Source organism: Hyalella azteca, unplaced genomic scaffold, assembly GCF_000764305.2.
Source record: "Hyalella azteca isolate HAZT.00-mixed unplaced genomic scaffold, Hazt_2.0.2 contig4241, whole genome shotgun sequence".
Lineage (NCBI taxonomy): Eukaryota > Metazoa > Arthropoda > Malacostraca > Amphipoda > Hyalellidae > Hyalella > Hyalella azteca.
This window is the reverse complement of record NW_025934462.1, coordinates 17,340-89,428: the sequence shown is the minus strand read 5'-3', so window position 1 is coordinate 89,428 and position 72,089 is coordinate 17,340. Positions and strand designations below refer to the sequence as shown.

The 72,089-nt window shown below is 39.1% G+C and overlaps 5 protein-coding genes across 6 annotated transcripts; 4 read left to right on the top strand and 1 right to left on the bottom strand.

The window, feature by feature from the left end:
- Nucleotides 1-1,564: 1,564 nt before the first annotated feature.
- LOC108664532 (histone-lysine N-trimethyltransferase SMYD5) lies at nucleotides 1,565-10,438 on the top strand. 2 transcript variants are annotated; one of them, XM_018151134.2, is made up of 10 exons: nucleotides 1,565-2,399; nucleotides 3,103-3,195; nucleotides 3,271-3,305; nucleotides 3,980-4,100; nucleotides 4,522-4,637; nucleotides 5,680-5,917; nucleotides 6,632-6,809; nucleotides 7,985-8,103; nucleotides 8,496-8,599; nucleotides 10,259-10,438. In XM_018151134.2, exons 1-10 carry the CDS (start codon nucleotides 2,304-2,306, stop codon nucleotides 10,356-10,358), a joined length of 1,200 nt encoding a protein of 399 aa, XP_018006623.1. In that variant the 5' UTR covers nucleotides 1,565-2,303; the 3' UTR covers nucleotides 10,359-10,438. The 2 variants fall into 2 exon arrangements, with proteins under 2 accessions (XP_018006623.1, XP_018006622.1); XM_018151133.2 differs by lacking the exon at nucleotides 3,271-3,305 and having other exon boundaries at nucleotides 3,103-3,230.
- A 1,033-nt stretch (nucleotides 10,439-11,471) lies between these two features.
- Nucleotides 11,472-24,059, top strand: LOC108664535. Its single transcript, XM_018151137.2, has 17 exons — nucleotides 11,472-11,694; nucleotides 12,391-12,805; nucleotides 13,035-13,194; nucleotides 13,449-13,689; nucleotides 14,059-14,188; nucleotides 14,520-15,351; nucleotides 16,167-16,417; nucleotides 16,677-16,851; nucleotides 17,478-17,749; nucleotides 18,189-18,300; nucleotides 18,567-18,653; nucleotides 19,573-19,707; nucleotides 20,220-20,352; nucleotides 20,869-21,010; nucleotides 21,423-21,547; nucleotides 22,449-22,625; nucleotides 22,910-24,059. Exons 1-17 carry the CDS (start codon nucleotides 11,640-11,642, stop codon nucleotides 23,026-23,028), a joined length of 3,561 nt encoding a protein of 1,186 aa, XP_018006626.1. The 5' UTR covers nucleotides 11,472-11,639; the 3' UTR covers nucleotides 23,029-24,059.
- A 2,898-nt stretch (nucleotides 24,060-26,957) lies between these two features.
- On the top strand, nucleotides 26,958-44,065 carry LOC108664536. Its single transcript, XM_018151138.2, has 5 exons — nucleotides 26,958-27,210; nucleotides 38,126-39,605; nucleotides 39,713-39,904; nucleotides 40,438-42,501; nucleotides 42,697-44,065. Exons 1-5 carry the CDS (start codon nucleotides 27,205-27,207, stop codon nucleotides 43,107-43,109), a joined length of 4,155 nt encoding a protein of 1,384 aa, XP_018006627.1. The 5' UTR covers nucleotides 26,958-27,204; the 3' UTR covers nucleotides 43,110-44,065.
- Nucleotides 44,066-49,922: 5,857 nt separating this feature from the next.
- LOC108664530 (ceramide synthase 2) lies at nucleotides 49,923-51,335 on the top strand. Its single transcript, XM_018151130.2, has one exon. It carries the CDS (start codon nucleotides 50,072-50,074, stop codon nucleotides 51,191-51,193), a length of 1,122 nt encoding a protein of 373 aa, XP_018006619.1. The 5' UTR covers nucleotides 49,923-50,071; the 3' UTR covers nucleotides 51,194-51,335.
- Nucleotides 51,336-55,739: 4,404 nt separating this feature from the next.
- LOC108664533 (zinc finger protein 665-like) lies at nucleotides 55,740-59,883 on the bottom strand. Its single transcript, XM_018151135.2, has 6 exons — nucleotides 59,774-59,883; nucleotides 59,152-59,228; nucleotides 58,792-58,904; nucleotides 58,360-58,423; nucleotides 58,009-58,088; nucleotides 55,740-57,823 (listed from the first exon to the last, which is right to left on the bottom strand). Exons 2-6 carry the CDS (start codon nucleotides 59,219-59,221, stop codon nucleotides 57,281-57,283), a joined length of 870 nt encoding a protein of 289 aa, XP_018006624.1. The 5' UTR covers nucleotides 59,222-59,228; nucleotides 59,774-59,883; the 3' UTR covers nucleotides 55,740-57,280.
- Nucleotides 59,884-72,089: the final 12,206 nt, after the last annotated feature.

The following is a 72,089-nucleotide window of genomic DNA, read 5'->3' as shown; positions in this document are numbered from 1 at the left end:
TTTAATCCAAGTGCATCTGCTGTAACGAGGGTATTTTACGATCTATTATATGTATATCAGTCAAACTTTCAAGTGCGAGTTTACATCTAGCTTTGGTTTTGACATAAAGTGTTCTTCAGTTCATCGACATACTAAGTTAAAATACTATGTTCATTTAAGCCTGAGCTACGTGTTCATCTTAAACCCTAGCTTAGCCAAATCTATATCGCAGATGGTCGAGGGAGCGATGTTGTTGTTGTTGTAATTGCCCATCCTGGTAGTGACAACTAGGTAAGGGAGGGGGTGATAGGTCAGTTTTTCCGGGCACTTGGTGCCACTGGTAGTTCCACGACCATCACTGGCTCGCTGACCCGCCAGAACCATTTTATTGCATTACACAACACCCTGGACAAGCCAGGTACTCATTTATCAACCAGAGTTGGATGAATGGCTGAGTTGACCATGAGCTGAGCTTCCCGGAAGAACTTGTCCTCAGTGGGACTCGAACCCGGGAGCTGGGTGCGAGAGACTATATAAGTCTCTCACCGAGGGAGCGATCTCGAAGATCACGATTTTGTCCAACTTTGACGACCATTTAAGCAATCGAGTTATTCTAATTATTGTTTGGAAAGATGGAGAGACTTCATGAACTTGATTTGTTTGTGCTGCTGGTTTTCGGGGCTTCCATTTCACTACTTGGAAAAGCAATGTTTATAATTAATAAAATCGAAGAGTTGTTATTAATTTCAAATCAGAAGCAAGAATCTAAAAGTGACGTTCTCTGTGTAGACTGAACTAAAAAATTGAATGAGCCATATCTCTAAATTTTTCGTTAATGTTTTAATCAAGTTGAGTTACTTTAGCGCCAGCCTTTGTTGTATATGATGATGACGTAACATCATTTGCATCATTTTGCTCACCTACCCAATGTTGTCTGTTCGACGTATCACACTTTATTTCTACATTGACTTTGAGACAAGTGTCACATTTGTGGTTTTGGTTTTGGCAAACGAGTATTGGCGATTGGCAATTATGGCTGTTTTAATTTGTTTATTGTGCCCTGAACTTGGAAAGTGTTAATTTTTTCGCCAATAAGGGGCTTGGTTCTGGTAGCCTTATACCCTTTGAACAAAATTGTCGCCACAATTTGCAATAAAGTCTAAGTTTATCATCAGGGTTTTTATTTCCTTTCATTTGTAAATGTTTAATTTGTTTGCTTTAAAGCATTAACGTTATGGAGACTCTCATTTGACCCCCGATGCAACGTGAATGTTATTGAGGTTGTCTTTCTTAATTGACGCTTACTACGAAGGTTAATGTATTTGTTGAGAAAAAAGTGGTATGTAAACCACGAAGCAAGTTCTTGTTTTACACATTGTATATTTTTGGTATTATAAAGTTGAATTCGTACTTAAAAAGTTGATTAAATTTGCGCGTGGGCTTAAACCCCCGAACTGTTCTTGGAGTTAGGGACTGAAGCGCTATTGTTCAACATTACTCACTAATTATCTTGGGAGGATTTGTAATATATTTCACATCACGAGTACCGCAGGGGACAAGAGGACCGCACCCTCTTGTTAGGGGAAGATCAGGGCTTCCTCCGGTTCCCGTGACCCTGTCCTGAGAAGGCATCATTTCTATGCCACGAAAGCAACTACGTTGTTGATCGCTGCCTCTAGAGACCCTCGTCTTCCTTACCTCACAGGAGAAACGATAGTCTTTCATCGCTGCCTCTAGAGACCATCGTCTTTCTTACCTCTCAGGAGAAACAATACAGTCTTTCATCGCTGCCTCTAGAGACCATCGTCTTCCTTACCTCTCAGGAGAAACAATACAGTCTTTCATCGCTGCCTCTAGAGACCATCGTCTTTCTTACCTCACAGGAGAAACAATACAGTCTTTCATCGCTGTCTGTTGACCCACTAACCATTGCCTCATCTCCTATTTGGAAGGGCCACCTCACTCATTCATCCTGGTTGCAAAGATCCTACCAGAAATTCCCAGATGGGACAATTAATTTGTCTCATTCCATCTCATTTTCACGCCGCGACGGATCCTTTGTCAGTTTTTTGTACGTTTGATCATATCGATTACTTGATCAACTTCTAATCCTTCGTTATATTTCCTGCAACTGTTCTCCTTGCTAAATGTGACCGTTGTGCTAATACTTGTCACGTGGGGGAAATTGAACGGTATACTCTACATTACTTTTTAACTCTTTGGTAATAAAGATGAAAGCGATTATTTCTTGTTTGCTTGTCAATTATTCTTGTAGAAAGTAAAGGGATAGTAAAGAGATACGTAGGTTTTTATAAGATAAAGTCATGGCGACTGCCCTGGTGAGTGATATGTACACGGCGGCAGAGCAGCGCGCGGCCAGCGTCACGGCCGTCGAGGAGAGGTTCATCAGCCAGGCAATGGCGAGTCCGCTCTAGCCTGTATGAGTAGTTATACGTGGTAAATGATTTATGATTAATACTTATTAGTCTTCATACATCCTCAGAATGTGTAATATAGATATATGGTTATGCAAAGATTCTATTTACTTTTAACGGAAATCTGCTAGAAAATACTTTGTAAGTGAATTCATTAATAATTCATTCATATATTGTCGTAGGCAAATAAATTCATTAAATTACTATGCTAGACTAGGCATTGATCAACAGAAGCATCTGATAATTTTTGTTCCCGCCTGCCTCGAAATAATTATTTTTACTGCTTATAAAACTCTCAATTCCCCGATATCTCATGTTCAGGTTGTGCTGGGATAATGTCGCGGCCTCATTGCTGGGTCGGAGAATGAAATACAGATTTCTTAGTCTTACTGTACTTCTTGTATTCGGTCCATCTTCACATGACTGAATATAAGAAGTACAGTAAGACTAAGAAATCTGTATTTCATTCACCGACCCGTCTGCAGCCTCTGGCATTGAGGCCGCGACACAGGTGCACGATCACATTCCACACCTCATATTTTACGTTACTCATTATCGTGTGAATTTGCAGAAAATTATATATAAGTCAAATACATTAATTGTTTCATCTTTGTTTTCATTCATGGTAAATCTCGAATGGCCTACTTAATCACAGTTACGGTAATGAGTGTTGTTTTGTATCTGCTAGGGTCGCGGCCTGTTCGCCACGCGGCAGTTCAGGGAAGATGATCTCATCTTCGAAGAGACGCCGGTCGTGTCGTGCCAGTTCGTGTACAACAAGGAGTACGGCTACCGTGCGTGCGACCAGTGCCTGAGGTGAGCAGTGATCGTGTCGTGCCAGTTCGTGTACAACAAGGAGTACGGCTACCGTGCGTGCGACCAGTGCCTGAGGTGAGCAGTGATCGTGTCGTGCCAGTTCGTGTACAACAAGGAGTACGGCTACCGTGCGTGCCTACAGCTACGTACCGTGCATTAGGTGAAGGTCAAACAACGCGATCCAGAAGTATGTTAAATAAACGCATGTGATACGCTGCCAAATTGTGCCTGTCACGCGCTTATGTTGTACGCATATGATGCTCAAATGCGTAGTTTAATACGCAGCTTAAATGTGTGTGTCTGAAACTTGTATATGATATGCTACAAAGATGTGCTGGACACACGATCTTGAATGTATTTGCTATTTGAATACACTAGAAATTGAGTAAAACTTCATTTTGTACATTCAGTGACAGTATGCGTATTAAAATAAGTCTGTTATAGACGGATAAAGGAAAGTTAAATCGGTATTTCACATGAATATCCTGTGCGATATCGCTGCATGCTTTCCACTTTTGAAAGTGAAGCCGCTACCAGCAACCATATTCTCATGGTTCCGTTTTTTTTAACACTTGAAATTTCCTTCTCTGGTTCTCGCAGTTTTTGTACAGAGGCTAGTTTGCCAACATCACAGCTCAACAGTCGAAACAAAAGAGCTATATATTTTCATTGATTTTAATATTATTTTCTCAGTTAGCGGCTTAGCGTATTATGAACATAGTAAACCTTGCTGCTATTGCCGTGACCAGGTCTCTGGAGACCGCTGAGTGCAACGTGCGAAGGCTCTGCCAGGAGCCGCTGTTAGTGCTGCCACACCCAGAGTGTGCTGACACAGCTCTGCCAGCAGTGCTGCTCTGTCCTGGCTGTCAGGTATGGCGCTGACACAGCTCTGCCAGCAGTGCTGCTCTGTCCTGGCTGTCAGGTTTGCTACACTAACTTCGAACACAATTTTTCCCACCATCGACATTATGAATTAAATAAGTACTAACCTCTAAACCTCTTCTACCATCATTCCTACTATTTCATTCTTCCTACCTCCTTCACCAGAACTTCTTCTAATATTGCTCCACCATCCTCACACCACACTTTGCTCCACCATCGCACCATCACTCCACCGTAACCAGCACCCGGCCTGAATGTAATTCAAGGAATAACTGTTCATATATTCAACATCGGTCCAGCCTGGTTACTTGATCACTTCCTAAATATTGACTACATATAAGAGGGAAAAATCTAATGTAAAAATTTTGATTTGTGCATTTGTTGTTGAATGGCATGCTGCCTCCTGTAGGCGGAGTACTGCAGCGAGGAGTGCCGCAGGGAGGCGTGGCAGCAGCACCACCAGCTGCTGTGCTACGCGCCCTCACACAGCGACCACCCCCTGACACGCTTACTAGTAGAGTGGAAGTGAGTCATCAGCAATGCCTGCACTCTAACTAATTATTGGGTTGTATTGTTCAAATGTTGGCGCAGTGTTGACAAATGTTGATTGTTGATTGTTGAAATGTTAACAATGAAACTCTTTCGCCGGGACATGCTGGTCAGGGTGACCCACACAAGCGCAAAAATTGCATCGCTATTTGCATTTAGTTTTCTCGTTTCTTTGACTGTGTCTTATTGGACCTAATATATAATTGATAATTTATTTTAAATTAATAAAATGTTGATGATGAAGCTGCCTATGTGTTTATTGGTGGCAGTTCATAACCTTCAGCGTTGCCCACCTTTGATAGTTGTCTTGCCGACCCTTTGTTTATGGATTCATTAACGGCCTCCAATGCTAAGCCTTTGATATTTGTTTCATCGACTAATCTTTCAACTGTTTTATGTTGCGTGGATTTTTCGTGGCTGTGCTCTATTAATCGAATTTTTACCTCGATTAATCGGCCAGATATATCTTTTTAAGAATCAATATCTCGGGTGGCTAGGTTCCTGATGGCCGAGATCAGCTATTGTCTGGGGCCCAGACTTCAGCATTGCTGCCGTCTTATTCAATCCATCAAGGGTTTCTGCTATATTGAACTCACGTCTGCGGTAGAATTTATTGAGATCTCCACTTATGCATTCAAGTCCAACCTTACTCATTCAAGTTGTCACTTACGCATTCAAGTCCAACCTTACTCATTCAAGTTGTCACTTACGCATTCAAGTTGTCACTTACTCATTCAAGTTGTCACTTACTCATTCAAGTCCAACCTTACTCATTCAAGTTGTCACTTGCGCATTCAAGTTGTCACTTACGCATTCAAGTTGTCACTTACGCATTCAACTCCAACCTTACTCATTCAAGTTGTCACTTACGCATTCAAGTGCCACATTACTCATTCAAGTTGTCACTTACGTATTCAAGTTGTCACTTACGCATTCAAGTTGTCACTTACGCATTCAAGTTGTCACTTACGCATTCAAGTTGTCACTTACGCATTCAAATGTATCCAACGTCCCGCAGACAACATCACTACCCACCTGAGACGCTAAGCATCCTGCTGCTGGCACGTCTGCTGGCAGGAGTTCTTCTCAGTCCCGATGCTGTCACCGCGAGCGCGTCTCTGGCACGGTTCTGCCACGCGTCTGTCAGCGCCAGGGACGCCGCGTCGCACAAGCTCCTCGGCCCTGAGTTCGTCCAACACATTCATGCCCTCAGGACCCTCATGGCTGAGGTCTTCCCGGACCCTCGTCTTGCCGAGGTACAAAACTTTTGGCGTTTTTAACTTTATTTAAACTTGATTCATTTGGTTGATAACTTTTTTTACGAAACTTTTTCTTATGACGTTTTAAACTTTATTTAAACTTGATTCGTTTGATTGTTAACTTGTTTGTACATTTTTTTTTCCTTTTGGCGTTTTTAACTTTATTTAAACTTGATTCGTTTGGTTGATAACTTTTTTAAGTCGTAGATAATTTTTTTAAGATACTTGCACAGCGCAGTGCAAGTGATAAATGTAATTTGGTAATTATATATAAATGTGAATGGTAATTGAATAAAGTAAGGATTAATTGTGAGTCCGACTGTCTATTTTATGAGAAATCAAGATGATTTCTTGCGGAGAACGATGCGACAAGAAAATAATAATGATTGATGTGATATTTATAAGTAATTTTATAACATTGATTAATTTGATGATAACGACTAATATGATAATAATGATTAATTTGATGATAATGACCAATTTGATAATTATTAATTTGATGATAAATATTACTTTGATGATAACGATTAGTATTATAATAATGACTAATTTGATGATAATGATTTCATTATCTAGTCATTATCACCTGACTAATCAGGTGATAATGACTAGTATGATGATAATAATTAATTTGATGATAATGATTAATTAGGTGATTATGACTAATTTGAAGATAAAGACTAATTTTACGCTACTGCTATAATAACGCAGTGGATGTCAGAGGAAGGCTTCAAGTCGCTGCTGGCGCTGGTGGGGAGCAACGGGCAGGGCGTGGCGAGCTCCCCCCTGGCGCGGTGGGTGACGCGGTGCGACGACCTCCCTCTCAAGGGGCAGGACCGTGACCAGCTCGACGCCTTCATTGACAACCTCTACGAGAAACTCGACTCCAGTTAGTTCTTTGCGCATTTTCTTATTTATGAGAAAACGCGCTGTTGTGCTCGTCATGTCCGTCCGTCCGTCTGTCTGTCTGTCTGTCTGTCTGTCTGTCCGTCTGTCCTCCTGTCTGTCTGTCTGTCTGTCCTCCTGTCTGTCTGTCCTCCTGTCTGTCTGTCCTCCTGTCTGTCTGTCCTCCTGTCTGTCTGTCCTCCTGTCTGTATGTCAGTCTGTTCGTCTGACTGTCCGTCTATCCGTCCGTGACTTTTCGTCGTTTTTGTCTTGTCAACGTTTTCGTCGACGAGAAAATGCGCTCGCTGTCACTCACTGCATTGAGTTATATTTGCGCTCTCTGTCACTGAATTATATTCTTTTTATTAATTGGTTGAAGATGTCAGAAGTATACTTGCCGAGCTCCGTCCATGAAAACTTAAGTGAGTGTTGGGTTACTGTGATATGGATGCAGCGTATTTGGCTGTGCAATCATAATAAATAACCTATAAGTATCAATTGCATGTTTAAAGCCCACTTGGAAAGCTGAGTTAATTTATTTTAGTAAGATTTTATTTATTTTATTAAGAGTTAGTTTCTCAGATGAAATTTTTTAGTTAATAACTGGAACAGAATTAATTTTTGAAAATTCCGACTTCAGCTCGATATCAGAAGTCCCTTGTGTATCTCAGATGTTCCCGATCGCCTCTACAAGTAATGCAGTGTCCCTACTTTTTTCTGTACACTGAGTGATATTCGTACTTCATTCGATGGTATTTTTAATGGACTTATTGTGTATTGCAGTACATCGTACAGTGGAGGATGACTTATCATCACTCTCAGTTCTAGAGTATTTCAATGAAATGGTAGTGGCACAAAATGTTGCCACCAATTTTCCAAATTTACGTCTATTGTGAGTTTTTTAGTACGTGGACTATATATTGCGTTCGCGCTACAAAACACTATTCGTAGATCGAAATAAAACTGGTTTAAAGCTGCCGGTTCTTTTTGAAGGAGTCATTGCAATAATGCAGTGTGAAAGTTATTGAGAACTTGCTAGTTCTCAAATGCTGTTTCAATGTTTGTTCCATGGGCTGGGCTTCCATTGTACATGCAATTTCTCTGACTTGGTACTTTATAAAGGCTTTAACGTATAGTTTGTAATTGCAATAACATTGAAGTATAATTTGTAATTGTCAGCCGTTGGGACGTTCCTGAACACGGAGGGCTCAGGTTTATACAGACTGCAGAGCCTCCTCAACCACAGCTGCCGTCCCAACGCCATCGTCACCTTCCCCCACAACTCCCACACCCTGCAGGTCAGTGCAGAACCTTCTCCCACAACTCCCACACCCTGCAGGTCAGTGCAGCACCTTCCCCCACAACTCCCACACCCTGCAGGTCAGTGCAGCACCTTCCCCCACAACTCCCACACCCTGCAGGTCAGTGCAGCACATTCCCCCACAACTCCCACACCCTGCAGGTCAGTGCAGCACCTTCCCCCACAACTCCCACACCCTGCAGGTCAGTGCAGCACCTTCCCCCACAACTCCCACACCTTGCAGGTCAGTGCGGAACCTACCCCACAACTCCTACACCTTGCAGGCCAATACAGCACCTTCTTCGCCCAGTTAAATGCTAGTAACTTGGTGGCTGTTTGCCCAGTTGAACAGGTCGTATTCATGAGTGTAATGTTGGTATCAACGCGCAGGTGCGTGCGGTGCGGGACATCGCCCCCGGGCAGCCGGTGTTCATCAGTTACCTCGACGACTGCACCCTCGCCAGGAGCCGACACTCGCGCCGCAAGACCCTCAGGTCACTCACGCTTATTTTACTCAATTAGGATCACTTGCTTGGAATTAGACTTGATCCACACCATAGCACCAGGCACGGTCAAGTATAGTATACTTCAGTGCATTTCTATGGAAGCCTTGGCACCGTGCAAGGCACCTGCCTTGGCCGTCACATCGTCACGCCTTGCACGGTGCCTTGGCACCGTGCAAGGCGCTAGGCGCGGTTGAGCCACCATCAAGACAACTGATATCTTGACAGGAACGTGACTGGCACGGCCTTTATTAACACGTTGACTACGATTGCTTCATCTTGTACTATTATTTCATTTTTGTACTTTTTTTAAGCAGGGTTGCCAGAAGGTCATTTTTTCCGGACAAATTCCGTGAATTAGTTTTTCTCAATTGCGTTGGCCGGCTAAAATTTATGATAGGGGTACTTCCTAATTAAATTTTAAATACTGCAAAAAGAAAATAAATGGAATTTTTATAGCGGAACCTACAAATAAACTATTATACATTGAATTATCGGCCTTTTTTGGCCTTTTTTGTTCTCGGATTTGGCCAATTTTAGGAAAATATATATTGAATTATCGGCCTTTTTTGGCCTTTTTTGTTCTCGGATTTGGCCTATTTTAGGCAACCTGAATTATGTACCACTACCTCCTGGAGAAATACATTTCGTGGTACGCATATGTACCAATACGTAGTCAACGTGTTAAAGCGAACTGAACGGAAGGAACTGAAGGGAGGATGTCCCGTGATCGAAGTGAACATGTAGAGGCACCTGGCAGGGAAGGGGGGCCGTGCCCGGCAGTGTAGTGTAAAAGGTTTCTTAGTCGCGTTCAGTTAATTTTGGTTATTACTCATGTTGAGTGGGTATCACTCGCGACTCGTGATTTGTCGGTACTACGCATTAATATTTTTATAAACTTTACTCGTTAATCATGTTCAAGGAATATAACTGATTCCTTAGTATCCTTAGTATTTGTTTGGGACATAGCAGTCCCAGGCCACGATGGATCGCCGCCTCTGATTATCGTTCATCCGCCCTCATTTGGGCCACCTGATGCACGATGCTGTTGCTTGCTTCTCGCCGCTGGTAGTGTTGCAGGGGAGGTCGATCTGGGATTGTGCTCAGAAACACGTCTAGCTGTCTCTTGAAGGTCTCCATAACGCTTTCGCGAAGTCCAAATACACCACGTCCACCCCGGCCCCCTCCTCCAGCATGGCCAGGATTTGGTGGTGATGCTCCAGTAAATGAGATAAACAGGAACGATTTCGTCTAAAACCGTGTTGCCTTCTGTTGAAAAGGTCAGCGTCTTCCATGTACTGCACCAACCTTCTGGCAACAACCTTCTCAAATACTTTGATTACGTGTGATGTTAATGTAACCGGCCTGTAATTTTGGGGTTTTTCTCTTGCGCCTCCTTTGTAGATAGGGGTAATTAGCCCTAATTTAGGTCACTTGGGACATTTCCTTCTCTCAATTACTCATGTTTAGGGGATGTTCAGTAGACCAAGTGATTAGATTGCTCAAGACTTTATTGCTATATGATTTATTATATTACATTAATCGTAACACATTTGCCTTTTAGCTCACGTTCTAATTAGCCTTCATCTTGCAGGTGTGGTGAGCTGCAAACCTCAAAATAAAATAAGATGTTTGTTTCCTTCTTCCTAGGGAGAACTACGTGTTTGCCTGCGCCTGTGAGAGGTGCGACGACGAGACCATCCAGCCTGACGTCACCAGTGACGAAGACATGGATGATGATGAGCAGTGACGAAGACATGGATGATGATGAGCAGTGACGAAGACATGGATGACGAGGATGCTGCTCTCCAATAAACTCTGATTGGCTTTCGTCTGGTTTTATTCCCGTTCCTCGTCTTTATAGACCAAATATAACGAAATGGTCACGAGTTCAGTTCTACATAACGTGCTGATTCAGATCATATTTTTGTTCAAAACTCTGTTGAAAAAAATAATAAGAGAAAAAATGTCTGTGAGTGTCCATTCTTGTAAAGTTACCATTGTAGCGTATTGAAACGCTGCGTTGTAATGCTTCGAATTATTTACCGTTGAATGAAGTAATAATAAGTTTGGTTACGTGTCTGAATGCTGCTTCGTGGTTAATGACGCGCTCCGAGTATGAACGCGTTGAAGAACAGACTAGATAAAGCCATGGTTGAATTAATACAAATAATATATATTCATTCAACCATGAGATAAAGCTATTGAAAAATATATGTTCAGATTTGAAATGCCTAGCACCATATCGAACCCTGGTGGAAGTCTAGTAGCTATTTCAAACTATCGTCAGTCTTGAAATATCCGGTCAAATGACAAGATTTTAGATCTTCTGTGAATAAGGCACGAAAAGTTCAAGATTCGGCGACAGGCCACATCAGGCCTACTCTTTAGCGCCGACATACCTATGTTATGTTATGTTACATGCTTTTTAAAAATAATACGCGATGCGAGCAGACAGCGAGCTCATTGGTTGTATTTAAAAGTCGTAAAAATTCGTAAAACTTTTACAAAATCAGAAAAGACGTACACTTTTTACGACAAATCAACAGTACTGAATACGCAAAAAAAATGAAAAATTCAATGACGTTTGATTGTTTCGATCTAGGTGAAAGTTACGACAAAAATGTAACGCTTGGGAAATAACTCTACGTAATGTGAGTTCGGCAAATCCCGTAATATAAGCAATATAATTCTGATTTACAAATCAAATATATATTGTAGATTTTTATATGGGATTGAAATGTTGAAATGTGATACATTTGTCGCAGCAGCGCTATGCATGCGCCACTTGCTTGTAGAAAGCGGACTTCTCAGTCACTCAGAGCGTAAGAAAACGAATTAAACGATCAGTGCCTGTCTTGACGCGGAAGGAGGAGGTGTATCAATGACGATGCTCGCTGTGAGCCTTGAGCAATATTTGCCTCGTCAAAGAAAGAATGTGATTATGTGAACGCTCTGGAATGAGTTTGGATGGTCACAATTCAAAGCAAAATATTTAAATTTACTTCTGAAAAATATCAGAAAATCTGAGATGATGTCATTATTCGTAAAAGTAATGCTCACTTTGAATTTACTAGTCGTGCTTGGTGAGTGTGGACTGTGGAGTAGCATTGTTTTCTCAGACTAACCTTGTGATCTTGTTTAAAGTTAATTTATGTCGAACGTGATCCCTGAGATCTATTGTCTCTTTCTTGTAGTGTTGTGCTCCAGAGATGGTATTGTCACAAATTGTCTCAAGATGCTGCTCGATATTTCATAGACGGGACTCGGTAACCTTGATGTTTGGTAGGAATTTACAGGCGCATAGGTCAGCTGTATTGCGGCTTGTAGCCTAGTTGTACGTTTTAAAATTATTGTGCTGCTTGCGCGTTGTACGACTTTATAGCTGTCATGTTGTACCCTGAAATTAACAGGCTCACTTAAAATACACCATATACTTTTTTATTAAAATGAGGTAAAACCTGGATTTCATGCTCCGATCCAATTCAAGTTTGGAAACCATTACTAGCCATTATTATTATAATGGTTGCTTCACAATTCGTTTTTTTAATTATATTGCTAACTTTTGACATTTTTTCAAACTTTTTTCACTAACTCAAATATTTATGAAATTAATTTGTTAGTAATCATCAATATTACTCTGAGGTAATAACCTTAACTTTCACTTTATAACTTTACGATTTGGTAGATTAAACTTTTATATTAAATCCTCTTGATAGTTACTTTTTGTTTGAAAATAAATTCATTCTATCGAATTGTTATCGATTTGCCTATATTTTCAGGCGCATTTGGGACGGTTGGGTTGACGCGTGCAACGGACCACACGAGGGACCCATCTCACTCTGACCTGCCAGGCGTGGGTGCGGCAGCGACCGCACCTGTTCTTGACGAAGCCAATGCTGAAGAAATTACTGACACACATGGCCAATCAGCAGCCAATGCTGAAGCACTGCCGTTGCCGGCACCCCTAGTGATGCTTTACAGCACTTTCAGCTGGGGCGGAGTGAGTGGCAACGTCACATTCTCGCACAAGCAGCGCCCTGACGGCACAAACGCAACGTTGTTGGAGGTGTTGGTCGAGCTGCCTGACGTAGCGCGAACCTTCCTCGAGCCTCTGGAGCTCAAGTGGGCTGTGCATGAGTGGCCAGTTAGGTACGACAACAGCGACCGCTGCGGTGGAGAACAGATTGGCAAAATGTGAGTTCTTGTAACTTTAGTGTAAAAATACAATTCATTAACGATAAAGAGTTGACTGTTTTAAGTAATCAATTATCTATCATATGAACCTGTATTATGCCGTCCGATAATGGGAAATTTCGAGTCCATGCATCCAATTTATAATCTCGATCTGGTGAAATTAACTTTTGTTTTCTACGTGATTATTACGCTGGGGTTTTCTTATTACCTGCTATTATTTTTATTTCAGGTTAATAGACCTGACCTCGAGCCTGGGCTCCATCACACTGCCGATGGACGGGCCTGCGGTCTTCGAGACCGAAGACGTGGCCATCTTCGGGCCGGACTCCGTGTGGAGTCGCTCTATCGTCTTCAAGGGACCTGGCGTAACGTCGTGCTCCAACATCCACGTGAGGCACAACTTATCGTGCTCCATTCTCATCTCTTAGGGGTTAACCGGCGAACAATGTTAAGATATTCTCATTTATTAGCCATTATACCAGAGCACTTCATCAGCCATTATACCAGCGAACTTCATCAGCCATTATACCAGCGCACTTCATCAACCATTATACCAGAGCACTTCATCAGCCATTATACCAGCGCACTTCATCAGCCATTATACCAGCGCACTTCCATTACTCATGGCCCGCGCACTACACAGGGAGTTGGAGGTGAAGAGACGTACGAAGCAAGGTTTTACATCCCTCTGGGGGGCTCCATATGGATTAGGACCTGGCAGTGGAAGCTGGAGAGCCCTCCTTCAGGAGATTCAGGCCTCCTGGTGGAGACCTCGGGCTACCAGGTGGTCATCTTCTCGGACGTGTTCAACACCATCGACGACGAGGCCGAGACCTCCGACCACGACTGGGTCATCTACATTACTGACATTCTCGACTCTCGAGGTGCCGTGTTACTCTAAACATATTAACTCGTTAAATGCAATGTAAACACGGGAAGAAATTACTCAAATTAATTAAATTATTACATTCCTGCATCAAGAATTCACTAAAGGTGAGCATTGCGCGTTTTCGGACGAGCCTCTTAATTTTGTTGAGATCGAAGAATAGTTGAATAATCGTGAGGAGATAAATCTTCCTCAGTTTAGTTAATTTTAAAATATTCATTTAATTACTACCTTCATCATCTTTAAACAAGTAACCTGTTGTCCAGTCAAATATAAGTCTCCATTACTTTCATTATTGATGTATGGAAAGTATTCATTTCAATTTAATATTGAGAGTATTAACATATAATTTTATTTCTTATGACAGACTACGGGGTGACGTGCAACCACCTGACGAGGGTGTACGACCCTGCGGGCAAGGAGACGTGTGACGACGAGGGCTGCCCTCAGGGCATGCTGGGCAAGCGCCACGGTACCCTCAGGGTGTCACCTCGCAGGTCCATACATGAGCATTTCTTCATGTTGATCAATTCGATGTTTTAGAAGAATTTTTCGAATTGCATTTTTCCCTCAGATTTTATGATTTTCAGGAATCAATGAATTTTTTTATGATGTTAGAGTGAAATGTTTATCGATGTACAGTATGCAATACCGGTAGTCAAGTAACTTATCGAACGACGCTGTCTAACCATACATTTAATATAATACCATTTTTATTGGAGATTTTTTGTAACTTTTGTTTTTTATCTCTATTTAAGAACTTGCTCAGCAACTCCTCTCAACAACAACTTTCTTCTTCCCTTAACTAAAGTCATTTTCGTTGACCAGGTCGCGATTTTCGAAGAAGTTGTACGTGAGCACAGACCTGCAGATAACGGACCTGTCGGGCCCGCGCGAGGTGTTCATTGGCGTGATGGACGTCACTCACCCCGACCACATCTGGGGCTGCGCTAAGATGCGCAGGCTGCGAGTCAAGGCGGTCAGCGCCCTCTTCAACAGTGATGGCGTCCAGGGCAAAATAACCATCCAACAAGCGTCTCCTTTTGCCCCAAGCGATCTGACGCTCAGTCTTGCGGGATTAAACGGCCGCGCTGAGGAATTTCATGTCCATCAAATGCCCTTCACGGCACCCCAACACAAAGGGCACAATGTTTGCCTTCAAACTCTGGCTCAATATAACCCCTATAAAGTGCAGCCAGGGTCTGAACCGAAGCCCGGTCTTGGGACCCATGACCAATACGGGGTGGGCGACCTGAGTGGTAAACATGGCCTCTTAACTCAGGTTGAGAACTTAGAGGCCACAGTAACTGATTATAATTTGCCGATATTCGGGCCCAGGTCGGTGGTGGGTCGGTCTATCGTCATCAAGAAATCCGACAACTCGACATGGGTTTGTGGCAATTTACGCAGCAGGCGCCCCGTGATTCGTGCTGCGGTGGTCTTCAGATATCCCATCGTGGGCGAGATCATGATGGAACAGGACGCCGAGGATCCCTTCGAGGACACGACTCTGTTCGTGGGGCCTCTCGTGTACTCAGACGGCAACCACAACACGACGGGGGAACACGAGTTCCGCATCCACAAGGACCCGCCGGGTCGGGACTTCTACAACTGGACGGGTCGATGTGTGTCTGCTGGTCCTCGCTTCAACCCTTACCACGTCAGTACCCTTCTCAACCGCAGCCAACTTTTGAAAATTATACTATGTCAACATTCCTGGTGCAAAAAGTACACCCGGCCTGTCAAATGTAAACTTAATCGATTATCTGAGTGGGATCATAGTCCGAATTATGAAGACGGTAGGATCTTTTAAGTCGTTCAGTATCACCGTTTTTGAACTACCGTCATAGAGTTGAGCTGCGATGCGGGCTCTTCGCTGTTGTACTGCATTAAATGCACATTGCGAATAAAACGAAATTATTTTCGTTTTATACATCTTGAAATGAGCTGCTCAGACACGACTGTTATGTAGGCCTAATGTTTGTCTCCTACTATGAAAACCAGGAAGACAAGACTTGATATCATTTTTGGCGTTTAATTCGAGATTCATTGTAAATACTGGAGTGCAAAATTGATTGTATATAATTAGCGTCTTTATCCGTCAATGATTCTGTTCATATTCATGGATGAATACCAAAATAATCGATTTATGTAATAATCAATGGCATCAACTCTCTACTCTAATTTAGTCTCTGGTAAAGTGGACCCATATAACTTCTGTTCACTGTATGTTAATTGTTATCGGTTACCGGCAAACGAGCTATTTTCGCAACAAATAGAACCGATTATATGTTCACGAAACGAAGAAAAATAACTAGATTTGTAGGGATTAGCTTTGAGAAACTAATACTATTATTTGTACATTGATAATATAATTTGTGTATGTTAGCATCATTTAGATGATGTCAGCTTGTTAGCATTAATCGAATTGTATCGTTCATCATATTCAGCGCCATTATTCCCCCCTGCCCGCAGGTGTCGGTGGCGGCGAAGGCGTACGAAGACTGCGGGCCCGACATGGCGGAGAAGTGCGAGTTGGGTGACCTGGTGGGGCGCAACGGCCCCCTACAGCTGGCGGGGACCATCCAGCGGGCGGACGTGTCGAGACTCGTCTTGACGGACACCAACCTGCCGCTGCAAGGCCGCTTCTCCATCATCGGCCACTCCATCGTCATCAGTGATAAACACGCGCCCGAACATCGGGGGCAGCGCATGGCCTGCACCAAGTAAGTCCCTCATATTCGAGTGATAAATCGAGCCCGTATTTGTGTAGTTTTTCGATTAGACATCGTGATGTGTAATCTTGTAATGGTCTCACCATCCAATTCTTCCACTAGTGTGTAATTTAACAGGTATATCCACAGTTTGCGCATAGATAAGAATCACGTTTCCTGACAGTGCACATTTTTTAAGGTTTGATCATTACCAGAGAGAATCTTCCACTGATAGGATAATAATTAATGCGTTGCTGACGAATGCCACCAGAGTGTTCCGACGGTACCGACACAAGGGCGTGGTGAACGCGTGGTCGTCGACGCCCGGCGTGGGCAACCTGCAGGGTAAGATAGAGTTCATCCAGGAGACGCCGTACGACATCACCAACACCGAGGTCAACCTCAGCGGCCTCCAGGGACTCGCCAAGAAATACCACGTGCACATGGTGAGTTGGAGCGTTGTGGGTGAGTTGGAGCGTTGTGGGTGAGTTAGAGTGTTGTGGGTGAGTTAGAGCGTTGTGGGTGAGTTAGGGCGTGGTGGGTGAGTTAGAGCGTTGTGGGTGAGTTAGGGCGTTGTGGGTGAGTTAGAGCGTTGTGGGTGAGTTAGAGCGTTGTGGGTGAGTTAGAGCGTTGTGGGTGAGTTAGAGCGTTGTGGTGAGTTAGAGCGTGGTGGGTGAGTTAGAGCGTTGTGGGTGAGTTAGGGCGTTGTGGGTGAGTTAGGGCGTTGTGGGTGAGTTATAGCGTTGTGGGTGACTGCATGATGAGTGCATGCTTGGTTAGTGCGTTTAGAGGAAGCTTGACCATTTGAACAACATTTTCCTTATTTTTCATAGCATCTCGTCTTCATAAATTTTGATATTCCTATGGATTTTTTACCAATTCACTATTCCCTTTACATCATAAACCGTGATCAATAATTCTATCTTTATAATGACATTTGTAAATTTCTACGGCCATTAAAACTTCTCATCGTTATTTATTGATATGAAGGTCGATGAAGATTTATATTCCTGACACAATTCAGTTATTATTTTACTTTCAAATGAGTGGCTAAGTGAGCAGCACTCTGCAGGTGCGGGTGGAGCAAGAGTTGGAGTTCCCGTGCGCGGGGTCTGCGGTGTACGGTCACTTCAACCCGCTGGGGGTGGTGGCCAAGGACTCCCCTCCCCCAGGCACCGGCACCCACGACCTTTACGAGCTGGGGGACCTGAGTGGCAAGTACGGCACCCTGGACGGCGCCTTCAGCACCAAAGGCTTCTACAACGACACCAACTTGCCGCTCTTCGGCCACACGTCCATCATGGGGCGGTCGGTGGTCATACACAAGGCCGAGGACGACTTCAGGTACTATATCGTTAAAGGCCTCGTATATCTTGTTAAAGGCATCGTGCAAATTCTTAATTATAACATGGAACCGTAATTGTTGATGTTCGTATTTAAGTTCCAAGCAAATAATTTGTTCATATCCCATTGTGGAATAAATGGTGGGCTCGGCCCTTTCAGTGAACTTTTAAATTGCCCAGTAAATTATACATTACCGATGCAGTCATTCCTGCAAATACGTACGAATTGAGATATTTAAACACAATCTAATATTATTCCGGAGCTTTACTAACCGTACTGGCGACATCAGAACTTGCCTAATAAATATCACACAGGAGCCATTCTGTGACTAAAACGTGTATAACAACATAACACACTGAGGTAACAAAATAACGCACACGTAGTAATATAACGCACATGTAGTGATATAACGCACAGGTAGTAACAGAATATGACACAGGTGGTTCTGCGGCAACATCGTGTGGGGCTACGCACCTTCAGAAGCCACGCAAGTGTCGGCCATCGCCTCCTTCCACCACCCTCAGGGCTACGCCTGGGGCTACATCAGGATGGTGGGATACGTGGAGGCTTAATATGGTCATGGTCTCATCCGGGTCTCTTGCTGATTGACTTCTGACTCGTTATCGATTTTTGTTTTGCATTGATTGATGCTAGTCTTGGAAATGATAAACTATTAAATTCATATCCGTGATTTCGAGAATATTTTGCAAATAGTTTTAATTAATATAACATGAACATTAACTCACAGAAGTCAACGCATCAATACAACCACCATAAACCTTATTAATCTGTATATAAATAGAATATATTTGTACAGAGGCAGCTCATCTACCACGACGGTTCCTTTGGGGAGACGTTCATCGAGGTGTCGCTCCGGCACCCTGGCGTCAACAACAGAAACTTGGTACGTGCGAACGAGGATCTTGGTACGCATCTTGGACGTAGCAGCCCCAGGCCTCGTCCGCCTTACTAAGGCGGACGTGGACTGCCTTAGTAAGGCCGACTGCCTTTGTGAAATACTAAAGCAGCCGCAGGCCACGATGCATCGCTGCCTTATTATTTCTCCCTCAGTAGGCAGGCTGTCCACGGCCACGGTCCCGAGGAGGGGGCAGTAGAACATAACTGCGGGGCATCTGTGTTACACTTCCGAGGAGTGGAACATAAAGCTCTTAGTTAGGCAGCTGACGTCCTCAGTTGGGTCAGCTGATGCCATTCGTTGTGTCATCCGATGCCCACAGTTGTACCAGCTACTGTATGATGATGTTGCTTTTTCTTGTTGTTTGTAGTGGTGGAGCAGAATCGGACGATCCGGAATATATATGTACACATTTCTCTATGAAACTTTAAGCTTTATAGAGAAATGTTCGAAGTGTTTTTATTAAGTAGATATTTTATTGTACGCTCCATACCTCATTCACTTTATTCGTTTGTTCAGCATAGTCATTTATTTATTGAGCATGAGAAAGTTTAATTAAAACTTGCTTTTCTGTACTTCTGAGTTTATGAACCCCTTTAAATTCCAAATTTTTCTGCTTCAAGCGCCCTGATGTGCTGGCTCGTTTTGCTTGGCCGATGTAACGCGCAGTACGTGTATCGCTCGATTTGTCTTGTTTTCTGCTGAATATTTTTTCTCCATGTTTTTAAGGATGATGATGTAATTCTACATATTATGATATAATTTCATGTAATTTAAGATATTATGATGTAATTTCATGTAACTCTACATGTTACTATGATGTAATTTCATAAAATACTAGATATTATATTATGATGTATTTTCATTGAATTCTACATAATATTACTGGAAGTTTGTTATCCTGCAGACGCGGGGCCACAACTGGTCGGTGTACGTGAACCCTGTGAGCGTCGACGCGTCGGTGAAGTTCTTCCAGAGCCGCTGCGTGGCGGGCGGCTACCGCTGGAACCCTTACCTCATCCACCTTGCCCAGCCCAACGCGGTCAGCCTCTACATATTTTCGTCCTATTTTTAATTTATTTATTTTATAAACTATCATAAAAAAACAACAAACCATTACCTCATTCACAGCGCCCAGCCAAACGGTGTCAGCTTCTCCAGATTTTGCTCTTTTTATTATTATTTTATTTCTAAATTATCATCAATTTTGCATGGTTTAATAGAACAATGATTAATCCATCATCTGAGGTTTGATATCGCTTTCAAGTTGCTGAGGGCACAGAAGTAAAAATATTCTAACGTCATGTTTTTGTGATATTTTGAACCCTCTCTGCCACTAGAGTTATGCTTAGTAATACTTAATATACTTTTATTTTATGCAATAGTTGCACGGCGTCATCTCCTGTTCCTGCTCATTGTCCACAGTGTTCCTTGTGCTGTGTTCAGGTGGAGTTCTACGACTGTTCCCTGTGCTATGTTCAGGTGGAGTTCTACGACTGTTCCTTGTGCTATGTTCAGGTGGAGTTCTACGACTGTTTCTTGTGCTGTGTTCAGGTGGAGTTCTACGACAAGGAATGTACCCCCGAGTTCCCCCTGAGGTGCGAGGTGGGGGACTTGTCAGGGCGCCTGGGGACCATAGATCTGGGGGACAAGAAGCAGGTCTTCGTAGACAGCAACCTCCCCCTCGGTGGGTGCCCCTCACGCGTGTCAATCTAAATTACATGAAATAGACTATATAACTAAAATATAATAATATTCTCTTGAATTTATTTAACCATATGAATATAATCCTAACAATTCAGAGTCACAAATACGACACGAGTTGAGCATTCGATATGTGTTAATGGGTAGTTCATATATCATTCATAGCCTTATTTAATGATTACCGTTATTTCATACATTATAAATAGCCTTATTTAATCACTGCGTCATACATCACAGTCTGAATTAATTGCTCTCAATTATTTTATTCCTTTTAAATTTCTTCCCTCTTTTCGATTTTGAATCAATAGTATTTAGATAAGTAAACTTTCACTAAATATCGAATATATTTTACATTGTATCTCAAAAAACTCTATTTTAATATCTAATACCTTAATTTAACGACAAAAAAATAATTTTCTCCAATACATGAAGTTGTTCATTGGTTTATTTGCAAAATTAAGTTAATGATTATAGTAAGTAAGACTTGTCATGCGCGCAGCGGGCGAGCAGAGCGCCATGCGCAGGTCTATCGTGATCCACAACGAGCGCGGGCGCGTCGAGCGCTACGCCTGCGCCAACATCGAACCTGACGACGACATCGTCAAGTGGGCCAACGTCAGGAAGACGCCGCGCTTCTCCCCGTCAGTGTCACGTGCTTTGCTGACGAGCGTTGTACATAACGTTATACGCCACGTACATAACGTTATACGCCATGTACATAATGTTATACGCCATGTACATAACGTTATACGCCACGTACATAACGTTATACGCCACGTACATAACGTTATACGCCATGTACATAATGTTATACGCCATGTACATAACGTTATACGCCACGTACACAACGTTATAACGCTCAGAGTATATGAAGTCATAACGCTAAGTGATTCATATAATATTAAGTCATAACGCTGAGTGCTTCGTAGCACGTGAATTAAGTCATAACGCTGAAATATTCGTTGAGAATAATACTACTGTCACTATATCATGCTACTACTCAACACTACTGTCACTATATCATGCTACTACTCAACACTGCTGTTCCCCCAGAATAAGCTTCATGAACACCATGCGTGAGGTGCTGGCGTGCCCCGAGTGGTACCTGCAGATGGACCTCAGCACCGTCACCCAGTCCGAGGACGGCGAGTGTGTGAGCTTCCTGGTGCACTTCATGGGTGAGTTGTTCACCCAGCGTGTGAGCTTCTTGGTGCACTTCATGGGTGAGTTGTTCACCCAGCGTGTGAGCTTCGTGAACTTCATGGGTGAGTTGTTCACCCAGCGTCACCCAGTGTGTGAGCCTGTCTCTTATACACATCTAGATGTGTATAAGAGACAGCTTCATGGGTGAGTTTTTCACTCAGCGTCACCCAGTGTGTGTGCTTCCTGGTGCACTTCATGGGTGAGTTCTTCACCCAGCGTCACCCCTGTCTCTTATACACATCTAGATGTGTATAAGAGACAGGCGTCACCCAGTGTGTGAGCTTCCTGGTGCACTTCATGGGTGAGTTGTTCACCCAGCGTCACCCAGTGTGTGAGCTTCCTGGTGCACTTCATGGGTGAGTTTTTCACCCAGCGTCACCCAGTGTGTGAGATTCCTGGCAAATTGACCCCCAGTGAACAAAGAGACGCTGTGGAGGCCGTCTTATTTGTTCAGCGTACGTCGATGTTGTATTGTTAGTGCAGCCCTCACTCTCAGATGACCCACGTTTCCGTGATTTTAAAAGTGATTCCATGGACGCACAAGCACCTAAATTTTCACAAACATTGTTTTTTAACACTGATTCTTATCTTAATTTAACTCATCGCAAAACTTTTGGCTAACTGACATGCGTTCTTGTCTGGCCAGCACGCTCGAAAATATGCACCAGCGGCAAATTTGTACTAAGCTTGACTACCCCTGAATTGATCACCGATGACACTCCTCATGCATAACGATCAATAATGATTTTTGAGCATCAGTTTTCAGGTCAAGGATGTGATATTTGCTCCATTATCGTACAACTTGCCATGTATGAAATAATTTTAAATGTGTAGGCCCAAAAACTTGCAATACATAAAACAATTCTGGATGTGTAGGCCCGAAGGCGCGTGACTTGGAGCAGGACTTCACACGTCTGCTGTCGGGGGCCGTGCTCAGCGAACCAACCATCCGCATGCTGGGGGTTCCTCTGGACGAGAAACGCAAGAAGAAAGTCTCGTACAAATCCTGCGGTGGCTTCGACGAGGAGGATCAACTTACCAAGGAGAACGAAAGTGAGTCATGCCTAGACAAGTTTGTTGGATTCAAATTCATTATTTCTGTCATAAAATGGTATTCATTGACAGCCAAGTTCAATAATCGATACCAGTATTCAAGTATTCTTTCGTCAATATTAACTGTTACTCAAGTGCAGGTTCAGAAGAAAAGATCAATGGTTGAAGACACTTAGATTCATCACATTCATCATCTTGCATATGTTGACGATATTTGCAGACATTATGTCGCTCGCGTCTTATTTACTTTAGTAGTTTATCATATTCTCCGACTTGGCCCACAGGTCCGTGGTGGACGGTCTTCGGTGCCTCCTCCAGCCATGGTGCTGTGGCCCTGCCCGCCCCTCTCCTGCCCCTTGTCCTCACGTTTATTAATCTTCTGCTGTGGATTAGGTTAATTTAATAAATGCAATTATACTTATTACGAGTCTCTTTTAAACTAGGGAATGTTTGACCATATCGATGGTCATCTTAACTATCGGCTTCGTTCCGTGTCAACAAGATGGAATAACATTAAAAAAAAAATCAGTTATTCTAACTGTTAAAATCAGTTACGTTAACGTGATGCTTCAGTTTACAGAGTCTTGTGATGTACATTGTAAACGTATACTGCAGTGTATAGAAATGTATATGCCTACTGCGCAATCATTGTACAGATTATTCTACATCTTATAGAAGACATAGTCATAACTTATCATCTTGTTTTAGCCCTGAGATGATTTAAAAAGCTCTCTCTGATGAGAAAGGATTTCTCATTTTTCCTTAAAATTGGGGGTAAAAAACTGTTAAATATGAACTAAGTTTTTGAGCGAAACAAAATAAACGATACACATGAGAGATTACTTTTAAAGTTAATCGAGACTCAAATGAGTTCTAAACCATTACGCTTGTAAATTACGTCGCCCCTATATTTGATCTCCGTACCTGCTATACAAGACATCAACCCTTGCAGCATCTCCTCTGTTTTGAGCAGTCAGCTTTTTAAATGTAATATTCATGACATTCATAATAACTTTTAACTGTTCCATTTTCTGAGCTGTTTATACTGTCATTCTTACAGTTGCAACAAAATGATATGATATTGCTTCGTCGTAGTCCTACCAATTTTGATCCTGTATGCAGATTATAGGAATATAATCTTGATTATCTGTACCCATGCATCCGCTAGGATTGTCAGCTCAACGGTTAGGCTTGCCATGTAACCTCCCGTTAGTGAGGCAGCGTAGGGTATCGTTCACAGAATCATAATTACTCGCTGTTGAATGGTATATGCAAGATAGAAATTAATCATGTAATGCCATTTGTTTTATCTCGATCCCACCTGCTATTGAATTCATGCCCCAATCATAGTCACAATTTCTATTGAACCTCGTAATCTTGATCATGATTTTCTACATTTTTATATCCCAAATACTGCTCTTTAAATTTAAACTAGCAACGTATTTTCAACTAAATATATTCAATTGGATTATAGTGTTCTTTAATTTTTCAATACCCGCGATTTATCATGACATGACAATCACAATATTACAATGCAGTTTCAGTACTAAGATGCAAACGCAATAATCAACAACTCCATCGTTTTTGGGGGAAATGACTTCTTATAGTAGAGCGACAATTGAGAAAATTAATTAAGTCTCAGACACGTGCACGTTCTGATCTTTGCAACTCGTCAGCGACTGTTGACTCGTCAGCGACTGTTGACTCGTCAGCGACTGTTGACTCGTCAGCGACTGTTGACGAGGAAAGCTAAGGAGAGACGCGCGCGTGGTCCGACACAAGTTTTTGCGGGCAGGAGTACGGCGGCGCACGAAAGAAACGCCGCTCACGGCCAGCCGCTTTAAAGACATCCGCGTACAAAACCTAACCGCTATCGGATTCTCAACAGCTGGTGCGATTACCTTAAGTTAGTGTGTGATCGTAATTTGAGGTTTGGAGCTGCTGTTAGGAAAATAAAATCGCAAATTATACTATCTCAATGTGTAGCATACTCGTACCAGAACACATATAATAATATTTCCGCCTATACAAGAGGAGGGAACATTTATTTCACTAATCACATGATATTGCGACTAATCAAATAATAAAAATAATTACAACCCAATGGCCACTCACTCTCAAAGTTGCACTCGTTCTCATTCACTGCTCCACTTAGCGCACTAAGTTCATTCAATAAAAGTGCCAAATTCAGCATCGTTAAAATAACGTCCATGCCTATTAAGCTGCGACAGTGATTTTGTCGCCGGATGTCAATAGAAGGGGGCAATTAAATAAACAACTTAGGAAAAGTTGCTAGCGATATCGAAGCATCTTCGTAGCAATTTGGTATTCAAGCATTACAAATCGTAGTTCCGACCAGAACTAGACGTTTTTTATCAACAAGCGGCGAGTTAAGTGCAATCTCTGCTACATTAAGTGCTATATATGCTGAGTGGCGACTTGTGTGTTCTTTGGTGGCAGGTTATAGCACTGCCAATCGATATGACCTCAGGGTTCGTACCATCTCAAATTTTTCAGCTTCCTTGAAAGAGTTCCGTTTGCCGACAACGTGTAGACAAGTCTTCCCGTTTCTCTACCTTTTTTACGCTTCCAGGTGACAAACTTTAATAAAAATGGCCGTCATTGTTGATGACAGTAGCTGGGCGTTGAAAACTCTTATTCTTCCTATTGAGAGAGAGTGAGAAAGGAGAGAGATCGTTTCAAAATCTCTCTCGCTCATTCATCCATATGCTTTTTCAAAAAATTATTGCATCTTCTATCCGACGTCAATTTGAATGAGCATGAATTATTTTATAGTGTAGTAGTTTTTAAGCTAAAAACCTAGACATTAATGATAATTTTAACATCGTTTGTCCTCACGCAACTGTGAGTAATTATAGGTTTGGCTCACACAATCGGACAAATAAATATATAATAAATTCAGCTGATATTTATACAAATTGATATGAAATGTTCAATTGGTATTGATTGGGCCGGTTGTAGAAGGAAGCTGAATTCAAATTCTTGTATACTGTAGTATATAGATCCAGGATGAATTAGGAGTTTACAATTTTGGCAGATTGATGGAATCTATGAAGTGGTTGCGGTATTTAAAATTTTCATGTGGCCCCGACGAGTCCCCGATACTGGAAGGAAAATATTTCTACTCAATAAAAATGAATCAATCGAATAATAAGTATCTGACAACCTACTCTAAATTATGAATCAAATAATGACATAAATAAATACAGACCTAAGATTTTGGTGCATCTCAGTGTTTAATGCAGTTAGGAGGCATAATATGAAAAATAGAGGAAATCAGATGAAGGAATGTACTCCAGTTGGAAAATAGAAAAGGACAGTTGGAGGCTTGACGTTGGAAATTTGAGATAAAGATATTGAAACGCAGGTCACAGCTAAAGAAACAAGTTCCTCGGCCTATATATAGCAGAGACCTCTTTCACTTGGTTCGAAATTTGATGTATTAATAATTGATCGTTGAATTGCCCAGAGCACCGTAGAAAAACTTGAATACAGAGCGTAAATAAGTAATATGAAAAAAAAAACATTCACGCCAACAAAAAGATAGGGAAAAAGCAGCCAGGAAGACGTTTAGAACTTCTGAATCTCCCGATGCTTCTCCAGCTGAAGTCGCTGTATACTTGAGAGTTGAAATGAATAACTGAGAATTTATGCAGATTTGAGATAAAGAACGGTACGAGATCGGATGACTTTATAATATGGGAGCTGATAAAGGAATGCTGATCCTAGCCGATACTTGCTACCTACTTAAACTGCAAAAAAAAACTGAATACAACACAAACAAAAAACAACATCAAGCTAACAAATTTTACGAAGAACTGCAAATAATATCAATGGTGGGAAAAATTTCCAACACAACATATCAAATGGAAGAAAATAACTGCAAAACATTCGCATCACCAAGGCTCTAAGATATTACGTTCACACAAACATAATCCATGCCACGGTATTTTTTTAAATCCTTCAGCTGGGAAAGTTTCATTCTAAAGATATATATTTAATTCTTTCGACATTAAAATTCTTTGATCGATGTTGTGGCGCTGCTGTTTGAACTTCTTATGCGACAAGGAACGATTTTCTCACGAAAATAAGCATTCAGATGTCTGACCAAGTGCATATAAACATCAAAACAAGAATTTCAGGAATCCAATCTCCATCGTACGTATCGCCGCCACCCAAGTCTGCTAACGACGCCGGTCTGACGTGCGCTCTAAAACAACTGAAACTTCTGCAACGTGACGCCGTATCCGCAGTTGCAGCTCCGATATAAAGCCGGTCTCATCGCCGCATTTCACAGTCGCGCAAAGCGTGCGTAAGAGTGCACAGCAATTCAGTCGAATCGCTGATACTGAGTGTCGTATTTCTAGGTCACTGAAAACTGAATAACTCGTGCAATGACGTGAGGTCGGCGTGTCTTTGCACGTCCTTAAAAGTGTCACTTGAAAATTTGGGATTGGGAACTCCACGTCCAAGATTATAAAATAATATTTATTGCTGAAGCGCGACTGAAATAGGGTTTTCTTCGCTTCCTCGAAACTAACTAGAAGTATTGCCCATCATGCAGGTGAGTGGTAATGTTATGCAGTTGTTGAATTCCATACTCATCCATTTTACAAAAAATTACTAATGTAATTATGAAATGCAAAAATTATCAGTAAGAAACTATATTAAATTTACATATAGAAAAAGACTAGCGTCTACCATGTTCCTTAGGCATGAATTCTAACAAACTAATACATTGGCCCGGTATTGATGTAAATATTGGTGACCCAATGTTCACTAGTACCAGTAGGGTAACCTATTGAAGAATTATGCCATTATTTATTGTATTAAAACAAATATCATCACATTGCAAATAATAAAATGATTCGATATCTTGTACGGTTTCTAAACCAGCATTTCAGATGTTAAACGTCATCCGAACATCTCTCAAAGTGCAAAATTTGATGCGCTAAACGTGATCTAAGCATCACTTTCGCCGCAACGTTTCTTTCATTCAATGCATTTTTTTCGGCGCAACGTTTGTTGCGTTAAACGTGAAACATGCATCTCCCTCAGTGCAACTTTTTTTTTAACATGGTCCGTGCTTTTGTTTCGACGCAACGTTTTTTTTCATTGAACGTGATCCATGCAGTCTCTCAACGCAATTTATTGTTGCGTTAAACATGATCCTTGCATCTCCCTCAGCGCAACGCTTTTTTTCGCTGAACGCGATCCATGCATCTCTTTCGACGCAACGTTTGTTGCATTACCGGTCATCATGAATCTCTCTGGGCACAACGTTTGTTGTGATAACGGTCATCATGAATCTCTCTGGGCACAACGTTTGTTGTGATAACATGTCGCCAAGCAAAAACGATCACACGAGAGTAGCGCGGCTGCGAACAGCAGGCCGTGATAGTAACTTTTATAGTAATACGTATACGAAGTTACTTCTTTATCGTATATATCGCCGCCACCCAAGTCTGGTAACGACACCGGTCTGACGTGCATTATAGTAACATCATATAACTGTTATTGTAAATATTTCAGCGAACCTTTTGTTAGCTTAGTTTTTAATAATTAATAATAATTAATTTTTAATAATAATAATTAATTTTTATGCGCTCCTATGATTTACTTGTTTATCCGACCTTTAGAGTGTAAAAGCTAGTCGACGACGTATCAAATAGTTTCGTGTCAGATCAGTTGTTCGTAGCCCGCGTCGAAACTGCCCACAATATTTCGGTGCGTTGAGTTATGCTTTCTTTTTACTTGTTTATAGTTTTGATGATTATTTGTTATATTTGAATATTTTAAGCATACATTGAAGTTTATAGGGTTAATATATTTGTGTTTGTTCTTACAGATACAATTTTTCATTCAATAAAAAGGAAATTTGTTGTTGAAACCGTGGTTATCCTAAAACCTGAACGCGGACTTACGGCAACCCAAACTCAAAAACGGAAAGCGTTTTTTACAGTTATAGTAACTGTTATAGNGTTGTGATAACGGTCATCATGCATCTCTTTCGACGCAACGTTTGTTGCGTTAACGGCCATCATGAATCTCTCTGGGCACAACGTTTGTTGTGATAACATGTCGCCAAGCAAAAACGATCACATGAGAGTAGCGCGGCTGCGAACAGCAGGCCGTGATAGTAACTTTTATAGTAATACGAATACGAAGTTACTTCTTTATCGTATATATCGCCGCTACAAAAATCTGGTAACGACACCGGTTTGACGTGCATTATAGTAGCATCATATAACTGTTATATTAACTGTTATAGTAACTGTTATAGTAACTTCAGCTGTAACTGCATGAAGCAAATACTAGTGTAAACTGATGATAAATCAGTTAATCGTAATTCGTTTTCGTTATTTCTAATCCGCAAAATTCGTGACTATTAAATCCTAATAATATTTTCATTACAAGGCGACTGAAAGTTCGTTTTGTGATTAATAATATAAAATGAAAAAAATGCAGATAAGTCAGTTGAACTTATCAACAGCAAACTTTCGATTACATTTTTGCTGTGAAAAGCAGCTAGCTCGTGCACTGCAGACCGAGAACTGAGATAACTACCAGCCCGGCGTTGCAGTCGCCGGAACGCACGTCATTCATAAGAATATATTACATATTCACTTACCGTTAACTGATGATAATTCGTTGGTTATATGATAATTCAAGTAATCATTCAATTTGAAAGATGAATTTTCTTTTATAGTGACGCCGGTTCCTCTCTGACGATATATATACGTTAAATTTTCTTGTAATACATATTTATTCCTCATTTTTAATACTTGACGAATTATTTTCCTGAATGCCTCTCAATGGTAGTACCCCAAAATTGTCTAATTATTAATGAAACTTATTCTCTTCGTAATTTTGATTGTAAAGAAGTAAGAGAATCCGAGCAGCATGAATGATAACAGTAGGAATTGAAGTAGGAAAGCTTCAATTCTTAATTATAGATTAGATAATTATAGATTATAGATAGAATGCAGTCCATCATGTGCATAACTATGTCGGCCAAGAGAGCAAGCATAAGTAGATGAATGCGAAAGAAACAAATTAAATATACGCCATGATCGCTGGCTTGGCAATGAGAGGAGCCAATGCATGAGATCAGCGCAACGTCTAGGCAACTCCAAGCGTTATAACCTCGCATAACACTAACAGCGTTAATGCTCAGAACGTTAATTGGAGACGTTCCAGCTCGAAAAACGTTGTTTGATCGATAAGACGATTTTTCAAAGAGCCAGAGCATTTACATTCCTTGCACTAACCACTGAAGCTTGAGTGTTGCTCATTCAAGTTCACTAAATAGAGTTTGTACAGCGCTATATAGGCGGGTGAAGACACACGACGGAAGGCGGCGCTAGGCCGATGTTTTATTTTTAGCATCCCGTTACACTTTTCTATGTGCACTTGGCTGCGTGCATCACACTTGTCGCTTTACATTCAATTCCATGTACTGAAGTCCGTAATCAACATTAATTTGATGTCTGTAATCATTATTAATTCATAATTCTGAGTCTGTAACCCATTGAATACGAAGTCAGCAATCAACATAAATTTTAAAACCGAAATTAAAAATTAATAAAAATTAATGGTCATGATTATTTCCATGATCTGAATTTTTAGATTAATTCTCCTTCAAATGAAATTTTTACAGCAGAACCTAGAACATACAGTTAAAAATTCTACCAAATTCATGCCAATTAATGCTCAATTAAAATAACAGAGAAAATAAATCACCGGTTTCTTTCTGCAGACGTAGAAGGTTGCGCATGAATGTCACATTAACATTCCAAGCCACGTTCCATTGACTTTCATATGCTTTTCTCAATTCCTGCAGACTTGCATTGGCCTCCACACAAAATGTATATAAGAATTAGATGGTTTGTTGTGAGTAGTAAAACTTTCTCACCCCAAACAATATCTAGCGTGATGCATTATGAAGAATTTGAGGGCTTTCTAAACGTGTTGTGGCAGAACCAGTGCGATCGTGACCGCGGCTGCAATATCTGCTCTATCAGGAACCATGAAAATAATATGGCGATATTCATACAAGCTTTACGGCTGCAGTAGTCGCTATGCCTAGGAGACATTGACCTTGCCTACATGTTGCTTTCTTTATTTTCTGTCGCCAATATATAGCCTCAGATTACCGAGGGATTAATACTATAATGTGTACGAGATTTTCATGTTCCATATCAGCATACGGTTTCAGGGGATCTGAAATAATTGATTTATTTTACGTACTTACACGATTTATTTGTTCATCGTCATTTTAGTGGGATTTATTAGAAATGCTGTTGACATCATTAAAATAAAAGCTTTTTAGACGATATTTATGGCGTTATATAAACATCGCTCAGTAAACCTATTTAAGCGCTAACCTTTCTAAACGAATAACTTAATTATCAATACAGTCGTCTTCAATATCCAGACCATCAAGCCCATTCTTCCGCATCTTAAACGTGCGCGTGAAGACTCTTATGTTTCTTCTTGAGATTGCAGATTGCACGGTGAAAGTTCAATTAATGTTTCGTGACCAGCCAAAAGTCCGGTGCTTTATTACATTAAACCAACACGTCCATCACAACAATCCTATCACTTTGGAAATGAAATGCCGGAGCGCGAGGCTTCCTCCGCTGCGGACCTCGCGCGTCGCCGCCGCTGCCGGGTTGCTCTCCCAAGTCCGTACGTGCAACCATATCAATCACTCTATAATTTCCAACGAGAACTGCCGGTCTTGCAGATAGAAATTAAAATAGAATGCGTTCTGTAATCAATTTGTTCGAGAAAGAAATTAGCACAATTGCATCGTAATTACGTTGAAAAGTGAAGTGTTCAGTCACGGTAGTCGCTTCAGCATCTTTAGCACAATTGTTGATTAAACATATAATATTATAATAACAATGATTGTAACAATAAATTTTTCGTGCATGATTGATCATGCAAGTAATGCATCAAATGAATATAAAATTGAAATAAAAGTATATTTTCTTATTGGCGAAAAGAAGGTATAACATGATCATCATCCATTTCCATTTTTCCATTTCCATTTTCGGGCCGTCGATCCCCGTCAGGGACTTTCCCCCCCCCCCCAGGGTCCCACACCAGGCACGCCCTCTGGTGCCTCGCCATATTGGCGACCGACAGCACCCTGTTGCACCCCGGGCACTGAGCAACCCTCCCCCTGTCTCTTATACACATCTAGATGTGTATAAGAGACAGGTCATCATGAATCTCTCTGNATACACATCTAGATGTGTATAAGAGACAGTCTATACATAATATAAATCACTTCTCCTGTTCAGTTTGTGTACTTACATACATTAAAATACGATTTTTCAAGTGTACGAATATTTATTTCCCCCCACTGTATATAGCACCTAAATACATCTAATATTTTAATGATACGAGTACTTTTATACGTCTTAACATATCATTCTCCGAAGACACCAGCAGTCTGAATGATTGGTTTTCTTATTGGGCTGTGCGACGAGTATCGATAGTTAATCATTATCTCTAGCATTTAAATTATTTAACAATAAACTATCTTTCTTTCCATGAAAAAAAAACGGAAAACGCAAGTTTTCTACCGACGTAACTTCGGAGTTTACATGAATTCTTCTCTTAAGAATGTTGTTATTGCAGACCTAGCTGAAGCTTTATAACGATGTAAACTTGCAATCAAAAGCTCTATTTAAATGCTAATAATATTTGAATCACGAGACTTTTTAATATTAAATTCATTGATCCACTCCTTCTATACATATGTCAATCTGCCTCATCGATCACGAAGATGTAGTTCTTGAGCAAAGAAAGCCTGAGATTCTATAAGTCACACGTTTTACTTCTCACAGAGAATCTTGTTCATATTTAGATCACGATCTATAACTACCTTATAGTTCTCCGTAGCCTCGATTCTTTAGCAAACGATCCATTGAGGTCTCGCAAGTGATGACTTTGCTGTATATTTAGCAACTTATGAGACTCGCATAATGACTTCTATGACTGAGTCGTATATATTGTCAACCGATTTTCAATTCATCTGCAATGTGGAAATTGGAAAACTACAAGCAACTGCGGAAGCGATTGGTTAAGAAGTAAACAAGCATGAGTTCTCGAAGAAATAAAACACATGGACGAGGAATTTCTCGATCAGTGAAGCATAAGAGAAGTGAGAGCTCGATCTCATCAAGCGAGCTGTTTACGTTCGTCGTTGTTGATCAGCAAAAAAGTATCCGTCTTGCATTCCCGGTGCAAAAAATAAGAAGGAAGATTGTGAAGTGCATGTGTGTTCAGTGCACGCTTTTATTGTTCACAGACAACTCCATTTTCAGGCCTGATGGAAGAGCAGTTTCACTTGCAAGAAAGCTGGTCACGTTATATGAATCCATCGAATGATTTACTCGCATTACACTTATGAGATAGTACGGTGAAAACAGTAGCTGTATAGTAATAGTAACGAACAAGATGCGATATTTTTCAATGTTTTCAATGTAACTTTCAAGACGATGAACTAATGTACAAAAATTTTCATTACTTTATTGCTTTCTACGAGTAAAATTTTATAATAAATAGTGTCTGACTGTTGTTTGTTATTTTAGTGAACAACGATTCCTTAGTTACGGAAGTGCATCCGACAATAACACTTTGCGAGAACACATACATGAAACTTCTACAGGTAATCATCTAAAGCTTGATAATGAACACATGCTTGAGTTCAACGTCTTGACCCATCAGGTTATCTGCCAACTCTGGATATTTGCTGAATAAAGGACTACAGAATAGTTATAAAATCCAAAAATGTTAACAAATTGGTATTGAATTATTGAAATTCAATTTAATAGACAATCTAATTTTGAACTGACACTAATCTTGATAATTTTGACTTGGAAGTTTGACTCAGATGGCGCTCGATCGAGAAGCGCTCAATGGTGACCGCACAGACGTATTCTTATATTGTAGCTGCTTCTCTGCTGTGCAGGCGACATTCAATTCTCAGCTTCATCAGAACTTTTTTCAGAGACACCGAAAACTTGAACCAGCAACCGGAAGTGGAAATGATTTAGAAAATGAGGATTGGCAATTCCCCTAAATCTGCTATCCGAATTTATGTCAGCAATTTCTGCGGTGTACACTGATTGGCTACCGCGGCGTGAAATGGAAAAATTCAATAACATTGGCAATATTTGTTCGTATAAAATCTCCGCACGTCGTTTTTCATTTTTTGGACCTATTAAAACTAATCTTACCTTCATAACTTCAATGATTAAGTTGCATGATGATAATTATAATTGAACTTAGAACAATGTAGAATGAATGTCATGATTGCGAATATTTGCCATTGACACCCACTCTATATATTTTTATGATTTTTCTCCGAGTGTGTGTGTATTTTCATTTAATTTAACCATTTTCAGTTAAATAAAAATTGAACCATGTTCAATTATAAATAACATATCAATATAAATGACAAAAATATTCAAGTTAACGTAGTTTGTTTTCTTTGAAGAGATGAACTCCAGTTAGTGATACCGTGCGCAATATCAACAGGCCGACAATGTCTGCTTGGAATGGTGAGTGTGGGAGGCCTTTTTTAAAAAAAATGTCTTGCTTGGCCGGGCGCAGAAAAAGTGTACTCATCGCAGCTCGTCATCAGAGATATTCAGTGTGTACTTGTCGCGATGCTTGTAGTGATGTTTGAAATGATGCTGTAGTGATGTCTGTCAAGATGCTTTTACTGATGTTTATACTCAGAGACAGTGGATTCCTGATGGCGTGGCTGCGTGACAAACAGCAATGACTGTCACGCTGCACCCGGCGTTTTGCATCATGAACACAACAATGAAAACTAGAGGAGTGCAATATATGTGGCCAAGAAGTATAACCAAATGCGCCATTTGTTAACAGAGAGGTTATAGTGATATGAATTCAGTAAATTTTTATAATGGCTTTATAGATTATCATTGTCAGACAACTACAAACCGAAAAAATGTAAATTATCTATGGGAAAATAGAGGTTAAATTATAGCCTGGGATGTTAAGAAATGGTTTAGACACTATATTTAATCTGTATGAGGCAAGACTCTTATCCTGTCAGGCCGGAACTATGACATTCATATGCGCACTTATGTGTCCCTTGCATCAGTGCGCTAAGTTCGATAATTCCGTATTGAAGTATAGTCAACTTTATTGTAATTCAAAAATCGCCCTTCTAAAACTGTGAATTCATGCAAGATTAACTCTGAAATCAAATGTACGGTTTAAAACTAATATAGATTGATTAGTAGTACAAAACCAGTACCATATTTATAAATGAATCTTGGTCCTCCGGCATGATATGGTTGAAGTGAGCAGCGAACAGTGACCATATCTCGATGACCGCGACTCGGCCTTCCTCACGATTCGCCGCAACGATCTGCTCGCTAGTTCTGCACTCGTAGATACGTTCTTTATCGAACTCGCGGGAGAAAGTCGATGTAAGTGCGAGCATGTCTTCCAAAACTTTCTTCTCTGTTACCGCCAATTTGAAGTAAAGCTCGTTCAGTCTCCATAGAATACATTTGTGGAAAGCATTTCACTTTCTTATTCGCACAATGAGGTCAAATCTGGGATTTTAAAGTTTCTGATTTTTTTTGAGGCTCTTTTTGAATAGTCCGTGATGAAATAATTTAAAGGTCGAGAACTTTTAAATTAATTTTATGCAACGTATATATAGGTATTAGAAGCAAAATAATCTTTTACAATTTTAGTAGGAATTCCTGCCTCACAGAAGTAAGAAAATGCGATCGAAAAATCGAATTGCATTAGTATCCAAATGATCAGCAAAGCTCGTGGCAGGACTGTAGGAACCTATTTATTTCTTAGAACTCTTCAATCTATATTTAGAAATCGTTTATCAACGGGCCGTCAGCATTCAATTAAATTTATCTACTTGATTCAAATGTTGAGGACTTAAATACATTAGGGCAAGTTGTTGTGTCACTTATCGGTATAATTGAAAATATTTGTGCTCAAAAGTGCTTTAAAATTTATGAGTATTTCTAAAACAATACTTTAGACAATCCTTTAGTTTTTAACAATGTGCATCGACAATCCCTTAGTTTTCTCTAGTGTATCGTTGATCAAATCACGGCGTTCCCTTTTCTTACGGGTTCAATGTACATTAAATCTATCGCTCCACTGACCCAGAACTGATCTAAATCTAGTAAGACATCTTGAAAAAAATGCCTCTCCTCCGAGATGTTTTGCTTGTCTGCCAGGCTTTTCGGAGGTACAACACTAGCATTCAGGAATACTAGCGCTCCAAAAATTCACCGAAGAGAACGATTGACCCCAAAACCCAGCCTGGCTCTGATTTAACTTGCGTTCCTCATTTTTGCGGATGTTGGTGCATCGCTCTCTAACTCTGCAATGCTGCGCTGCACAAGAAAAGTTACATCCCAAGTTAAATCAAGCTACAGACCACACTAAAACTGCCGCGTTCTTGTGTTAAGACGAAAAATACAAACGAATAGATGCGATTATTATATTTTCACCTCCAGTGTACGTATGAAAAGTATTTATTTATTCTTACCCATAGATAAATGTTAACTATGTTTGTAAATTCTTGTTCAAGGCCGAAAGAAAACCGAAAAATCTATTTCAGTAAAAGTAGTAGCCACTAGGTTAAAAATCTACTTAATTAAAAACAAATAAACAATTACAAGGTTAAAAATTTCGCACATAGAAAATAAATTCCAACGAAGCTTTGAATCAATGCTCTGTCCACCTCCCACCAAGAAGCCAGTTTGTGCTACATATTATGAACAAATTTTCTAAAAATATTTACGTTGGAAAAAATGAACCACCGTGACCTGTTTCAGTGTCTACATTCAGACGACAAACACTAGGGAAACTATTAGATTATTTTCTTCCGGCAATCAGTGCTGATTATGAGTGTTTACGGCCTTCGAACACAATAGAGTTTATCGAGGGCATTGAGCGGGGCGCTTAATATAGGCGTAGAAAAGCTATATGGCCTGTGCCTTAACCCTAGGCGCTAAATAGATCAATCCCTATTTTTATGACTGCTGAAAAAAATAACACGTGTGCTAATTCAAAAATGCGTTGCTTGATTATTCAGATTCAAGTTTTCAATTTTAAGATTATTTCATTGCGAGGTATGCATGTTTGAGCAACTAATTTTCCTCTACACTTGTCTCGAAAAACTGGATCCTTCATAATAAGTTTATAATAGGATCATTGCACCTAAACAAAAGTCCTACTAATGAGCTAAAGCTTCATACGCTTGGATTTCAACACAGAAACAAATGCGTGTAGAGAGAGAAAGCGACGAACTGCAGTGCATCGTGTAGCAAAATTTCATAGCTCGTGCGTGACGCAGCCGTTGACAGTTTCTCGACCAACGCTGCGGCAAAAATTAAATAAATTTTGATTTTTTTTGTAGTTACTAGTTTCTTTTACTTTTCGTAATTCAATGCAAGCAATATAAATCGCATGTGAAGGCATGGAAAGTTTTATGAATGCGTAAAATTTATGTTCACTATTGAATAGATTAATAAAATTAGAAGGGATATTTGTTCTTTGCATATTCTATCATTTGTACGTCAACATTTATTATTAACCGTGGCTATTCATGTCAGTAGTCAACATATCAGTTGGGATATGAGGGTGTTTAGTTGTACACCAACTATAAGGCGACTAGCAGGGCGTTTAGTACAGTTGCCGCACTAGGAACAAAGTTCGTTGTCAAACAGCGCAAAAGTATGGCATCATCTGGTCACTTTTCAGCACTACTTGAAAGTTCTCTTATCAAGAGATGCAACATGCACGTGACTCGCTTTTACTGTCGACCATTAAGCATGTTTCGAGCAATGTTCGAGGCACGTCCAGGTTTAGGAATGTTCGGGTGCAGACGGTTATTGTAGAAACGACACGTTTATTTTAACGACAGAAGGTAAGCAAGATATCCATGTAGGAGCGGGCGTGGCGAGTGAGAGGTTGCAATGCACCGGCACTCAAAGCTCTCTTTTTGACGCGTTCCACTCCGAGCACGAAGCGAGAGTGAAGCATTTCCTGTACATCCACCGAGTACTCAATTCTGCCGCTCGTTTGTCTGAGGCGTGCTGAAAAATAGTGCGTTCCTTCAGTGATAATGTGTACTAACAGTGGTTGCTTTTATTAAACCGCATTTCATTTATTTTAATTACAGAACGTGACTCGTGGACTCGAAATGAAAATGTGACGGCTGATGAAACGCTCATGATCATCGGCAAATAAAGAAATTCATTTTTATTTATATTATTGATATTTATCTTTTCTAAAATTTACTGATCCAGATCACTGAAGATAATAGTGTACTGCTTAATTTTTTCCGGCCAAGAATAAAATTTTTTTGGTCACAATATTAATGCAATTTCAACTCAAGCTGCCTTGTATGCTTTATTTTACTAAAAATATTTCTCACGTTGCAGGCGTGTGCGTTGGTGATGATGGTGGTGAGTTGGTCGCTGTCGGGCGCATCGACAGACTTTGGACAAAAAGTCATCGCTGATGTCCAGCCGAGCGCCAAGCCGGAGCTGCCTATCGAGTTCATTAAATTTGAAAATTTCAGCAAAAGTTTGAAGTCAAGACCATACTCGACTCGGTATAAGAGCAGAGAGTCCAACGGTTTAGACTCACTCTCCCAACTGACATATGACGAAGGTCCATTGACTTCCATCGTCGCTCCTCCTGTTAATTTCAAACCCCAGATACATGAAGACGACATCGAAATGTTGAGTGATTCCGATCATCAGGCATCGGAAGACCAAACTCAAGTTGATATTGAAAGAAATTCGTGGCCTCCTTCTCTGGAAAGATCAGATTCAGTCATAAATAACGACGATTCTGGGCCTCACAAGAGACGGGTAAGTTCTCAAGCATTCCGTCAACGAATGAGGGAACGTTTGCGTCAACGCCAGCAGAAACAGGCTGGGCAATCCAACGACGGAGCTGTGGATGCATCCGCGCCAACAAAGCCTGCTGCTGCAATGCGGTCGCGAGGGAGAGGTTCATCCACTACCTCCGCCAAAGAAGATGAGCAGGCTGGTGAGCAGCAAGAAAAATTACAGCCTTACCAGCGGTTGCGATCAGATAGCCAGCGTAGAGGAAACGGGACATTTTACGCTAAACACAGAGGTAAAGAACGGTCCCCAAGCTCCACGACGCATTCTAGAGGATTGAGACTCAGATCAAGGATGACTACCAGCTCAACAACACCAAGTAATTTTCTTGAAGCAACTCAAATACCAATCAGTATCAGCACAACTTTATCGACACTGGAATTCAACACTGAACCGGTGGAAATTATTAAGGCATCTCCAATAGATTCCTTGACAATGAAACTTAAAGGTCCAGTCGATGAATTTGTCCCTGCATCAGGTCCAGTGAAATTCGAAGACATTTTTTCAGAATTCCAATCGAAAATTCGCGAGGGGCGAATCACGAGAAGACCGCAAACTTCTTCCCAGCGGAATCAAGTGATAGCGCCGGAAGTTCCTATAGTAACTGTAGCAATTCCGACTAAAGTTTCAAGTAATCAAAACGTGAACAGTCTCACTGTAACAAATCACCCAACCATTCCTCAACCCACAGTTAGCAAAGTTTCTACCTCAACTTCAAAAACAAACATACATCCTGCGTCACGCTTACGCAATACCGCTTTATCAGTCGGGCCAAGTTTTCCAGCCTCTGGAGACACGCGCCAGCCGCTTCGGTATCCAAAAACGGTATCTAACTTCATTATGAAACTCAGCCCTCATGAAATCATACTAAATCAAGAAGATTACGATAGAAACGAGTGTGGCACGATCGACAAAGATTCTGATTGCGGTCCGAATTATGGAGCAGTGAAGACTCACATCCTGGAGTCAACGAGGGACATAATCAAGCAGAACGAAAATGGATCCAAAGGCAAGCATATTAATATTTTCATGCACATTTGAATGTGCTAAAGTTTCCTTTAAATTGATAAATCACTTAACAGATAATAATATCGTCTAATGGACCTTTTCTTCCAGAAAAAGTGCAACTGCAGCCGTTCAGGGAAGTAACAACAAGTCTGTTCACCAGAAGCACAACTCCTCCGCCTGCAGATTCAGGACATTCGCGAGGAAATATTCGAGCCTCAGAAAGTCTCTACAGGAACGACGTAAGCAGCGCCAGCGCTGCCACAGGCTGGCACAAACGAAGACCTGCCGTGGAGCAAAGCGGTCGGTGTGCGACACTATAGGAATTTATCGATTAACTTTTCGCATGACATGTTAGATAAGCACGATACAGAGAGCTCTTAGCAGAAACTTTTGTGATATTTTTTATCATTATTCAGTAAGATCGAATTATTATGATTATTGGCTACATTTGTGGTTCAGAAAGATCGAAATATCTATCATTCTCGTTTCTCAATTGAATACGAGATTTTAATTACAGGAAAACTTAAAATAGAGCCCGTTGCATGTGTGCAGTTCTGTATCTTAGCCGTGTCTGAATTGTTATTGAGGGCAATAATCGAGGGAAATAATGAGTTTTTTTAGGTTCTGATGTCAGTAAAATGGATAATAGAGAACTATATCTCCTCTAGATTATTTCATTCACTTTTTGAGGTTGCCAAGTTGAGCCAAAGGCAGCTGCTACATAGTGATATTAATCAGGCTAGATAAATGGAAATCTAGTTCCAGCGAACAAAGTTCGCCGGAAATTGAACCTATTTTACAGCTATAATGTTAAATTGAATCCACGTTTTCAGGGGAATCATCGGGCGTCAATGGAGAAAAGTTAAAGTCACCCACACCCAGCATTGATTTCCACGCTTCCAGTAGCCATCGACCCGCAATATTTTCAACCTTCGATCATTTCCTGAAAATGCACGGAGTGACCGAAAGTACATTCAATGCTCAGACATCACAAAGTGATAAATCTTTTCCGACTGCTGTATCATTCCAAAACTCGTACATGGGAGACGTAGGACACTTGTTGCTACCAGAAAAAAATTCAGAACCTTTTAACCCACTTTCCCTGAATGATCATCCAAATTCTATAAGGTCCAGCAAGAGTGCTATAGCTCTTGCTGATCTGACCCACAATAAACTTGGGGCTGATTACAAAATTCACGATCATGATTTGTTTTTCCGAACCCCTGCTTCTCTTGCCAAGACGACGACGACCTTTGCTCCTCCTGCAACTGTGCCTCGGGTAAAATCTCAAAGTCCCAAGAACACTAGAGTTTCAGATTTACCTTTTGACTACAGTCCACAGTATAATAACGATATCGGAAATCCTTTCATCCAGCAGTATTCTCACAGTGACCAAACTAGTATTAATAGTCATCCAAATTCTTTGAGTCTCACAAAGACGGAGAATTTTATACAAGAACCCAGTCTCCCCAAAGCCACCCCGTTACGAACAGCAACCCTTTCAGCAGAATCATTCCAACAGACTAAACACCGTCAATATCCAGTAGGAGGAAGAGAAGACCTTCATCATCAAGTATCTCATAGCCCCGTTGAACCTGCATTCATCACGCATCAGAAAAAAGTCCAAACAGCTTCGTTCCCAGAGCCAAACATGGTACTTCGTTCACAGGCCGGCAACTCGAAACAAATACCGAACACACGCACCCACTTCAAAGCTGTTCTCGTGGAAGACGGAAAAGACGATACTATAACCTTCAATCATCCCACAAATTTTCACAAATATTCTAACGTATTCCACAGAGATCCTTTCAATGGAAACAGACATCAAGATATTACGAACAGTATTATACATGTGAAACCTTCCAATGCGAGGCCGGCTCGTCTCAGACCTCTTCCTCGGAATCCTCGTGCAAGTGTTGGTCGGCTTCCACGAGGTCCAAATACTCAAGATAATTTCAGAATACCGCGACCTAGAAATCAAGGCAATATTCGACTCAATGGTTTCATGATGCCTCCTCCCAAAAGAACAAAATCAAGGTCCAATTTAAAGCCTCGACCAATTGCCAACAACCGAAATAAAATAAACAGAATACCAGATAATTTTGATCATCAAGAATCAAGAGACAGTAACGTCATCATTCCTCCTCCTCATCGGTCCCCATTTATTAGGACCAGTCAGCTTAATGCAGGAGGTCATAAGTTGAGAGAAAAAATAAAATTCACACAGAATACCATGCGGCCTTCAGGAGCACCTTTGTCCCCAAATTATAGTGTGATACTTCCGCAAAATCATCAGCCACGATACCCTCAACAACGACATGAACTTACATTGAATTCAAGGCTACCAACAACGTCTCCTCCCGCTCGTTTGCAGCTTCCATCTAGCCTATCAGTTCCTGGACGGAACGCACGACACAGCCCCTTCAAAACACATACTAATTTTAATCTAAATCATCCACAAACTGCCCCGAGTCAAAAAATACAAGCTCACGTACACAAGAACTCTAACTACCACTCACATCACAATAGTCAAACCTATCCTCCTACCATCAAACCAAATTTTACTGTATATAAGAATACTTTTGGTCCAAAGTCGTTTACTGAGCCAAAATCATTGCCAAAACCATTTGACGAATCAACGCGGCAACACAATTCTTTTTTCCACCGACAACCTACGGCTTCAAGCTCCCATGTGTACAACGTCCGAGAAGACTTGGAGCCCAAGACCCACAATGACATATCATTAGAAGCGATCTCCCAACCTCTTCCTCACCAAATGCTCCTCAAAACCTCGCACAGCAAAATGGCTGAAAGCCATGTATCTCTGCTGAAAAACTTGCAGTTTGGGATCAACGGAGAACCGCTTGATGTATGGATCCCAATGAAATCTGATCGAAGTAAGTAAACTAATTTTGTAAATGGTGCAATAACTGTTCTTATCAGCGGAGAAAATGTTCTTTGGCTCAGTAAATTTGTAAATTCTTGAAATTAATGGCTCTACATTTGTTTCATGTGATTTTATACCTAGCATTGGTTCAATGTAAAAAATACATTAATTCGTCAGCTATAACTTTTTGTTGTCTCATCCACAGCTCTGAAGTTGGTTGGGCGGGGACAGACTCCACTGCTGGGCAGGGCTTCATTGGAACCCAGCAACACGGTACCCATCCGAGTAAGACATAACCTAGTGGCCCGGAGTGCAGCCGAGGAAGATGTCATGCAGACCGGCGAGTCGATGAGTGTTCCTGCGTACGCCGTGAAGGATGTACTGGACGGAGATAAAGACTTCGATTACAATGACTACGACGAGGTTTTGGACAGGCAAGAAGAACCACAAGCGGCGTCATCGACTGAAGAAGAAGTCGTCGACCCAAAGCCGGTCGAAGAGAGTGAAGACTACGCTGATGACGAAGTAGAGCCTCGTGGTGACCAAGACAACGTGGTGCAAGAAGATGAGCTGGAAGATGACGAAGCTGATGTCTTGCACGAAGACGATGATGAATAGAAAAATTATCACTATTTGCGAATAATATTGTACAGTTCTTTTGATTTCTTAAAAGAAATTAGTGCTCTTGGAAGGATTTCCTTGGATGTAATTTATGAGAATTGGCCATTGATTTACTCGAAAAAGAAGTCTAAATTGCAGAAAAAATTCATCATGAATCATATTCCTCAATGCAATAAGGTCGCCTGTTATATCAAATTCTTTGTTGTTTGCACGCTTCTGCATTCAATATTCATATATAAAATGCTGAATAATTGTTAGAGATAATAATATAAAACTTAAACCCTTAAATACCTACGTCGTAAAAGACATGAGGCTTCTTCAGCGTACACTTGAAGCTCCAGTTTCCTGTATATATTTAGACTAGAGTGCTACAGTGTAAATAAATGAAGGCTGGAGTTCCAGAGGGCTAGATCTATTCAATAAAATTTTGTGATAATTAGTTTACTCTTCACATGAACTGTTACAAGTACGTGGAAGGCAAGAGTTAAATATTTTAGCCATTTTCAAGCTTTCCGAATCGTGGTCCAATTTTTATTCTCATTTATTTAACGCAGAAAGAATTTATTAAACTAATCTTACCTAATGCTCCTTCCCTATCAATGACAGATCAATTATAAGGATTACTAATAGGTACGAATTCCATCTGTCGAAGAAAATAGGTGTTGAAATGTTAATATTTTTGCAATGCTATCAATCCTGGCGAGACAATGACGGTTGTTATTACAGGCAATCGTTCAATATAATTTTATAAAAAATAAAGTTGCATTACTCCCCGCAATTCAAAGTCACAATAAGTTCTTAGGACTTCATGAATATAGAGTAGCATCACTACAACTCTCCCAAGAGTCGCTCGAGACCGTAATATTCTCATTTACAAAGCAAAGTAGCATTACTAATCCTGCTGAATATTTGCATATGATTGTATATTTTCCAGATGGTCGCCAGATTTTGTGAATCATAACTCTCGGTCTAAGAGTTATTGGAGTTATGTTCTGCTAATTATCATAATTCTTGATTTAATAATGAAATTTTAAAGAATATTAATTGAGCGTCAACTGCCCTAAATATAATAGGAAAATTCTTACCAAACTTACAGGAGTGATTCCAAAATGAATATTCGTGCATACCCAACAGGCTGAGGCAATAAAGAAATAAAAAGAACTTAAGTCAGGCACACAGGTGCTACATAAGCCCTATATATTCAGCAGCGAATTCAGTATATGATAACTCGAGTCAATTTGGAGCTTTCACTGCAATATGGCGACGAGATGCCGATTTGCAACTCGCTCTCAAATGCGACTGACTTTTTAAATAATATAGATCTCACCGTTAAACGATCTGTATGTTCAACCAATCGGATGGAACTTTTAAAAATTATTTGCTTAGTTTTGAATTCATTATTTCTTATCTATGCAAATATGAATTCATTAACCTTATGTAACAATAGAGCAATTGCAGTTCACTCACAACCCACGCATGTGCACTTTCTATGAGTCTATGTTCTCAAGGCTAACTAAATTTCAGTGGCTTTATCCTCTCGATATTCCTTATGAACCGCCAGTCATACCGCTTATTTTCCATTACGAGTTCAGTATTGCGAATCTACGTGCTGACGAGTTAGGCTAAATTAAAGTTATCTTATGCTGTTTACTTCGCCTCCTGGTAGCCTGAGAAGAGCAATATTATCATAAGAATAAATTTATCAGTGAAGAGACGAAAGTTTTTTTGTCAGAATACCGAGTTTTTGTGCGCAGTGTGAACGCTGAATCCTATTGGGTCTGCGACCTGAAAGAGAAAAAGGCAGGTCGAATTTCGCATTCAAGGTGACTCGGTATATCATTCAGTACACGAGGCAGAAATGAAACGAGTTTTTCCAAAGGGTTTCCTAATATATGGCGACAATTTGCATTCCATGAAGTTCAGTGACTACTTTCTAGGTTCTTAATTCATATAACCTTCATTATCTTTTTAAGCTAGAATAATAGTTGCAATAGTCGAGCGTCGGCCATTCTTCTTCCACATAAATTTTGCCCGGTGCTGAAAACAAGGAATGAAGTCACATGATTTTAAAGGAAGTCATCAATAGCCATCACCATCGATAATTTGTTAAAACCATCAAAGAGTTCACCCTGTGCAGAGTGTGCAGTGGTGCATAACTGTTCGCCTCAACATGCAACTGCTCATGATTGTTGCAACACAGTGCCATGATGCCCTTGAAAACCTGTCGCCTGCAACATATGGACACAAAAGAACTCGAGACGTTGCTGGCCATGGAGACTGTGAGCGATGTCACAATCTCATGCAAATTGGGTACGAAAATTTTAGCGAAATCTGATCCCACTGAAAATGATTATGAACGGTTCTTAAATTACAAAGTTTCTACTTTTTAAAGTCTCTTTGATTCTTCTATTCCAATCCGTGACTGTTATATAAAAATTGATACTAAATTTTTAAAATATTTTTAAAATAAATTTGCAGTTGTAAGACACTTGCTCCCGAAAAATGGGTATAATTTTACACCGGGAAATTAATTGTATAAATAAATATTACTCCGCAACTCAATTTAAATAAGAAAGCTCAAATCCCAAACCATCTCTCTATTTTCAATTCATAATACGAACCTTAGTGGGAAACGTTCCGTCAGTTTGATAAATTAGAACAATAACACTTAAGGAGAAGCCAATAGCTTAATCTTCATAGTCTTCCTTAAATTAAAACGGGACAGAATTTCTTATATAGCCTGATAGAGGAGTGCTATGGACAATATAAGATTTCAACGGTTCTCTAAACAAATTTAAAATGATATTTTATGCAAACGAGGCTATAAGATGGGTTCGGTGACACATTTAATAAAAGACTTTTTGATATTTTGAACCATTCTACCAGCACATTTCACAATTCCAAGGTTTTTATAATGGTAATTCCTACTGAACGTTCCTATGTTCAGTATAGGCTCTCCTGACTACCTACTGACGGTAACTCTCGTTATCGCCTTTAGATTCCCCCAAAATTTAAGACTATTAATTTTTCCAAAGAAAGAGGTTCATTCGTAGATCTATTTACTATGACTTTACCTTTCTAGGAACGAATAACACGGGCGCTGGTCAGTGCAAGCGCAGAAATATGGTTGAAGGATGAGTTGCATGATCAAGGCCATATATGTCCCTCATTGCGGCAGCTGTGTGACGCCAGTGAAACAAACTAATTTTTTAAATATTGGTGGAGTTGTAAAAAGTTCGCCATCACACGCCCAAATATTTTGCTCGCAGTCTTAGGATCTCCGATTGTGGAATCAAGACCCTAATTATGTAAGCAGTGATTCTCGACTTCAATGTTGATTAAGGACAAGCAAAGAAACCAACACCTCCACAAGCAACAAACAGAGATGCTTTACTCGAGATTGGCCGTGAATATCTGAAATAACTCTCAGAATTAGCAAACAAGTTCGAGCGCAAACGTGGCCCTAGTGAGAAAAAGTACAAATTTCCACAAAAAAATTATTTCAACACAAATTGTTGAATGTGAACTGTATACCACTTCAGGGAGATCATAACCAGTTATTTCCTTCATTAGAACTATTTTAATTTAACATCAATGAACACTAATTATTAGCAGTAATCAATATTATTTACTTATAACAACGTTAATAGTAATGTTAATTAATTATTAATATTTTTTTTCTTAATTTTTTTACTAAGTCGCACAGGAGGTAGGCTCTGGGGAAGGGTTGAAACTGAAAACAAAAAACGGTGGCTGCATGAGCTTGTTCTGCATTACATGGACACAAAAACATGTCATGCAAATGCCTGATATGGTATAAATGAGTACACTTAAACCTTCCTATTTCAATTTAATCCATGCCATTATCATTCATTTCAATCTCATCTATTCCAATCTAATCAATTTCCATCTCTTCCATTCCACTATGATCGATTTTCAACTCATCCATTTCATTGAAATGCATTTCCGTCCCGTACATCTTGTATCCCATCCATTTCAGTCTACTCCATCTCATCCATTCCAAGTTCCAAGGTACTCACTTTTACACGGGCCAACAGGAATCACAGTTAAAATAATATTCGTTTAAAAATTACTTTTTAAAGACAACACTTCCAAAGAATCCAGTATCTCCAATCTTACAGATGTACAATGAATTTCTCATCTAATTTTCGAAAATTAAAACAATTTACTTTTCAATTTTTTAATATATATAATTTTTTTTAAATTATTTATTCTGTTAATTGATTCATGCATTGCCTCTGATTTCACACAAGTGTGCAAAATTTCAGATCAATTAGACACGTAAAAGTGTGTCAAATATCAGTTATAAGATTTGTAGCTGACAAAATTATTTTTTTCAATTTTTTAATATTGAAAAAAAAAAAATTTTTACTTTTTAAAATCATTTATTTTGACATTTGATTCATGCATTGTCTCCAACTTTAAACAAGTATGCAAAATTTCAGATCGATAGGATGAGTAGAAGTGTGTTAAAGTTCGATTACAAGATTTGCAGCAGACAGACAGACAGACAGACAGACAGACAGACAGACAGACAGACAAGAAGTGTTGTAAATAAGGCTGGATTCTTGGAGTCCTTTGCCTTCAATGGCCACCGCGATTATTGTTCACTGGGAGATATGAAGTTCTGTTAATCATTAGTGAAAATGAACACTGTTTTTACGATAAATTATTCAAATTCCTCATACCTGAATGATTTCTTCGTTGCTACAGAGGAGATCCAAGCTTATAAGAGAAAATTTTCATTAAATAATGTATTTATTGCCATACTGTCGTTTAGTGAACGTGTATGTTTCACACGTGCAAAAGATGCAAATTTGTAGCGATCATTTGCTACTCATCGTATATATATATATATATTTTTTAAACCATCAATACTTCCTACAAAGCGGAGTCTACACTTGAATGACGATGTATACGCCCCTTGTACAACACAGGTCGCTGACCTATGAGGGCCAAGTTGTCGTTTGTAGCAGCGGAGGGGCGAGCGATGGTAACTTCAAGGTCAGATTACGAACAAAACGCTTCGTTATATAAGGACGGAGAAGCGACAAGTAGGAGGTTTTTAATACTTATAGAAATGAGGGAACATAACGAAGATTGAAGGAACATACAGGGAATAAGAGTAGAGTTTGTAATACAGCAATTATTCTTTAAGGCCAGCTTTCCTCCTTTAAATTTTTTGTTTCGGTGTCTGTTTGGCGATAGTTTAACTAAGAACCTTTATCAATATTTACGAGATACTACATACATGAATAAAGAACAAATAACTTACCTCGTTTAAGTACAATTGGATTTATGTAAAAACCGAAGAGTTTGAGAGTCATTAATTGGACCTCAACTCTGTCCTGTGATGGCTACATTACCTGCTTGGGCGGTACATCTTTTCGTCAACCCCCATGAAAGTCTAATTGTCTTCTCGCATCTAGTCGATCTAGACGATACTTAAGCTAATCTCCAAACCTCACAAAGCTACAAACGTGTTTAGCTATCGCGACTCATGATCAAATCGCATCTACGTGATTTATTTGGTTCTCTCATTTGTTCTTTTGAGTTTTCTATTCCGCCATAACATGTTGTGCTGATGAGGCTGGTCTCTGACAACAGCTAGAGTCAATAATGAAAATCAATTCTTGATATGTTCACCAATTTAAACCGTCAAAATATCCAGAAGTTGATGGATTATATGGGTTTATTGTACCAAATAATCAGATAATTATTTTGTGCACTTATATCGAGTTTAGCAATTTAAATTAATTCTTCAGTCAATAAAAGTTTTGCGTTGGATTTTTCATATGAGCGCAATTTCGGTTAGTTATTTTTAGTAAAGATAACATTTTGAAAAGAAAATAACAAATTACTCTAGAGTCCTCTTTTGGGAAAATAATAGGTAGAGATCTTTAATAGGTAACGATATTTCCATGCGAAGACTTTTCACAATGAATCAGCTCATATCCACGTTACGATTTCCTGTCCATAATTAGGGTTCAATTTTTCGAGCCTGGGGAACTGTGGAATTTCTATTCACGTTACATTTGTACAAAATTGTTGTCACTGAAAAGAATTCTTCCCATCAGTTAATTAGGGCTCATTTTAAGATAGAATAAAGAGGATGCAGCATAGGCTTAAAACCTTCAGTTCGCTACTTTTCAAAGAGTTTATAGATTTATTAGGAACCTCAATAAAGCATGAAGCATATCAGCTGTCAGCAAAATGCATGATCATGGATGATTGCATGCACGTATTCTGTAGCAGAAATACTCTCACTTTTTATCCAAGCATTAATTGTTGATCAAGTGTGTAGGTGCGGCCACCCTCCATTCCTGGACGTCGCCATAATTGTTGACTGGGTAGCCATCGTTGTTGTGGCGCCTATATAATGCAAAGCGATACCGAGGTCGAGGCATTTACTTTCCACAAGCGGTGGTGCAAGCACTTCTTTTCTGGTCGTGCATGTGGACACGTATGTGGGGTGTGTCCGTGGAAAATTAATTACTATAAGACATTTATCACCACCTTCTGTTATTTCGTAACTTTGATCATAGATTTACAGACTCGATTAATAATTAATAAAGTATTTATAGGTCCAATATAGATAAATAAATAATGTGAAGCTATTGATATTTAATAAACCGTGTTATATAAAAAATATTCGAAGCTATTTTCGATTAATAAACCGTGTTAATAAACCGTGTTATATGTTATTTATTATTGTATAAATAGGTTATAAAATATTGTAATATTAACCCTTAACGTCTTATATTTTTCAAGAAAAAAAACAAGCTATCTATTGATTCATATTCTATTACCTTTTTCAGATCGAATTTTTAGAAGTTCGAGAGCCCCCGTAACCTTTTTTTGGTATGTGTGATCTTTGAACGATTACATAGAAAAATTACTTAGGTTATGAGAGCTAAATGATATGAACTAAAATTATCATGAACGCCACAACGATTACACATTGGTTCTGGACAGACTCTATGTGGGTACCTGAAGGGTATACATGGAAAGATTTGGAATCTCGTGTAGATTTAGATATTCCTGATCCGAAAGACCTGGGGATATATCCGTTCATAATCGCAGGATATCTTCTGTTGATAAAATACTTTATTCTAACGCCATTTGTGTTCACACCTTTAGCTCGCTATTTTATTGTTAAACCGAAACGGAATAAGTTGACCCCAGAAGTCTCGACGCTGGAACGCGTGTCGGAAGAGTACGGGAGTTACCCGCCATGGAAGGTTGTGGTCCAAACAGCGACGGAGCTTGGCTGGACAGAGAGACAAATTCAACGATGGCTGAGGAAGGAAGCTTCCAGCAAAGTCAACAGAACCATTTCTAAGTTCATCGAGTGTGCTTGGCAGATTACATTCTATACGATCTGTTGTTCCCTTGAATTTCTTGTGCTCATAGACAAACCTTGGTTGTATGACTTACAGCTTTGTTCGCTCCACTTCCCCTTCCACAGCGTCACACCCGGCATGTGGTGGTGTTATATGCTGTCATTGGGGTTCTACTGGACGGAACTGTTAACACATCCGTTGCTGCCTAAGCGAAGTGACTCAAGGCAAAACTTTTTGCATCATGTCTGCGCCATTGCTATCCTATCTTTTTCTTGGGCTTGCAATATCAGTCGACTGGCCATCATCAACCTTCTTGTCCTCCAGTGCAATGACATCCCCTTACAGATGGCCAAAATCAGTGGATATATAGGCTTCAAGAGAACAAGGGATGCTTGTTTTGCTGTATTTGTCCTTGTATGGTTTGTGACAAGACTGGGCATATACCCTTTCCATATCATGAGGGCGGCATTTACACTGACTTTCACGAGTACTGGACCAGGATTTCACATATATCACGTCATCAGCTCTTTAATGGTTTTAATTTTCCTGATGAACATGTCTTGGACACACAGCATTGTGGTTATGATCTACAATAAATTAAAGCATGGGCATTCGAATGACGTACGATCCTCTGACGAAGAAGAAGAGGGCGAGAGCGACGAATGCGCTTCACAGAAGCACATTCAGTGTACACGCCAACACGTCAAAACTGCCTGACATCCACCAGCAGAAAATGTGCATGATAATGAGCAATTATTCGTATCGCATTTTTCTATTCAATTCAAACTATGTTTGTGTATATATCCAAGTAATATCGGCGATACATTTAAAAGCTGTATTAAATATATTCGAATAGACAGACGTCGTTTGCAAATTTCCTTTGTGTACATTTTATAATTTTAATTGTTATTTCATCCTACGATACGTAAAAATATTTAATCCTCTTGTTGAACGTATAACAACACCTGCATTAACATAATGCATGCAAATTCCGTAACTCTCTTGACCTCACGTCCTGTACTCTGAGAGGACAGACGGCACAACTTCTCTTACACGAGTATTGATTAAGCAAATTATGTCTACAATTTAGTTAACAATTGCAAGTAAGGAGAAGAAAATTATTGTACGAGAGTTGTATTGTTCGTAACCATGAATAATTTCCTAATCTTGTATTATGGACCAATTTTTAACGAATATGTAGGACTCTTTCAGGTAATGAAATTTCCTCGTTTACATTCTAATTACGTTTAGCTAAACAAGTTATAATATCAAAATTCGCCTAAACTAAATTTAGATTAATTGATCTAAAAGTTTACCTAAAAAACAAGTGAAAGTGAAGAGTCACTTAATTACTACATTAGAGATTGTTTTTATGCATTTTTTTAAGAAAATACTTTCGTTTGCTTAACCTAATACAAGTCTCCGGCATGACTCTCCTCATTAGGTAAGAAGCCTTTTATTCAGTTTGAAAAGAGCGTGTACGATGACCGGCAAAAGAGATCTTGGCCAGCCCTGGAGTCTTTTTCTTTTAAGGGAGGACTGACCTCTTGACCTCTTACGCGCATGACTGCTCGCAATCTCAGCAGCGATAAGTGAGTACAAGTTCAGCCTGATTTTTGTAAACATGCCGTGTCATTATCGTACCCTGTGAACTTTATTTGACTATGCAGAATCAAGGTCAAACCTTCGCCCTAGTTGAAGTGCGAGCCATTGCGTTGATGAAAATTCTAGCGACTTAGTAGAGATGATCATGGAATTGGAATTGGGGGCGTGTTGACCTGCGGTCACACCTTTATACCATGCAGGCATCCAATCGATACACGATCATTTATCAAAAAATACACATGTAATAAAAAATGGATCAGGGCCAAATAATAATTCCATCTTTTCTTATGGAGCTGAAACAATCGACCACCGAGGCGTTCACACAATGGTCTAAGACACTAAAATATGCTCAATTAAAAACAAAGCATCTACGCGCACACAAAAAAATAATAATACCAGTTGTGCAAACATTTGGCTTGAGCAACTCGGCCTGCTGCCCTCATCCCCCTAGCTTTCTTTTATTACTTATATGTATGTCACTTCAAGTCATCATAAGTGCATTACGCAATTGAAGAGTAACACATCAAGTCACTGTAAGTGCATTACGCAATTGCACAGTAACACATCAAGTCATTGTAGGAGCATCATGCAATTTCGCAGTAACACATCAAGTCTCTGTAAGTGCATTAAGCGATTTCACAGTAACACATCAAGTCATTGTAAGAGCATCAAGCAATTGCACAGTAAAAAATCAAGTAATTGTAAATGCATTAATCAATTACACAGTAACACGTCATGTAATTGTAAGTGCATTAAGCATTAGCACAGTAACACGTCATGTAATTGTAAGTGCATTAAGCAATAGCACAGTAACACGTCATGTAATTGTAAGTGCATTAAGCAATTGCACAGTAACACATCAAGTAATTGTAAGAGCATCAAGCAATAGCACAGTAACACATCAAGTAATCATAAGTGCATTAAGCAATAGCACAGTAACACGTCCGGAAATGAGTATGTGAGCCAAGGAAAGAGTCTCAAGCTCTCGATGCACGTTGATCGCCTCACCTCATTTCTGTCTCATCAAGCACACTTGCTAAACAGTCTGATTTGAGAAAAAATTATTCAAGACCTAATTTACATAAATTCAGCTATTCATCAACTATTAAGTACTTATGATAACATAAGATGGTAATATCTTCTCTACTATTACATGGACAATATTTTCTCTAATATTACGTCGTTAAAATCATCTCTAATATTACGTGGGTAATATCCACACTACTACTACTACTACTACTTGGGGCTTTGCCATATCTAGACTCTAGGACGTTTAGAGGGATTCAGGCTCTTTACGTCACATTACTGCTATGACATTGCGATATGTTAAATTGCCCATGCTCAAGGCAACGTTTTTTCTCCGTTATTAGAAGCAATTAAATGTAAAGAATTTTTTCGAGGAACTCTTCGTTGTTAAATACAGTGTAAAATTCGATAAGTAATTAAGGCGTCATGCGTTAAATCAGTGTTTTTTGTGTGTTTTCTATGGAGAATTTGAAAACCACGAACGTTTTAATATGTAGTATACTCGGGTATACTTATTTAGACTAGCTTGTCTCCAAATGGCTACATGGTTTGCGGCCGAGAACCTATGAAGAAGACTCGGTCCGACGTTAGGTTGTGTTCGGCCTGTTAGCAGAAATTGAAACAAGAACCAACACCAGGGGCCATGGCTATACACTAAAAAAACAGCGTTGGAACACATCCATGCGACAACATTTCTTCTCGCTTCGAGTCACCTACATGTGGAACAGCCTCCCTGATAGCATCGTTGACGCTCCGGGTATGAACATCTTCGAAAACAGACTAGACGAAGCTATGCAGAAGCATATGTTCAGTCTTAAAATGCATAGCAAATTACGGACCAGGCAATAAGTCCAGCAGCTATCTCAATCAATCGTCAGCTATGGAAAGATCGGGTTCCAAAGGCCGGATCCCTTGTGAATCAAGTCACGAAAAGTTCAAGAATCGGCAACAGGCCATGGGCCTATTTCTTCAACGCCGACACTTCTATTCTATTCTATTAATCACTACCACCAGCCTTCCTACCCACCACCAGCCTTCCTGCGGTAGTAAGTTATTAAAAAAAAGCATTGTCTCTAACGGCATGATTCGCGTATAAATATTAATCATCGGATAAGAAGTAGGATTGCCTCAAAATTTAATCATATGTTAAGGTCATATATTTAAAATAAGAAGTATCATTTCTAACTGCTTGATCCACGTCCTTATCCCCATGGTTGAACTATACTTCACCATATAATTCCCGTCGTAAATTTCCCTCAGTTTGCTCACAATTATTCTATCCACAGAGCGCCAGCAACACGCTGGCGGGAGCCACGGTATATACGTATCCCTATTCTCGGGTACGAAGCAAGTTTGCTTTAGTTTAATTACAAGTCAGCTATTAAAAAAATATTGATTGTAATGGCTTGATTTACTTCCAAATCTCAATCATTGGGTACGAAGCACAGTCACACTTTTTGGAGAAATCACGGAAGAAAATATGAATCTATTAATGTTTAGAATTTTTCACAAATTATTTCTAAACAATCCGCATGCGGATAAAGATTTGAGCGGCACTAAACTGAGGAGAACAAACCTTGCAACGGAAATATATCCTGGAGTATTTCGTCAGCTTTGACCGGTGACAGACATACCTGTGGTTGTACTTAAATTTGAAAGAAACAAAGAATTTTCATACAAAGTAACGGTAATATTACTTGATACAATTGAAACATAAAGTGATAACTGATAAAAGGTTAACGATTGGATCATTTGAATCAAGAAGCTAGAAAGAACCTCTCTTCAAGCCAGGTACTCATTTATCAACCAGAGTTGGATGAATGGCTGAGTTGACCATGAGCTGAGCTTCCCGGTAGAACTTGTCCTCAGTGGGACTCGAACCCGGGAGCTGGGTGCGAGAGACAGAGTCTCTCACCACTGCACCACCACAGCCGATGTGGTCTTGAATTCGGTTCTTAGTATAACAAAGTGTCATGTCATTAGTATTAGCAATATTGGTTTGAGAGTTGATAAGGCCGTTAGACCTGTCGCTGATTCTAAACATCGCAGAACATTCACAGCTTGTTGCGGGTCTCTAACACGCAACTCACTGCTCCAGTTTTTTCGTGCTCGCAGATTCTGAAAAAAAAAACGCGCCGATTCTGACTTGGAGCCATTCTTTCAAAACTCGCTAAGTGAACGTAAGTACTTACGTTCTATTTTCTTGGCTATGATTGGTGGATTTTGCTTGAAAGGCCGTCAATGATTGGCTGATGAACTTACGATCTCTTAACTTTTTTGAAAGCATGGCCCCAGGTAGATGGGATTGCAGGTAACTGTTGCTGGTAGATGTAGATTGCGACGTTGCGTTAACTTCGTTGAAAGATATCAAGTTTGAAGGAAATCTAACGCGAGATTTTCAAATTCTGAAATCATTGCTAGTTCGTCGTGCATTATTTAAGCGCGATTTTCACGTTTTCTACCGATACAATTTCATTGAACAAGCACACTTGAATAAACCTTTGCGTATGATATTTACGGATCTCAACATATTCATCCTAAATAATCTTAATAACAATTCCGTTTTTAATCCAAAATCGATCCATTTGGTTGACTGCAAGAGTAAATCTACTGTGAATTTCTAAGCAAGCTGTTCGATTAATAAACTTTTATTGACAATAGGAGCAACGACAGCAAATGAATACTTGGACAACTTTAATGAATGTAACAAAGAGAAAATCCATGAATAAGCCTTCACAATTTATCCTCACGTTAAGCAAAAAATCAAAAAATGTTGCAAAAGTTAACTGTTTATTACCCCTGTATTTTCAATAAATTTACACCACAATGCTATTGAAATATTAAGCGTCTGATATAGGGCAGAGGTTTCCCAATCAGCGGTGAGCGACCTGAACAACAATTATCTAGAAAAATAACATAATTGCTACATTTCATCCATCAGATATTATGCTGGGGGATAGGTTAACAGTCAACATTATAATATCCTAAAAATAAACTTAAACTGTTCCGAAATGAAGAGTATCTCTCATTAATGAACTTGTGTACAGATCCTGCAGCACGGTAAAGTCTCCGGCACATTTCACTGCAATTTGACCTCATAATTCAGCAAACAAAGGATACGTAAATGTTCCTTTAATATTTTGTGTGTGTCGTATGTGTAATGAGACTGTAATGAGACGCAAATTAACTTTCTATTGCTAAGGAATTAAAAAAATGAGCTTTTTATGGGGATGTAGCGTTTGATCATTGGGTTGGCCATTCACATTAAAAATTTCCTTTGATAAAGAGTCGCCGAAACGTCTGACGCGATCATTACACATGGCTGGTTAGCTACTATATACCTATTGTGCTTTGAGCAATCCCTTTTAGTGTAAAAATCTGATTTTATAATTAAAAATAATACTAATGCACAATAAAATATTCAAGGTTTTTCTCGAATATCCAAATAAATCCATTCGCAAATTTCAAATACACAATAAAAACTTAAAACCTCATCCTCTTAAATGTAGAAATACAAAATTCAAAAATAATTGGGAAAAGAAATAATCGTCACATCCTTTACATTCTAGGCTGTACAGCTTGGGTAACTATAGCTCCAAAAACAAACAAGTGTGCACGATTTCCTCTGGCAAGCACAGCCGAATTTAGCACAACTTTATTTTGAGCCAAATATTCACTGAAATCTCATGTAAATGTTATATTTCACATTAAACAATCCATGCTGTTTGAACTTAGAAATTCGACAGTACACATGGTTATGCTATGCGAATGTCAGCCTCAGTTGATAAGTGATGCGAGACATCTGCCTCTTTCCGCTTATTAAAATTAATAATTAGTGGAACACAAAGTTGCATATATGAGTGGGTAACTATTCAATCCTTTATCCTGAGACACACACAGAGAATGGAGCAATAGTTGAAAAAAATTATATGCATTGGGCTGTGGTTTAATTAAAGATGGCAATAAGAATGATTGTGTATGGAAAGCCCATAAATCAAGAATTCAATTTTCGAAACACACCTGACGAAGTTGGGAGCTAACATCAAGACAATAAAGAAAGCTACTGGCAATGGCTTGGTTTACTGTTATTATGCTAACGTCTTAATGGTGAATGCGTCTCAAACACTCCATTGAAAACCTGGTCCTAGCGTTCCATTGCTCTCTACAAACTAATTATTTTCTGGAGAAAGACTTCAGTTGGACCGCGGCTTCAAATGAGTGGCATTGGCCAAACGATACATGCCTTGTCAAATGATCTTTACGTGTATAAACTCGGTTACATGTCGAGCATTTATATGTTTTTAGTTTCAAATGAATAATTTTCTCGTGTCTATTCAGTGCCATTTTTCCACAGAAAGTATTCTTGCATTTAGAGCACACATATTGAACTCTCTCGTGTCTCTTCAGTGGCTTTTTTCCACAGTAAGCATGCTTGCATTTAGCGCACACATATTGCTTCTTTTCAAGTGTTTTTAATGAATTTTCAAGCAGTTCGGTTGAACTGTTGCTCTTGCGAGTCCTCAGCCTCAAATGCATGAAAGAGTCGGATGATTCACCTGTTGCTCGCTGCGTCTGGATTCGCCTGGCACTGTTTCGTTGGCTTCGAGTTCGTCTGGTACTCGATGTAGTTGTGCCTCTGTCGCCTGAGTTGCCTGCCGCTGTCATCACAACTGCTCGAGGCCTGAGTCTCGAACGCAAGGCAGGTCCTTTAGATTCCTGCCCAGGAGTTGTACGATGATCAAAATTTTTTCAGGCTGAATTTTTTATCGATTTGAAGTGAACCGAATTGTTTACAGCCTAAATAAACTAACCAAGAAACTAAATTCACAAATAAGGAAGAAAGACATGCATATAGGTACTAGTCTACTAGATAATAGTGGGTTTGCGAAAATTAAACTCACTGCATTTTTGTTCAGGAGAGACGGGCCAGTTTCTTGATGTTCACCTCCACCATGAGGCATTGGCTGCTGAAAATCTGGAACTGTTGAGTAAAGAGCAGACAAAATATCATATTATCTATTCTGAACATATTTATTTGATTCCAATAATAGTTCAAATATTACATTTTAACTTTTCAGTAGTAGTAAAGTTCAAACACCATATATTTGAACTTTCCTACTTATTGAACATAACATCTAATACAAAACGAAGATAAACATTGTACTATTACAACTTTAAGCTTTATTAGATCATTTTTTCTAGCTACTCACATATTGATTGACATTTGTAGCGGCGTTCAGGACGACACTTACCAAGAGGTGCATCTTGCCTGGGAGGTTCCTCCTCCACTGCTATGTTGTTGTAGGCGTCATACCCCTTAAATAGGATAGAGATTAGCATGTAGAATTGAAGGTCTTGATAGAATAGAAGTGTCGGCACTGAAGAAATAGGCCCATGGTCTGTTGCCGATTCTTGAACTTTTCGTGACTTGATCCACAAGGGATCCGGCCTTTGAAACCCTACCTTTCCATAACTTTACTATTGTTTGAGATAATTAATAAACTGTAGCACATTGTTGAGAGTGCAACTTACAACACAACTTTTAGCTGTGCAGCTTACAACAGCCAGTGTAGAGATAAGGTAGTGACTGGAGTAAATAATAACTCATTTTGTTCAGTCAAATTTACATGGAAAATATTACTTCACAGTGTATATGGATCAACAAACAATAAATGTAGCCTGACCTTCAGATCGTCTGTAGAAAAAAGATCCCTTTCTTCAACTTCTGATACTTCAAGTTTTTCTCGCTTAGGTATTGTTGAATTGTGCTCAAAAAGAGGCTCAGTCTTCACAGTTCCTGAAGTTGCATTAGACAAATTGAAATCCATGTACAAGAATTAATTTATATTCACATTCATAGACTTCAGCGGGTTCCATTTGATAATCTAAATACATATGTAATAATATTTCAAGTTTAGTATAGGTATTATTGAGACTAAATGATTCATAACAAGCATACAAATGATAAGGGTACACATAGCCAACTTAGGCATCATTAAATCATTGATAAACAGGAAAATATTTATCACCATGCATGTCACTACCTGTTGAGTGTTGACTGATGTCATCATCAGCACCCATATTGGCATTAATTTTACCGACTGGACAGTTCATCACTTCCCTGCAAGAAGACAGATGGGCTACAGAGAACAATGAAAAAAAAATTCATTTTAGAGGTAACATAATTTTCACTTCCACAGAGTGCAAAGTTCAATAAATATGCACTATATAGTTGTGCTTTGATCAGCTGACTTGCTTGTTTATCCAAATGGTTTGATTTAATCAGTCAGCAATCAAGTATTTCAATACTAAATTTCATACTATTTAGTATGAAAAGTACTAAATAAAAGTAATAATAATAGATAAAATAGATACTATCTAACTGCAGCAAAAATAGATTGTGCTTTTTAAGCTTGATAAAAAAATAATTAACTGAAGTCATGCAATTCATGAGAATGAATTTCATTTTCATGACTTCATTTGCATTTTATTTTTCTTACTTTTCATAATTTCATGAAAATGAAGTCATGAAGTCTGCACGTTAAATTCACAGGGTGATTTGGGTGATCCAACTTACACTTTTATAGCAATGGAAATGGTTCATGTCGTTATGTCGTTGCTAAGGGACATTTGTCCGAATATTGCAGTCAGATTATTTCCTCTTACCTGTTGGTGCAGATGGAGTCAGTGGTGCTCTATGTATGTAGTCCAACTCTGTTCTATTGCTTAGTTGAAGGTTCAACTTTTAAAATTTTTCAATCAATGAAAAGGAAGTTTTCATGGTTAAATTTTTTATAAATACTCTAGGCATCGAAGTACTGAAAAAATATTTTAAATTGAATGAAAAATGAAATATAAATTACCTAAAGCTTATATTCCACATAGCCAACAAAAAACAATCACAGCACTCCGAGGAAATGAGATTGATCTTCACTTAAAAGAATAAAGTTTTTTACTTAGCACATTTAAATTAGGTGCGTACAATGCATGGGTCACAGAGGCACCTGATGAATGAACCTGCACATTTTGATGATAAAAGCAGTTGGTGTGGAGCCAAAAGTTCCCTTCAAAACAACTCAAAGCATGCACCCAAAGCCTCAGATTATCTTTAAAGGAGACAAGCCAACTATAACATATCTTTGTCTTGTAGAGTAGCACTGTAACTGCCAAACCCCTTCTTGCAGCATCAACACTTAGTTATGTTGCATGACGTACAAATTAGTTGATATGCTGCATGACTCTACAAACTTTGTCTCATAGAGTACTGTTGTGCCCCTTCTTGCAGCATCAACACTTATGTTGCATGACTGTATTGCTCAAATTTAGACTTATAAATACTTTATTGAATCCAATAAGTAATTAGATGAATGGTGAACCATGATAATTAGGAAAGACCTGTGGCTTCCAAGCTTCATTTTTGAATTGACTTGCAAAAATTCAAGTCAGCTTGAAAAATCCTACAATTTTGTCAATTTCAGTAGTGATTTCCAAGTCACAGGTCTTGTCAATGGTCCAATTTGCTATGTTTTATGGTAGGTGCTGCATAACATTTTAAGCCTTACTGAACTTAACCTCTGACATATGTATATAAATAAGAATTATACACAACTCTGACACACAATATATTATTGTTCAATCAATACTCAACCAATTACTCAACTTGCTGTGGATAAGTTCACAGAATAAAATCAATATATGCCAAGATTAATGTAAGTAACATTTTTAAATCTTGTACAAAATAATTTTTGACCTATTTGTTGGCTTCTTGATCATTTTGAAGGAAAATTGTTCAACAATTTCAAGGACTAAGAGAACTTAGAAGAATCTTCTAGCATGCATTCTATGTATTAACCCACATTCACAATGTAAAATGGCAAGCAATACTGAATGAAATAATAATCTCAATGGAACATTTGCTCGATTTTACATTTGAGTTTTGAGTGCTAACATGTTCTTAATTTTATGGGCGAGCTGCATATGCAACAAAAGAAAGAGAAGCTATATATTTGTCATCTTTCTTCTGTATCATTTCTTTGTTTGATACTAATGCAGGGGCAAACTCCTAAGGATCAAAATATTTACAAGTTCACATGAAGTGCAGTAATGGCTTTGCATTGCTGCAGATATTATCTTGAGTTATGTCTGTATGTTTATATGCTCTTTGTTGGTAACTGCATTCTTTATAGTAGCTGTGTTGATAGTAGCTGTGTTGATAGTAGCTGTGTTGATAGTAGCTGTGTTGATAGTAGCTGTGTTGATAGTAGCTGTGTTGATAGTAGCTGTGTTGATAGATTGATAGTAACCATATTTATTAATCTAAACCTTGTGTTGAAGCCGTCTTCTTTTGATTTAGATTGAATACTTCACTCAGACGATTTTTGTACTTTCTTCTATATCTTCTCCTTTAAGTTTACTTCCTAGAATTAGCTCCCTATGCCATATACTAAGGGTGATATTTTCACATTACCACAGTCTTCACATTGTTGAAATAGTTCTTACATTTTATACATGATTGCAAATTTTTAATTATTAAAATTATTTTCCTCAACAGCTTCAAATTAGCTGCATTCTTTGGCTTTAAACTGAACAAAACTCACCATTTTGATAAAAAATATTTCAAGTAACAATTCAAGTTTTGCAATGCTATCTGGTACGTAATGATTTTGTGCAATTCAGTGGTAAAATGAAAATTTTTTCATTAAAATCCACATTAAGTTATATACGTAGAGGAAAAAGCAAAAAATCTTGTTTCACTCATTTTCAGGAGTTGAAAAAATCAGATGAATAGATTATGTAAAAGAAAAAACACTAGACTTTTTGCAATACCAACAACACTGAATGAAGAATATGTAGCCTCAATCAGTGGAGACATTTTACTTTGTAATCAAAATACTTGAAATAATCCCAAGATTTCAGATAACACTGTCTAATCTTTTCCGGCTAAGGCTATCATTTGATCAGCGTCCTTGTTGCTCGAAAAGAAATAGGCCATGGGCCTATTTCTTCAATGCCAACACTTCTATTCTATTCTATCCTGAGTACAACCATCATGCTAGCATTCATGACTATAGTGCTGGCTTTAGTAATAAATTCCCTCTATCATTATTACTTATATTAAGATGAATATGTTCTGATCTGTCATGTTGTACAGTCTCCCTAATAATGACCTATTTAAAATACATAAATTTTCCCTAATTCCTATCTCGCTAATATCCTGCATTACTGTAATCATGCATGTCTACCTTTTAAAACATTATAATATTTGAATAGTCAATTTTGTCATATTCTATGTTACATAATCATATTTTATAGTGATGTGCACTTTTACTTATATAGAATAAATGCTTCCAGTGAGAGACAAAACCATTATTTTGTTAAATTACCTATATCTAGCTACTATATCATTTTGACTGGTTGACTCAATCATCTATTTTGAGACATCTGCCCAGTAAAAATGTCAACAATTCCAAGCTTTACTGATAGAAAGCTTTCATTTGAGTCCAGTTTCCATTATGTTTAAATTTCTTCCCAACTTAACACACTGAGAGGACTAAAAACACAAAAAATACTGTCAAACGGGGTAATAAGGGACGGTTTTGAGCATTATTCATTAATAACTTCTTACCATGAAATATTTCATAAACAAGTTTGGGCTCATTTTAAAGGTATTTGCGAGGGCTATCAAATGGCATCTCTGAAAAATTCCATATGATATTTGTAGGTTGTCAGTTGGAAAATAAAAACCTCCTGAAATGACATTTTCAGTGATTTTTTACTTGTTTTTCCTTTATTAATATGATATTACTTTATCCACACACTACCCTATTGTTAAGGTGATATTAACGTATCATTGGACATGCCATTGTGCATTTACAATAACCTTGTCCACTGCAAGCTTCAGATCGGCAGCCATGTATCATTTTTTCTGTAGCTAAGCTTACAAGATGACTTGTAATTTTGCACCATTTGAATTGCATCAAGTGAATACACTATAACAAAAAAAAAACATTGTAAAAAAAAACATATATACCTGAAACAGAAAGAAATATTTTAGTGACAACCATCATATTTTTTTTGAGTAAAAAATCATTGATTGGGTTAATTACTTTTCATTCCATGTAGCCCACACACCAACAATTCTATCTATGACATTCTATGCAAAATTTTATGATGACCAATGATGCATCAATTTTTTGTTATGTGGAATTTATTTCAGTGAGCAAGGTAAATGTAATCAAAATTCTTTGTTGTTAATTGCTTTTTTTTTGTTAACTGGAGCCTTTGCTAACCAAGATTCTATGTAATTGCGTTCTAGGGTATCTATTATTACCCTGTGTCCCTTATTACCCTGTCATGCAGAAATGGCTGCCATTTATTTTTGGAATGAGATATGCAAATTCTGTCAATCATCTTTTTAAGCCAACACATATGTGACACTTTTATGCAAGTAAAAATGTAAAATTTTTAAACACGGCAAATATATATTTTTTTGCTACAGACCTTAGCAGAGGTACTTTTCCAAAATCTCACTTTTCACACTTTTTTTTCAGGGTTTTTTTAGAGGTAGTATATGTGTGATTTCTTAACTAACTTTATGCTACATATATAGGAAAAACATTGAACTGTATGCCACTATTTTTAGTTTTGCAATATTATTATTAGTTTAGCTGCAACCTACAACATTTCTACAAAATGTTGGAGGACAGACCCTTATTACCCTGCCTGTCCCTTATTACCCCATTTGATGGTACTTCATTAGATCATATTATTCATCTACAATAGAAAAGACATAAGGTACATGGGGAAAATACTCTTTTATGTTAAAAAGTTGACAATCTATGATTATAAATTGTTCTGGGATTGATGCAAAGAAATTGACAGATATTTTCCTAAGAAAGTTAACCTGGAGATAAGTACAATGAAGAAGTGAAAAGACTGGGCCAATTGTCCAAATAAGTTAAGAGCATTAGGCTTAACGAGAACACAGAATTTTTGGTGCACTGCAAAAATGGAGGAAAGTAATCAAGCCAATGTCTCACAGATATGGTTAAAATATTACCTTAAAATGGGGTAACTTGGACTCCTATGTTAACTTAGACTTTAGTTTTTTTTTAACAAAAACCCCCAAAACTCAAAGACTATTTGACATAGAAAAATTTTGTCAATGGGCATGAAAGGCCTAATACAGAGGCTACGTAACACAATAGAAAGATAAAAAAATCATGCATATCTAATAGGTTAAAAAATGAAAAAAGTGACCCATGAATGGGAGCTATTATTTAAAGCCTGTCGTAGAACCCCCTCCAATTTTGTTATTTTTTGCTAAAATAACTCCAAGCTTTGATGCATTGTAGTAGAACTCTTCTAGTTACATATGCAAATGACAAATTTGAGGAAAGTGTCATATTTTGCAAATGGAGGGTGCCACCCCCGAATGGGGGAACTTAGACCACCTAATGTCAGCCCTGACAGGGTAACATAGACTGGCTTGGAAATGAATTTAAAATTACCATATATAACACATTTCATGTTTGATACACCTATCAATGTTTTTCTTTATGTTTCAGACAAATAACAGTCTTATATATGGCAATTTTAACTCAATTTCCAAGCCAGTCAATATTACTTCTTCACGGCTGACATTAGGTGGTCTAAGTTCCCCATTCGGGGGTGGCGCCCCACCGCCACCCCCGTAATAACTATTTGTAAACTATGACACATTCCTCAAATTTGTCATTTGCATATGTAACTAGAAGAGTTCCATTACAATGCAACAAAACCTGGAGTTATTTGGAGTTATTTTACCAAAAAATATAATTGATTTTACCACCCAGTCTAAGATGACCCAAGAGCTGGGGTAACAAAGACCATCACTTTTTTTGAAATTACATAAAAACTATGAGAGGCAGGAGCCAGCAATTTATGGTTTCAATTTAAGTTTAATTTAGCTAGTAAAAAAATGGCATCATTAAAAAAAGTAGTCTAAGTTACCCCATTTTACGGTATACACTATACAGTTTTAGTACAATAGGATAGGCTATCACTGAACAAAATACTGATATTTTAAGAGCTAAAATGCAGATTGGTTATTGATGATGTCAGAGCCTTGGCCTTGAGACCAACTCCTGATTCCTCATCCTGAACACTTGTCAATGCTCCCGCCCTCCTGGCCTCTCAGTACAAAAATGCTGAAGTGACTTGACACCAAGAAAGTTTTCAACTGTGTGTGGACACTGGACTGTGAATGTGGAACCAAGTTAAACTAAGGAAATTTTAGCAAATCCTCATGGGGATTGTTGCATTGCAAAAATTTTATTGAAGCCGCAATAATTTTCCAACAAAATTGCTCTGGGATGTACAGTTCAATGAGGTCACCTGATCTGAAGCAATCTAGTAAATTGGAAAGGTAGCTTAATAGTTCATCAAACTCTTATTTTCCATTTGATTGTTTTCATCCCTTCTCCATATAAATCTTTCTGTATGGACCAAGAAAGGTGGATTGTAGGGGGGTTTTAAATGAACAATGGAACAGCCATTGTTTAGCCAATCACAGTCTGGATAACATGACATCATGATCCCATAACCAGTCACAACCTGGATAGCATGAGATCATGATCCCATCAGCCAATCACAGTCTTGCCAGCAAAAATAATTACCTACAAAAGGCTAAAATTGAGCCTTTGAGGTGTCAATCATGCCCCAAAATGTGGTTAGTTAAAAACAAACAATATTGTTTTCAGTCAATGTGATATTTGTATTATTAATTATTATTAAGAAATGAATAAAATTTGTTTGGTTATTGTTGATGAATTTACTGTCAGAAAATGACAGGAGTCAGGACTCAGGAGAGTGTCAGGAGTAAAAAATATTAATAAGATTTTTTCAGATATTAAACAATGTACCGTAAAATGGGGTAACTTAGACCGGCGGGGTAACTTAGGTCTCTTATACACATCTGATGTGTATAAGAGACAGCTACCCTATTGTTAAGGTGATATTAACGTATCATTGGACATGCCATTGTGCATTTACAATAACCTTGTCCNGCAAACCTATCTCCTCCTAGAGTTTTTAAGCTACAACAATGAGACATATACCATTCGATGCGCAACAAAATTATCTAGAACGTAACACGGGCGTTTTTCTAATTTCGTTATAGTTTGGATTTTATTCCGCAAAAGGGAGGGTGGCGGGGGGGAAAATCGTAAAAAATTTCGAAAATTTTACGAAAAATGCTCCCACACCTACAAAAATGAGAAATCCTAAAAACCCTCGTGTTGCGTTTTAGATATGGTCTTTACGCATCGAATGATATGTGTCTCAATGTTGTAGCTTGAAAATCCTAGGAGGAGATAGATTTCTACAGTACCCCCTGTTTTGGCCATTTTCTAAGAATTTCACGTTTTCTTTCATTTTTTTCGAAAAATTCACAGGAACAAAAATGTCTTAGAATTCTATTTTACATACTATGTGTACCAAGTTTCAGAGTGATCCGTTTGTAAATAGCCGAGATAAATTTTACCCTAGACGCTTCACGCTCCCCTTAAGCATAGTAATAGTGGGTTGGCTGTGGTCCATTGTAGAGCACTGCTAAATGCTTCATGTATATTCCATTAGTGTCATTGTCTGAAAAATTAATCAAATTGGTAATAAAACCAATGGATAATAACTCAAGTACCTATCAGACATCATGTGTTTTTTTGCTAACTGCATTTGTGGTGCACTTCTTCAAACATAGCTCATGCCCTGTCACAGAGTTGTGATCATAATTATTTTTCAATTTTCATGTTTGACACAGTGACTTTTCCCCCAGCCAATCTTGCACATACTCGTTCTGCAGCTCACTAATGGGAAGAGACATTCCTATTTTCTATATCCCTTTGATGCAATTTAAAATAGGCACTAAATTTCTCTAATTAAAAAAGCTAACAAGTTATAATGAAGTTTGAGCAAAAGATAAAAATGTTGACCAAAACACTCCGTACACTACATAATAATATATCCATTTAAAAACTATTTTTGATAAACTGTAGGGTAATAGAGGACAATTTGTGGGGTAAGACAGGACCATTTGTGGGGTAAGATAGGACCACTCGTGGGGTAAAATAGGACCACTTGTGTGGTAAAACAGGATCATTTAGTGGTCCTGTCTTACCCCATGTCCGGTCCTTTTTTACCCCATTTTAGGATACATGTCAAGCAGTGCTAGTAGCAGGTGCCAGGTGGGCACGTGCCAGGTAGGAATGCCTAGTATGTCTAAAAAGTTGCCTATTACTTGAGGTTACCTGCCTACATCCACAAACCTGGCCAAAAATTTTTTTGTCATTAGATAGAGCTTATTTCTCAAACAGGGTTAACTATTTTGTGGCCCTTCTTTACATAGGTTTTCTTTAAAAATTAGCCAGAAATTCCTTATTTGCAGAAGAGGGTTGCCACAAACACTGAAATGACAGGCAATGATTGCTCTAACATATTCTTTTGTCAAATTGAATTCAGTGCAATTAGAATGCACGCCATGGGCTGGTCCTTTCTTACCCCATGAAAGCTGTGATCCTGTCTTACCCCATTTGACTATATAATATAGGACTACAAGTTAGACACAAGTAAAATGTTACTTGATAATTGATATAAATATTAGCTGTCTTGGCGCCATGGTCAGGAAGATGTGCCAGGTGCGCGAAAATTTAAATTGTTTTTAATAAACCTGCGCGCTGCGCCGTACTATGCTGGTAAGAAAAATGCGCCATGCGCCGTACTCCAACAAGGCTAAAATAGTTTAAATATGGACGCGCGACAACGCTATCAGTCTATCACACACCGTACACACAAACGTATATCCGCATTGTGCTGCGGTTGGATATGAAGATTCTTTCATAGATCACAGTTCAAGCGAACATTAATCACAGAACTAAAGAAGACGACATCGCTTGAGATGTGCCATCGGGCATCGATGCCTTCTAATAATTGACTCCAGACTCAATTTGACCGGTTGTGGCAAGTAGGGTACGAACATGTATGTCAACGTCAGGACTACATTCCCGACATCCTCCCGGCTGGCGAAATAGACACGATCAATACCTAATAACAATGGACTATACAAATTAAGTCAATACGGCATAATTACAGAGCGTAATTAAACTATGTGATACAAAATATAAATATATATTTGAGAGATAAGTCAATGGTCTGTCGTTTATTTTTGCTTCATATGAGCAATTATGGTTTCCAAATCCGGGTGCGTCCAAATCTGAGTGTCTTCCTTCTCAGCTAATTAGCAACCATTAGTTTGCCGTATGACCAGCTACTGACTGCCCCTTGTTATTAGCCCTGCTACTTGTGGCCACATATTCTAAAATTAGTGGTGGTTAGTATTAAGCGGACTAAGTGGCTGTTACAACTGGAAACTCTGAAATGAACCTTATTAAGACTTGGCTATATTGGTGACGGTGACCGGTGAGTATAAGACTCAATCGACAATTGTACGGACCCGCCTGCGAACTCGCCAGCGGACTAGCGCAACTGAAACACTCATAATTCCTTTAATACTTAACGTATCTGAATGAATTTTTTAATGTGAGTATTAATTATCGATGCGCTGCCGCAGGAATGATTACAGATTTTTACATTAATTATTTTTTAATTAAAACAAATAAACGTATTTTTTAAGCAACCGGGACACTCATAATTCATTCAATACTTAACGGATCTGTATGAATTTTGGTTACTACCTATTTTTCAGCCATAGAAATGATTATTCCTGCAATCAATATCAAACTTCAGAGAGGAGCCTGGAGATGAGACTAAGGATATACCGGTGAAGGAACCATTTCTGCAAGGTGGTGAGGTAATGAATACTAGCATATGATAAAACTGAACACAAGCGATATCTGCTGGAGAATAAGATCAAACGATCGGAGACTTGAATATGATATGCCTGCAAATATATCCAGGAATAAATTTATAGGATGATGCTTCATTTTTCAATATTCCATGTAATTTTTTTCAGCTAGAGAATCAGTGTGGTGCGAATTTACTCTAAAAGGCAAGGATAGCCTAATCATAGGAGTCCTTTTGAGATCACCTAACAGCTCCTCTGATAACTAAAGTATTAAACAGCCTTTTACCGAGCATGACTGTCAGCAGGTAGCACACGTTGATCGTTGGTGACTTTAACCATTCAGAAATAGACTGGGCAGATGAATTTTCTTCACGAGATGGGAATCACCCAGCATCACTGTTCTTGGAGTCTGTGCGAGACTCATTTTTAATCCAGAACATCACCAAGCCAACCCATTTTAGGGGTAAACAGACCCCCAAAATATTTTATATCTATTGTTTACTAGTGAAGAATCAATGATAGATGAGCTTTGCCACGAGGCTCCTTTGGGCAAAGGCCACCACCAATCATTCTTTTTCAGTATTAAGTGCAGTGCAGATAAGACGATGTTGTTGCAGATAAGACGAGCGTGATGTTGTTGCGTGATAATGTTGATAACGTGATGTTGTTGCGTGATAAGATAAGACGAGCGTGAATGTTTGAACTTTGCGAAAGGCGACTATGATAAACTTTGTGAAGCGATGAATGCGGCGAATATTTCGGACTGTATTAAGGACATGAATGTGGCTGATTTATGTCATTTTTCAAAGACACGGTTATGTGTGCAGTTGATGACACTGTACCTAAAATTCCGCATGGATGATTTAAAAAGTCCCAGTTGATAAACAGTACAGTTAGAGCTCAGCTAAAGACCAAGAAAGAAGCTTATAAGCATTATTTACGAACTCGCAGCGATTCTCAATATAACCTGTATGCAAGAGCTCGACAGCTAAGACAGTTTGTCGCACTGCAGTGAAAAACTTCGAAAAAAATATTGCTAAAAATGCAAAAAAGAATCCGAAAGCCTTTTTTTAGTACGCTAGTTCGAAGTGTAAGTCAAAGGACGGTATATCTGATTTGAAAGTTGACAAACGAAAGATTTCCTCTGATGAGGGCAAGGCAAACGTTCTTAATCAATTCTTCAGCAGTGTGTTCACAAATGAGGACTTGAACAGTATTCCAGATATTGAGGAGTGCCCAGTCGGCTCGAAGTTAACAGGTTTTGAAATACACGAAGATGTTCTCAAGCGCGTGGTAGCTTTAAATCCCAACAAGTCATGTGGACCTGACGGCTTCCATCCCAGATTACTCAAAGAATTCGTTCTAGCCTGCCCAATTGATAGTATTGTTTCAAAAACCTTAAACGAATGAACTTTGCCGTCCGATTGGAAAGAAGCTCGAGTAACACCATTGTTCAAAAAAGGTAACAAAAGAAGCCCCATTAACGATCGCCCTGTCAGTCTGACAAATGTTGTTTGTGAGTGATGGAATCTGTTGTGAGGGATAGGATTATCGAGCACTTGACTGTTCACCATCTATCAGATTGTCAACATGGTTTTGTCGCCGGTAGATCCTGCACTACTAACATATTGTCTACGTTGAACGATTTGACTCGCCTGCTAGACGAAAGGGAGCCAGTGGATGCATTGTATCTCGATTTTGCCCAAGCAATTGACAGTGTTCCGCATGAGCGGCTGTTGCGTAAAGTGAAGTCTTTGGGAATTGAGGGAAACGTACTCCATTGGATAAGAGATTTTCTAGTAGGTAGACGACAACGTGTCAGTATTAATGGAACCGTGTGTGACTGGCCATCAGCCGTGGGGTGCCACAAGGAAGCGTTCTGTGATCTATTTTGTTCGTTGATTTTACAAACGATCTGCCAACAAGTAGTGTCCAGCGTAAGCTCCATGCATGCCGACGACACAAAAGTTTATAACACAGTGAAGGATGCGTCGAATGAAGCGCAATTGCAAGATGATCATGACAGTTCAGTTAACTGGGCTGATACGTGGCAGCTGCGGTTTTGTGCTGACAAGTGTTAAGTCCTTCACCTCGTGAAGAACAATGAACAGGAAGATTACAGTATGAGAAGACATGGTTGACACGAGAGAGTAATGATTGAAAAGTCTAGTGTGGAAAAAATTCTCGGAGTTTATATCGACAAGAAGCCGAAATTTTCTAAGCATGTTGAAACGCAAGCTAATACATCCAATAAATTTTTTGGACTAATCAGACGCTCTTACGAGTTCCTAGATGCAGGAGCGATGAAGCAGTTGTTTGTTGCAGTGCGCCCGAATCTAGAGTTTGGAAACGTTATGTGGTCACCGAAATTTTAAAAGGACAAAAATCTAATGGATAATGTTCAAAGACGCGAACAAGGATAATTCCATGCTCAAAGGGCAAGTTTATGAAGAAGAATAAAGATTATGGAGCTTTCAAGCCTCAGTTATCGACGTCTGCGTGGGTACCTCATAGAAGTATACAAGTAATAGTATTCTTATGGTTTATACAAGGTCCCCGAAGGATTATTAGAATTTGAAACAAGAACCAACACCATGAGCCACGGCTATAAACTAAAAAAAAGTGCGCTGCATTTTATCCCACGCGACAACACTTCTTCTCGCTTCGAGTCACCGACATGTGGAACAGCTTCCCTGATTACATCGTTGGCGCTCCGAGTATGAACGCGTTGAAGAACAGATTAGATAAAGCTATGGAAAAATATATGTTGAGACTGGAAATACCTAAACACCATCTTGAAACCGGTTGTAGTCTAATAGCTATTTCAAACTACCGTCAGTCCTGAAAAGATCCGGCCAAGTGACACGATTTTAGATCTTCTGTGAACAAGTCACGAAAAGTACAAGAATCGGCGACAGGCCACATCAGGCCTACTCTTCAGCGCCGAAATCACTATGTTATGTTATGTTAGGCTTTCAGAACCATAATTTTGTAGGATATATACTGAAATTGTTACTTCAATTCAATATCAATCAAAATCATATGTTTGCATGAGCTTTTGAGAGATGAAAGAAAGAAATTAACATAAGAGAATTTTCATGACAACTTTATATAATTTCTTGCAAATATTACACATCACTACGA

Bases quoted from the DNA above. Each gene is read 5' to 3' on its own strand.
- LOC108664532 (XM_018151134.2), top strand. From the start codon at position 2,304: ATGGCGACTGCCCTGGTGAGTGATATGTACACGGCGGCAGAGCAGCGC. The intron at 4,101-4,521 runs GTATGGCGCTGA...TGCCTCCTGTAG, and splicing joins TGCTCTGTCCTGGCTGTCAG to GCGGAGTACTGCAGCGAGGA. The intron at 5,918-6,631 runs GTACAAAACTTT...ATAATAACGCAG, and splicing joins CGGACCCTCGTCTTGCCGAG to TGGATGTCAGAGGAAGGCTT.
- LOC108664533 (XM_018151135.2), bottom strand. From the start codon at position 59,221: ATGAACTGTCCAGTCGGTAAAATTAATGCCAATATGGGTGCTGATGAT. The intron at 58,905-59,151 runs GTAGTGACATGC...ATGCAACTTCAG, and splicing joins CATCAGTCAACACTCAACAG to GAACTGTGAAGACTGAGCCT. The intron at 58,089-58,359 runs GTAAGTGTCGTC...TTTACTCAACAG, and splicing joins CAGGCAAGATGCACCTCTTG to TTCCAGATTTTCAGCAGCCA.
- LOC108664535 (XM_018151137.2), top strand. From the start codon at position 11,640: ATGATGTCATTATTCGTAAAAGTAATGCTCACTTTGAATTTACTAGTC. The intron at 16,418-16,676 runs GTAAGTCCCTCA...GAATGCCACCAG, and splicing joins CAGCGCATGGCCTGCACCAA to AGTGTTCCGACGGTACCGAC. The intron at 21,011-21,422 runs GTCAGTGTCACG...CTGTTCCCCCAG, and splicing joins AAGACGCCGCGCTTCTCCCC to AATAAGCTTCATGAACACCA.
- LOC108664536 (XM_018151138.2), top strand. The intron at 39,905-40,437 runs GTCGGTGTGCGA...CCACGTTTTCAG, and splicing joins ACCTGCCGTGGAGCAAAGCG to GGGAATCATCGGGCGTCAAT. The intron at 42,502-42,696 runs GTAAGTAAACTA...TCTCATCCACAG, and splicing joins CCCAATGAAATCTGATCGAA to CTCTGAAGTTGGTTGGGCGG.
- LOC108664530 (XM_018151130.2), top strand. From the start codon at position 50,072: ATGAACGCCACAACGATTACACATTGGTTCTGGACAGACTCTATGTGG.